Source organism: Euphorbia lathyris, chromosome 9 (genome assembly GCF_963576675.1).
Source record: "Euphorbia lathyris chromosome 9, ddEupLath1.1, whole genome shotgun sequence".
Taxonomy (NCBI): Eukaryota; Viridiplantae; Streptophyta; class Magnoliopsida; order Malpighiales; family Euphorbiaceae; genus Euphorbia; species Euphorbia lathyris.
Window position 1 is genome coordinate 11500938 of NC_088918.1, and position 72089 is coordinate 11573026.

General features: G+C 37.9%; 1 protein-coding gene across 1 annotated transcript; it reads right to left on the reverse strand.

Annotated features, from left to right (window-relative positions):
- Positions 1-33759: 33759 nt before the first annotated feature.
- Positions 33760-35352, reverse strand: LOC136205312 (uncharacterized). Its single transcript, XM_065995852.1, has 2 exons — positions 34289-35352; positions 33760-33959 (listed from the first exon to the last, which is right to left on the reverse strand). The coding sequence occupies exon 1, from the start codon at positions 35346-35348 to the stop codon at positions 34545-34547; it is 804 nt and encodes a 267-aa protein (XP_065851924.1). The 5' UTR covers positions 35349-35352; the 3' UTR covers positions 33760-33959; positions 34289-34544.
- Positions 35353-72089: the final 36737 nt, after the last annotated feature.

Here is a 72089-nt window from a genome sequence, read left to right on the forward strand (position 1 = left end):
GATCTTGGGTTTGTTTGACTTGGGCCTTGACTTCCATATAGGGCTTGAGCCTTATGATCTTCATGTCTTATGATAAATTATAAACTCAACATTGAACAAACACATTAGTAACACTAAATCAAAGCATTTAAACTTAGTGTGTTGTAGAATATTTACTTTCACTTAATTAATTTTGTCAAATCAAAATCTTGTGGAAAGGTGTTTCAACAAACTCCCCCATTTTGATGTTGGCAAAACTAATCAGCAAGGAACTCAGTATGAGCTCCCCCATGATAGTTGACCTTTTTAATTAAGTGAACTCCCCCGTAAGGACTGAACTACTGACTTAGTTTTATTCTAAACATTTTAAGGTTTAACTGAATAAGTCTAAGATCAGTTTTCAGGTATAGGTCAGCTTATGGGTCATATTCTATTTTACTCAGTATTCAGCGGAAGTAATGTATAATGACAGAGCGCTGAGTAAATCATTTGTTCAATGGTTTATATTTGACAAGTTCAAACATTTATATGCAGCATGCATTCATATAATACTTGGCATTTGAAGGATGAATAAACAATGATTAAATACGAATGCAAGTACTGTATTAGATAAGCATAGACAGGCAGCATACATAGTTCTTGTTACAAGAGGAAGAAAGATGAGACTAAGTTATAGACTAAGTTCTAGTAAGCTATATATTTCTTCTTCTTTTGTTGACTGCCTTCAGCATGAGTTCTGCGCTGATCTTTCTTCTCCCCCGTTTTGCCAGCACCAGGTGGGGGCAACTTAAAGGAATCTAAAAGAATAGCTCTGGAGAGCTCTTTAGAGAAGACCTTCAAACGATCAACACTTTCGTCTAACCCATCAAAAATAGGAGCACCGTTGATGAGGACCGCAGGACTGATGTGAAGGTCAGCATCACTGAGCATAATGAGTACGTAGGCTTGTCCTTTTCCCAGCCATGTAATTGTATCTGTTAGCGCAGCAAAAGAGTTATGGAAGGTTTTTAGAAGTGAAGTGTCGTAGTGCTCGCGCTGAATATTCGTATGTCTGACATGGTCAAGGATTTTCTGGGAAGTAGTCAGTATTTCATCCTGTTTGAGTTGATCGGTGTCCATTTCTTCTTTGTGAAGGTTTAGAAGAAGAACTGCTTCACTCAGCTGCTCCATTGAGCATTGAGATGTGTTTGCAAGCTGAGCATTTGTCTTGTTTTGTTTAGTGTGAAGCTGAGCAAACAACATCTTTAACTCAGAAGAAGTGGCGAGATTGGGATTCACAGCTGACAGGTTCTAGATCTGGGTAGATAGAGTAGTGAGACATTGAAAAGTGGTCAGCTGGATCTCAGCCAGTTTAGCTAGCGAATCCTGCCGAGCATACTTTGCTTGCGAAGATAGGAGAAGACTTAGCAGATCTTTAAGTTCCTTAACTTCGTTGGGAGGAGTGGATTGTTGAATGTCTCGAATCAGGGCCTGTACTGAGTCAATGATTCTTTAACCGGACTCCGTGACAGGTGTTGTGCCCTGAGAGAGATCAGTATGACCAGGTGTTATTGGGTCAGGAACTGGAGTTATGGTTGGGTTCTGCTCAGGTATTTGTTGAGCAGGGTCAGCCTCAGTGGATTGGTCAGGTTGTATAGGTTCAGAGATGACGGGTGCCAAGTTTTCTTCTTGAGTTTGCACGGTTAGGATGGTTGGATTTACAGGGTTAGATCGTTCGGCATGTTCCTGTGTAGAAACAGAGGCTTGTTTTTCTAAGACCTGGGAAGGCAGAGAAGTAGGTGCAGGAGTAATTGGCTTCCTAAAGAAGGTAAGTTTTACCTTTGAAGGGTCATGTACGGGTTCACTGACTGGTTGGTCTAAATTGATTGCCTTTATAAGTCTTCTTCTTCTTGGCAGACGTACAGGAGGAAGATCAGCCTGATCAACAGCAGCTTGAGATGGAGAACCTTGTGTGTTCTGATCAACAGTTGGCTGATTAGTTTGTTCTTCATGTTGTTCAGTTTCATCGGCTGACACAGTAGTAGCTTGGTCAGCTTGATGATCTTCACTGGCAGTCCTTTTAGAGTCAGCGTCCTTTGCTTGCTCCTATGCATTCCTGTCATCCTCAGTATCATCGTGGTCAAGCTCTTCCTCAAGTTGAGCGACGAAGTGTTCGTCCAGGTCTACCTCATCATCTTGTTGCTCAGTTTCTTCAGCATGATGTCGAGCAAAGTGTGAGTCAGCAGTGACAACAAAGTCAAGTGGGAGAGCTTGGATGGGTGAGAGAGCATGAGTCTTTTTCTTTTTCTGAGGAGGATCAGTTGTATCCTCAGGTGCAGGCTCATCTTGCCTGCTTCTCTTCTCAGCTGACTTTCCAGCTGACCTCTGCCTTTTTGCTGGAGACACGGCATTAGGTGGCTCAGCAGATTTTCTCTTGCGAGAGGCTGGGGTCTTAGTTCTTCGCCCTTTCTTAGGCTCAGCTAAAGTTTCCTCAGTCTGATCAGCTTGGTCAGCAGCAGCAGCAGCTTTTCCTTTCTTCAAGGGCTGGCCATATTTCAGTGCCCGCAGCGAGGCAGTCGTGATCTCGGTTCGTCTGAAAGATTCCTCACCTTGAAGGTCAATCTTGTGGTCGATGAGGATTCTGGTAATGATTGATCCCAACCTCATTGTACCAGTGCTGCGTAGAAACCCAGCAACTAGGAAGACTGGCATGTTGATGGGGGTGTACGTCAGCATGTGCCATATGAAGCACTGTTCGAAGTTCGTTGCGGAGGTCGTGCTGTTTATCTTAGGGTAAATGAAGTGACTCATCAGGTGGTGAGCCATCTTTTGGTGCTGTCCCATTGAAGATGCTGAGATCTCGCCTGAGTGACCCTTAGGTTTGCAGAAGGCATGGACGTAGTTGGTCTTGTCCTGATCTCCAGACTTCCTCAGCCGTACTCCCTCAGTTTTAAGCTGGAGGAGATTGCCTATGTACAGAGGGTTGATGAAGATCTTTTTCCTTTTACTTTAGTACATAGATAGTCAGGGGAATCACTAGCAACCATGAGATTGTGGTAAAATTCCCTTACCAGGTCAGGATACGTTTCATCTCTGACAGAGAACAATCCAGTCCATTCATTCTTTGCAATCCATTCGGCAAACGGTTGTTCATGTTGGACGAAGTGCTCAGAAACCCATCTGGAGGGCTCAACTTTCCAATCATCGATACTTTCGAAAACTTTGGAGTAGGTCCGTACCTTCACAGCTTTCTCTTTTTCAGGGTTTTGATCAGTTTGACCCTTGCTGGAGGTGGAAGGGTTTTGTGGGGGTTCATCGGGGCTGGACTTATTTTGTCCGGCACCGGAGACGTTGAGAGATGGCTCAGTCATTCTTCTAAGATGGAGAGAAATAGAGGTATTTGAGAGAGTGATTTCTTAGCCTTAAGAATTTGTTCAGCGTAAGGAGTAAAGGATGGGGAAATCCCCATAATTTATAGACGAGTTGAACGGTGTGGATCTTAACCAAATCCATGTGTCAGTTATGCCTTGGGATTATGTATCGACACGGATCCTGACATTTATGACACATTACGGCGAATACGTCATCCTAGGTTATACGCGTGCTTGGAAATTTATGCTAACGGATTAATCACTCAGTGTTTAGAATGTCAAGCGTTTGATATTCTGAGTGGTCAGTGCATTCTTTAAGGATGGTTTTAAGTTCAAGTTCAAAACTAATTTACTCAGTGTGCAAGATTATTCAGTATTGTATATTCAGTCAGTTTCAATGACATACTCAGCAAACAATAAATCATTCAGCATGAAATTCACTCAGCATTCAATAATCATTTAGGCACAGAAATTTACTGAAGAGGATTAAACATACCAATTGCTTCTCTCAGTATGCTAAATTGCTCTCGTGCTAGAGGCTTGGTAAAGATATCAGCAAGCTGCTCATCTGTTGGCACATAAGTCAGCTTAATTTCTTTCTTGAGTATATGATCTCTGATGAAGTGATGTCTTATGCTGACATGTTTTATCCTGCTGTGTTGGATTAGGTTCTTTGAGAGGTCAATTGCACTTTTGTTGTCGCATTTGACTTCAATTGTCTTTGTTTGAACACCATAATCTTCAAGCTGTTGCTTAATCCAAAGGACTTGAGCAACACAGCTTCCAGCAGCAATGTACTCAGCTCCAGTTGTGGACAGGGCTACTGACGCCTGCTTCTTGCTGAACCAAGATACAAGACAGCTTCCTAGGAAATGGCATCCTCCAGAGGTGCTTTTTCTTTCTAGCTTGTCTCGTCCATAGTCAGCGTCAGTGTATCCGATGAGTGTAAAGTCATGAGTATTTGGATACCACAAACCTGCATTTACTGAGCTTTGCAAATATCTAAGGATCCTTTTTACGGCTATGTAATGGAATTCCTTAGGGTTAGCTTGATATCTAGCACAATAACATACTGAGAACTGAATGTCTGGTCTACTTGCTGTTAAGTAAAGTAAAGAGCCAATCATACCTCGGTATAACCTGCTGTCTACTGACTTACCATTTTCATCAGCACAAAGGACAGTGTCAGTGCCCATAGGAGTGGATATTGGCTTACAATGTTCTAGTTCATATTTCTTCAATATCTCCTTGGCATATTTAGCTTGACTGATGAATATGCCATTCTTTCCTTGCTTAATTTGAAGTCCGAGGAAGAAGTTGAGTTCTCCCATCATTGACATTTCGAATTCAGTCTGCATTTGTTTGCTAAATTCCTTGCACATAGATTCATTAGTAGCACCAAATATAATGTCATCTACATATATTTGTGCCAGCAGGGTATCTTTACCCTTTCTCTTAATGAATAAGGTTGTATCAGCTTGACCCCTGACGTAACCTCTAGTCAGTAAAAAGTTGGTCAGCCTCTCATACCAAGCACGTGGTGCTTGCTTGAGTCCATACAGAGCCTTTTTGAGTTTGTAAACGTGGTTTGGGAACTTAGAATCCTCAAACCCTGGAGGCTGATTTACGTAGACCTCCTCGTTTATTACTCCATTAAGAAATGCACTTTTAACATCCATTTGAAACAGTTTAAAGTTCATGTAAGATGCATATGCACATAAAATCCTAATAGCTTCTAGCCTTGCCACTGGGGCAAAGGTCTCACCGTAGTCAATACCTTCTTGTTGACTGTAGCCCTGAGCTACAAGTCTTGCCTTGTTTCTGACTACGTTTCCTTGTTCATCCAGCTTGTTCCTGAAGACCCATCTCGTTCCAATGGTCTTTTGGCTCTTAGGATGTGGCACTAGCTCCCATACATTATTCCTCCTGAACTGATTGAGTTCCTCTTGCATGGCATTCATCCAGAATTCGTCATCCTCAGCTTCGGCAAAGTTCTTCGGCTCCAGTACTGAGACAAAAGCTACATTGCCGAGATACTTCCTTAGTTGATTTCTTGTCATCAGCGTATTTCCAGCTGAGTCAAGAATTGCATTTTCTGAATGCCCTCTTGGGACTCCTAACTGACTTGTCAGCACCCCAGTGCTGAGCGTGCCAGCACACCTTAGTGGTGTGTCCTAACTTCCCACAAAAGTCACACTGGACTCTTCGCTGGGGATTTCGTCTCTGCTGAGTACCTTGGTACTGAGTACCTTGATACTTAGTTCTCAGAGGAAAATTGTTTTTGTTTGGAACCTTTAGTTGGTTCTGAATGGTTGTGACATCCTTCCTCAGTTTCTTGGAAACTGACTGGACTTCAACGACAGACTCATGAATGGTTTTCATATTTTCATGCAAAACTGAGTTGTCTTGAAGAAGGTATCTGAGGTCACTCAGTTTGACCTCTTCCACCTCATCACAGCGCCTGCTGAGTGTTTTAATCTTTTTGTTACACTTTTTGACAAGTGTATAAAGATCACTCAGGGCATTAGCCATTTCATTTCTGAGTTGAGAGAGTGAGATTACCTCATTTGATTGCTCTTCATTATCTGTCTCATCAGATTGGTCAGCATGCTCGGAAATGCATGGCTCAGCAAGTTCGTCAGCCATGAAACATATCTTCGCTGACTCTGTGGGCTCGGCTTCAGTTGATGAAGAATCATCACTGTCACTCCATGTCGCTACCATTGCCTGCTTTTTGTCTTTCCTCAGGGTTGGGCAGCTTGACTTGATGTGTCCGGTTTGATGGCACTCAAAGCATGTAATGGGCTTCGAGTTGTCCTTCTTGAATTTGCTGTCACTTGAGTCAGCCTTATATTTGTCAAATTTTTTATAAGGCTTTTTGGAGTATTTGTCATTCCTTTTGAACAGCCTCTTCATTTTCCTCGTGAACATTGCCATTTCCTCATCGTCAGTTGAGCCATCATCAGTTGAGTCGGCTTTCATGACAAGTGATTTTTGCTTCTTGTCTTCGGATTTTTCCTTCACCTCGAAATTCTTCATGGATATCTCATGGGTCAGCAGTGAGCCGATGAGTTCATCATATTTATAGGTGGTTAAATCCTGAGCTTCTTCAACGGCTGTCTTCTTGGCTTGCCAGTCCTTAGGAAGACTTCTGAGTATCTTCTTGACTTGTTCTTCTTCAGTGAAGATTTTTCCAAGTCTTTTGAGCTCATTTATGATGTTGGTGAATCTTGCATTCATCTCAGAGATCCCCTCATCATTGTTCATTTCGAACAGCTCATACAATCTCATTTGCTGGTTGACCTTGGACTCCTTCACTTTGTTGGTTCCTTCGTAGGTCACCTCCAGCTTCTTCTAGATCTCCTGTGCGGATTCACATCCTGATATTTTGTTGTATTCTGCAGCATCCAGCGCACAGTGAAGCATATTTATAGCCAAAGCATGGTTTTGTAGCTTCTTGAGATCATCCTCTGTCCATTCAACCTCAGCTTTAACAACTGACTGGCCAGCAACAACTTTCACAGGTACAAACGGGCCTTGGACTATAGATAGCCAGGCACTCATGTTTGTAGCTTGAATGAAGTTCTTCATCCTATTCTTCCAAAAGGTATAGTTTGACCCGAAGAATAAGGGATGCCTAGTAATGGACAGCCCCTCAGGTAATATCTGAGTTGTCTGGTTTCCAGGTAGAAACCGAGTGCTGTTTTCACCCATGGTATGGATCAACTCAAGGTTGTTAGACCTTTAGTAATGAGCTATTAAGCTCTGATACCACTTGTTGGTCCCTTGTAAGGTTGCAAATATAGTTCCAAGGGGGGGTTAGGAACTATTTTACCTTTTTAAAATAATTTGGGCAGATTTCTTTTCTTTAAGAAAAGTTTATATAACAGCGGCGCGTATCACTCAGCAAGACACTGACTTAGTCAACTAGTGACTAGGACAACTTCGTTGCTTAGGTCAGGAAATAGCAGTTGGAGTCTATTCCTGAACCTGCCCGTTGGTAGCGCACAACTCAGCTTGACCTCTTTTACTTGGTCAGTTTTAGTTTGTTTTAAGCAAGCAATATAAATAAGGAGTTAAGGTTTAGAAATACTTCACTCAGCAGATTTATCCAGGTTCGGCTTCTTCTAAGCCTACGTCCTGTCCCCGGAACACTTCCGAGATTTCAAATCCTCTACTGAGCTCTTTAAAGGTAGAGCCTCAAACCTTTTACAAAATCAGAAGCTGAGTATAACAAGAGTACCTTCCTCTATACCTCTACTCACTTCTATTCTAATTCACTAAGTACTAAAACCGAGTACTCAGCTTCTCCTTTCTACTTCTAGAAATGATAAAGATTTTGTCCTAAACAACAATTGCTAGAACACCTTAGATGATTGAAAAACAATCACTCTAGACTTTTACACAAATGAATAGACTTTGTAGTGTAAGAATTTGCTTTGCTTTTGATGGAGAACTTTTGTATACGTTTGGTCAGCGTAACGGCTTTTGCTCAAAGTTCTCTGTTGAATGTGGATTCTGAATGCTCTATTTATAGAGAGCTGTGAGAGCTTCTGGTTATTTCGAATTTCGAAATAACCGTTGGAGGCAAACGGCTATAAGTCGTTTTCACTGAGTCTGCCAGCAGTTCTCTTTAGCCAATCAGATTCCAACGTCTTCTGTTCTTCGGTCAGTGTGACAGTATGTTCCTCCATTTTGGGTAATGTCAACCAGACAGCTTGCTGTGTCTTCTGGTTATTACTTAAAGAGGAAATACTTTGTCTGGAAGCTGTCTTATGGTCAGCAGCTGTCTTGTACGTTTTGTCGAGACAGCTCAGCAGCTTCATACCGAAGTTGTCTACGTGGATCTTCTCGATCCTTCTTTACTCAGCATGTGTTTCATTACTTCAACGGCAACGTTTTGAAGACACGCGGGCTGAGTGATCTTGGGTTTGTTTGACTTGGGCCTTGACTTCCATATAGGGCTTGAGCCTTATGATCTTCATGTCTTATGATAAATTATAAACTCAACATTGAACAAACACATTAGTAACACTAAATCAAAGCATTTAAACTTAGTGTGTTGTAGAATATTTACTTTCACTTAATTAATTTTGTCAAATCAAAATCTTGTGGAAAGGTGTTTCAACAGCATCGGCCATGTGGAAACCTTGTGCCATGCTTTGAGGGATTGCCCGAATAGTAGAAAGGTTTGGGAAGGGGTCATTCCTCACCATATCCTTCCTTCCTTTATGGGGTTCTCTGATATTAACTGGTTCTCTAAAGGCGTTAATGGGAATTTGTTGGCCAGTATGGAGCACGGGGCTATTCTCTTCGCTATTATTTGTCACCAAATGTGGAAATGGAGGAATGAAGAGTTATTTGCTGAGAAGACTGTCTTTATTCCCGACCTCCAGTTTTACTTCTCGAAAAAACTCTCTGTTATTACAAAGAGTTTTGAAGGAGAGCCCCTGGTTCACCCCTCCCCGGTTAAAGAGGTCCAGTTAGTTGGTTGGAGGAAGCCCATGGAAGGGGTTGTCAAGTTGAATACGGATGGCTCCTGCCTTAGTAATGGCAGAATTGCTGCTGGTGGAGTTCTTCGGGATGCTGGTGGCGCCTGGCTGGCTGGGTTTACCCATAACTTAGGTACGGGCTCCTCCTTTGCTGCGGAGCTCTGGGGGATCTTGTCTGGCATTAAACTCGCCATTCGCATGGGTGTTAAAAGACTTTCGGTGGAGTCTGACAATTTGGAGGCTATCAACAGGATTTCGGATAGACATGTTGTTTGTCTTAAGAGTCAGAATCTCATTAAAGCCATCTTGAGGTTTCGTCCTGCCTTCGATTCTCTTACCTTCTCCCATATTTATAGGGAGTAAAACCGCGTGGCGGATCGCTTGGCAGCTGCTGGGCATGGGGGGATGTTAGGTGTTTCTACCCTTTCTGTTCCTCCTTGTTTTCTGTTACCTTCTCTTCTTGAGGATAGGATTGTGGTCAGTCTTCCTAGACTGATCCTGGGTTAGGTTTTTGTTTGTTTGTTTTTTTTTCTTCCCTTCTTACAAAAAAAAAAAAAATTTAAATTAAAACAATTAAAATTAAAATAATAACATTATAGAAAACAATTAAAATAATCAAATAACACTTTATTTAAATTAAATTAAAACAATTAAAATAATAATATTGTAGAAAGCAAAACATTAATTATGAAAAAATAAATAAAATTAAATATTGGTTTCTTGCCTTGCTGCAAAGATCCAGCAAGGTGTGTGGACCACGCACCTTGCTGCATCTTTGCAGCAAGGTATTCCAGCTCCTTTGGAGTTGGAAAAACCAAGGGCACTCTAAATTTAGAGTGCTCTTGGAGATGTCCTAAGGTATCTTTTCGACTGTTAGTATCGACCGCAGTAAATTCTGTCTTTCTCATGTGTAATTTATCTTTTTGACTGTTGTTATCTTTTGGTGTGAATTCTAACTTTTTCAAGTCCAATTTATCTTTTTGTTATGATTCTGTTTTTTTTCCGAGTAAGTTGGTTCGATTACCTGTTATGATTCCTTACCTAATTAGTAGTCATTACAAACAGTTTTGTTATCTAGAGATGTCATACTTAAAATATTCTTTATGGGACAAATGATGAACTAATTGGTATAGATAGATACATCAGTCTCTTCTTATTCAAAATTCGATTAGAAACTACAATTGGTATTCTGAGAATTTCTTAAACTGTGTTTGTTTCTTACTGCTACAAGAACAAAGGTATCTTCTTTCCTTCTGTGCTCTTTCACTTCGATTGCTCTAGGGTTTTGGCGTTGAGTGTTAAAGATTTCATTTAGCTTATTTCTTTGGGTTGGCATTTTCAAATATGAATGAATTTATGCTTTCTGAACTTTGGGTTTTTTTTTGGCGATTTTTTCTGGGCCACAAATTAAATTTCGGCGCGTAATTGTTTCTGTGTTTGGATGGGATTTTATGAAGTTATTGGCTTATGTTGCACTTAAACTCATCTTCTTTGTTTCAGTGTTAGTTTTGTTTTTGTTTCCAATTCTATTTCGTGTCTATGTTTTTTTATGATGTATTTGGTTGTCAGACTTCCTATATTAGTATGTTCTTATTCCAATGAACTACACTGCCCAATAGAAAACTAAAATTTGTTCCCACTAAACATACTGAACACGAAATTGAATAGGCACGAATTTCAAGCATAACTCCGGCAAAATAAAGAAGATGGAGAGTCATCCGACAGTTATGAATAAGAGGGAGATTAGGGTTTAGATAACATGAGAGTATCTTTAATAGAGATTGCTTCAAAGAATACTATATCATACTAAAATATAATTTTTTTTAATAATTTAATATTCCACATCACTCTTGATAACTTTTGTTTAAAAATGCTCAAATAATAAACAACTTTAAAAATTACCACAAATGATTACTTAATATTTAATTTATTTTAATTAGAAACATTGTCAACTAAAAGTGAAATGAAAGAGAGAGTCATAAAAAAGGTGCAATTATAGTATTCAGGGCCGGTTCTGGGCCGGTTCTGGGCCATGATTTTTGGGACGCATGCTCAGGGCACATGAATTATAGGGGCCCCAAAATAATTTTTTCATTTTAGTATATATGAAAAAAAAAAAAAAATTAAAAACCTACCGTTTTGTTGCGTCTCCTTCGCTCCGCGATTTCTTTCCGCGATCTCCTGCGCATTCAGCGATTTCTCTCCTGTGCCTTGCGTCTTCCGCAATTTCTTTCCGTCGATTTCTCTCCTGCTTTGTGTCTTCCTGCGTCTTCCTGTGCGTTGCTGCTCCTGGACAAGGTAAGTAAAATGAATTTTGCATTCCTGCGTCTTCCTATGCGTTGCTACTCGTGATTTTGCTGTTTATATTCCTAATTTTGCTCTGCGTTCCTGCTTCTTCCTGCATTGATGCTCCTGATTTTTTATTTTTCTGTTTGATTTTTTAGATAAGTTTGATGTTTGATTTTGCTGTTTACATAATTTAGTTCAAGTCTTTTGATTTTTCTGTTTATATTTTTTGATTTTGTTGTTTGATTTCATTTTTTAGATAAGTTTGATGTTTGATTTTTCTGTTTACATAATTTACTTCAAGTCTTTTGATTTTGCTGTTTATATTTTTTGATTTTGCTGTTTGATTTTTTAGATAAGTTTGATGTTTGATTTTGCTGCTTACATAATTTAGTTCAAGTTTTTTTATTTTGCTATTTGATTTTTTTATAAGTTTATGTTACTGATATTGTTTAATAATTTATTAATTTTTTTGAAGAGTTCGGACTGATTATCAAGTGACAAGTTATTAAAGTTTAGAAGAATCTGAGAGAACGTCTTATTATCAAAGTGTTATCTTTCTTTTTATATTTTATTTGAATTGTTCTTGTTCTTAAATCATAAGATGTTTTCTAAAAAGCATTTGTCCGGAAGTGAAAAAAGAAAAAAGAGAAAACGATTAGATGTTTTAGTAAAATCACAACAAGGAACTATAGATAAATTTACAGTTAAGAAGAAAGATTCGAATGAGAATCATAATGGGGAAGGTGCAACTAATGTGGACGAGTCAATAGATAATTTGGTTGAAAATGATATTAGTGACCATAATGCTAATGATTTGAGTGAGGTAAATGAGGTGTCTAAAAATCCTGATGTTGATAAAGGACAAACAATTCATCCTTGTAATGATATTTATGATCCTAGAAATTGGGAAAGCCTTGATAATAAGTAAAGGGACATTTTAGTTGAAAATGGACCTATAAGATTTAGATAAGTTGTCTATATATTTTTCATATGCCTTATACTCTAGAAAACTAAGCAATGGTGAGATACGTGATAGAAAGTAGTTGGTTTATTCTGAACATGTTGATAAAGTTTATTGGTTTTGTTGTAAATTGTTCAAATCTAGTACGAACAAATCTTTGTTAGCAAATGGTGGACATAATGATTGGAAGCATCTTGTTGAGAGACTTAAGCAACATGAGAATAGTATTAAACATATAACTAGTATGAATACTTGGAATGAATTAAGAGTTCGATTGGATAAGAGCGTAACAATTAATAAAAACTTGCAACAAGAGGTTATGAAAGAGAAAGAACGTTGGAGACAAGTTTTAGTTAGAATCCTTTCTATTGTGAAATGTCTTGCTAAACATAATATGGCATTTAGAGGTTCTAATGAAAAGTTATATCAAGATAGCAATGGCAATTTTTTAGGATTGATTGAAATGATTGTGGAATTTGATGTTGTAATGCAAGATCGTGTACGACGTATTGAAAATCATGAAATTCACTATCATTATCTTGGACATAAAATGCAAACTGATATCACTGGTACATTTTCACTGCTGTAAAAGCATTGGTTTGGCCACTATGTGCAAGAATGCCTTATGTAGCAAAACTAAAGAACAGCACACCTCATGAGTACAACAGAAAATTGAATTTACTACCTTGCTGACAGATTACCAAATTGTTATCTATTACACTAGCTTTTGAAACAAGGACAAAAGAGAAGCATTTAATTCATAAATAATCTTCTTGAACCTCGCCAAATCAAAGGAAATCACAAAGCAGTCTAAACCAAAATAACATCCAAAAATAGACATGTCAACTTCTAACACATTCTTATATTACCATTTTACCTTAATTCAATTGCCAATAAGAAAATAAATTTCAAAGCTTAGAAAGTAAAAGCACCAATAACTAATGGGAATACTCAATGAAACCTTTTTGAGTTTCCAAAGCTAATATTCAAGGATAAAGGTCATTTGTTATTTCAACTTAACAAAAATGGTACTACAGAACATAATGAAGTCTTGAGTTAATGAATTTAGAAGTTTCTTAAAATATACTTGATTGTTACTCTTTATCACTCTTAATTTCCAAATTGTATGTCGCAAGGAAAACAACGAGAGGCTCTTTTACATACAAGTGATGAGAAAATGATGTCACTTAGGACTAGCTAATAGGTTAAACCAACAAAAAGATCTCAAATGTTATTTCACAGAACAATTAATTCAGAGATCAGTTAGCAACTTAGCATCTTACATGACCTTAATCAAATAATAACATAAGAAACAGAATGACATAGTTCCTATTTTACATGACCTTTTGATTACATCTTCATTATCACACAACAAAATCAATTAGCTAAACTTTTGGACTGTTTCAACCCAATATCTGAAAATTATTAACAAAAAAATTCAATGTGAAAATAAAAAACAGACTGAATATAGCACAGCAAGGCAAGGCAAGGCAATACACTAAAATTTGAAGCAAAACGAGATAATCAGTTAAATTTTGGACTGTTTCAACCCAATGTCTGAAAATTATTAACAAAAAAATTCAATCTGAAAATAAAGAACAGACTGAATATAGCACAGCAAGGCAAGGCAATAAGCAAAACGAGATGAATTTAACTAATAGAAGAAAACATTACTAAGTTTCATAGAGATGGTTAGCAAATCTTGAGAAGTATTCACCTTTTCGTCAAGAGATGCAAACGAGCTGTTGGAAGTATCTAATTCACTTTCATCTTCTTCGAGCTGAGAAACACGTAAACATTAGTTCATGAATGACACTGGAAAATTCTGAAAATGTTTGGCACTTACTGCATCCCATTTTGTGCAGAGTTTTCTAAGTTTATGCTGATACGGTTCTGCTATTTTTTTGAAGATCATCTCTTCGTATGTACCGATCAAGAGAATGGATTTTTCCACGTGTTTTAGCTTGAAATAACAATGCTTCGGATCATTCACCTGCTATGCACATAACAGAATTTCAAGGCATGATTTAGAAGACATTAGTATACGGTAACTCGAAAAAACTACATTACCCTTTGCATATCAACCAAGTAGCCACCAAGATTTTTGAACTTTGTCTTGTACACAGTCATCAACAAAACGATTGCTTGCTAAACGTATCAGACAACAGCGTAGATTAGCGAAAAGTGTAAGATTGATGGCCTATTTCTAAGGAACAAATGCAATGGTACCTCACGGATTTGCAGTTTTCGTGTAAAAAACCTTCAACCTGTACTTCTTTACCACCCATCATGTCTATGCCCAACTCTCCAGAAGATGCGAAAACATGCGATCTTCGAACATCCGTATCAGAAAATCCCATGTCCATCCTTGGTCATTTTTAAACAACAAAAGTTAATAAATAACTGATTGATACAACATACTTCAGGGCAAAGAGAACAAGTTTTGCTATAATGTGCAATCATCATGAACCTTGACACTATTTATAAAATATCAAGCAACTAACCAATTAGCACTAAATTTTATCCCATATGCATACATTCAAAATGTCAAGTAAAATTGCAATGAAAACTGAAAACGAAAAACAAGTGTACATTTTGACAGTCTGCAAAAACGCTCAGCCACATTATCCTACATATAAACAAACAGTAAGGTTTTCTCAAAGCAATGCTCATATTGTGTCTCAATTGCACAAACACTCTGATTCTCACCAGTTCCCCCTCTACTATAGTCTAAGCTCAAGTGAATATGATCATTCTAAATTCTGCAAACTAAGCTCAAGTGAATATGATGCATATTCGGATTATAATCAGGTAGAGTGCGCTGGTGGCGGATAAAAGACATGATTTTGTTGAACAAACTGAGTATTTAATTGCCACTCATATTTGGGAACTCAATTGAGTATTTAGACTTAAATTAAACTTGCTCAAATACCTTGGGGATTAATGTTGAACAAACTCAAATAGTAAATTTGTACCAAATCGGCTTTTCAATATGCAGTGATAGTCGCTGTACCTTTCTAGTTTTGCAATTCTCAATGGCAGATTTCATCAGTGCCTCTCCATGTTCTTGCTTTCTGAATTCCTCCTTGATGAAGTGGAGCGGGTCTTAAACTATTTGGAGAAAGCGGACCCGAAACTGAGATTTTGAAGATAAAACGGGTTGTTGGAATTTAGCGATTTCGGACCCTAATTTTGTTGGAATCGGCCCATTGAATCAAACCCATCGGTCTATAGACCTATGGTGGACGTGTTTTTTAGGCATCCGAGATCGTTTTGGGCCTCAAATCGGCCATTTTGTGTTTTAGCGCAATTTTCTTATTTTGTTGTTTTCCTTTTCCTTTTAGGTTTCGGATTAGGTTTTTATTTTGTCAGCCTATATAAAGGCTCGACCTCCACCTTATGTAAGGTAGTTATTGATTAATAAGAATTTCAGAGTTTATTCTCTTTTCTCCAATTTTTGTTAGTCGTGCGCGATTCAACAAGGTTGACGGTTTTAAGCTTTGTTCGTGCGCGAGCAAGTGTTTAGAACGAAAGTCTGTTTATTTCCGTTGCATCACTCCTTCACCTGTTTTCAACTTTTTCCGTATCAACATTTTAAGTAAAATTCTAAGGGGAATTTCATCAAATATGTTATGGGCATACTAAAAGTTAAGATACAATAACAAAGGAGAAGGTTGAGGATATGAACCTGCAAGCTTCGTAACAAAAGCAAACAAAGAAGAGGACCAAGAATAGCTGACATATCCAGCAATGTCTTCATTGATCTCCACCAAGTAAAGCAACCCTGAATTCTTCTTTTTCAGTTCTTCATCGAAAAATACAGCTACAGATTCATTTTTTGGGTTTAACAATTTCGCCCACGACCTTAACACAGTTTCTTGAATTTCTCCGTAGCTCCACCATGGCACCATTGCCCTACTGCTTCCCTCCTCCACATAATAGGGCGAGCTTACCTGAAACGCTGAAAGAGAGCGGACTGGAGGGCGAACAACAAGAAGGACTGAACGAGTTTGAAGTTTTGATGAAGGAAAGCTGCTTCAAGAGGTTGAAGGAAGCTGCTTCAACGGATGATCATAAATAGGTCTAGGTTTTTCCAGCGCCGTCAACGATTCTTGCTTGACGAGCAGAAGAAGACTATAGACTATATAGATTGATCGTAAATGGGTCTAGGTAATTTTGCATTTGCATCGGATGCTTAAAAAAGCTGATGCAAATGACAAGTGTATTTGCGTCGGCCAACGCAAATACATGGATAATTTTTTGCATCGGCCCTAAAGAAAGGGCCGATGCAAATAACTTACGTATTTGCATCGGCCTCTTTTAAGAGGCCGATGCAAAATGATAAACGGGCTTTTGCATCGGCCCTTAAGAAGGGGCCGATGCAAATAGTAAATGTATTTGCATCGGTCCCTTCTAAGGGGCCGATGCAAATGTTGTATCTAAAGACAATTGCATCGGTCTCTATTAAAGGACCGATGCAAATGTGTTATTTGCATCGCGTGTTAAAAACGGTCGATGTAAATGAACCTACAAAAGATCCAATTTTATTCTCTCGCCCCGGGCCTACAAAAGGTTAGGAACGGCCCTGATAGTATTCAAGTAAATAACTTTTTTTATAAGAAAAAAAAGTTTGGCAACCTTTTTGGCAACAACTATCGCTCTAATAGTAGATCCCTATCAATTAGCTGTCATTCTTTTGTGCACCCTCCATTAGAGATACTCTTATATATACAGACATAGATTAGTATGTGTTTGGCTCTTTTGTGAAAAATTATGGGCGTGCCAGATAATTATAGTATTATCAAACTATGGAATGAAATTGAGTGCGCTTTCTAACTTCTAATTATCAAAACGATTGTATGGAATAAAAGAGACCGTAAAATTCCTAAAAGATTCGATTATCAAAACGATACCGACCTTACAGAAACGATTGAACAACAAATAAAAATAAAATTGTACTGGGAAATGAATGAACTTTAGATCTGAAAAATGAATCTAAGGGAATAAACTGAGAAATCTAAAGATGCTGAAGTCTAAGGATAATTTGCTAGAGTTTTTGCTTGGGTTTGTTGAGTTGTTTTGTTGGGACACTTCTCATCGTGATTTCTTCCTTTAATAGACGTTGGGGTAACTTCCTCCTTGCTTCCACAAGTCACGTTCTCCACATTCAATCCACGTCTTGATAACTGCTCCAATTTGACTTTCACGATGGATTGCTTATAACGCTTTCTCACTTTTCTGCATTTTAATTGGCTCACAAAGCACACGTTAAAAATCTTAAATGGTATTCTGATGTCCCTTTGATTTATCTTAAGTTAAGTTAGACCAATTAGTAAATTAAAAATATATAAAAGTCAAAAAATTAATTACGGTGCAAACAATTGCCCCCCACAAGCATGGATTTGGGAAACGAAAATTTATGCTTGGTCCCTAATAAGATTTTTTAGACTCCATAAACTTCGAAATGCATAAAATGAAATAAATAAATAAATGAATGAATGAATGAATGAAACAGAAGAAGAAATTTAATTGAAATAAAAAGACTTATTTACTTGAATTAAAAAACTCTTTATTTAAGCAACGGAAAAGAAAAGCTAAAAACCTAATATAAAAACTTTAAGAAATTTGGTTTGAATAAAAACACTAGATTTACTCTTTTGTTTTAACTAAACATCTTAATTTAAGCTAATAATAATAATAACAATAACTAACCTAAAACTGTTGTAAATGTGTGAATCTTATTACTTATGGGTGTAACATATATATAGATATAACAGGGGTATAATGGTCATCCATTACAATATTTATAACACTCCCCCTTGGATGTCCATTATACAAAAATAAGTAAATGCACTTGGGGATGCTGCCTCATTAAAAACCTTACCAGGAAAACCCAGTGGGAAAAACCATGGTCAAGGAAAAGAGTGCAACACGCATTTACTCCCCCTCATGAATACATAGCTAAAAATCTTTACAACGACGCAATCCAATGCGATAAACTAACTTCTTGAAAGTAGCAGTTGGAAGCGCCTTGGTGAATAAATCCGCCAAATTGTCACTTGAACGAATCTGTTGAAATTTCACATTACCATTCTTTTGTAGATCATGGGTGAAGAAGAATTTTGGTGAGATATGCTTCGTTCTATCTCCTTTAATGTATCCTTCCTTCAGTTGTGCAATACATGCAGCATTATCTTCATATAAAATTGTTGGAGCTTCTTTTCCGGTAGATAGACCACAATCTCCTCGAATATGTTGAGTTACAGACCGTAACCATACACATTCACGACTAGCTTCATGGATAGCTAAAATTTCTGAATGATTAGAAGAAGTAGCTACTATGGTTTGCTTCATAAAACGCCAAGAAATTGCAGTATCACCACATGTAAACACATATCCTGTTTGTGATCGAGCGGTATGAGGATCAGAGAAATATCCTGCATCAGCAAAACCAATCAAGTCCTCTTTGGACTGGTTAGAAAAGAATAAGCCCATATCTTTCGTACCTTAAAGGTAACGGAATACATGTTTAATCCCATTCCAATGCCTTCGGGTTGGACATGAGCTAAACATTGCTAACAAATTCACAGAAAATGATATGTCGGGTCTTGTATGACTAGCAAGGTACATCAATGCCCAATTGCACTTAAGTATGGTACTTCTGGACCAAGAACTTCTTCATTGCTTTCCCGAGGATGGAATGGGTCCTTATCTACATCAAGTGATCTTACAACCATTGGGCTACTCAACGGGTGTGCTTGATCAAATAGAATCTCTTAAGCACCTTTTCTGTGTATATTGTTTGATGCAGAAGTATTCCATCTTTCAGATGTTCAATTTGCAATCCCAAGCAAAATTTTGTCTTTCCAAGATCTTTCATTTCAAATTCTTTTTTCAAATATTCCACTGTATGTGAAATCTCTTCAGGAGTTCCGATGATATTTAAATCATCAACATACACTGCAATTATGACAAATCCAGACCCAAATCTCTTAATAAAAATGCATGGACTGATAGGGTCATTCTTATAGCCTTCTCTTATCAAATATTCACTAAGGCGATTATACCACATACGCCCTGATTGTTTCAATCCATAAAGAGATCTATTTAACTTTATGCAGTAATGTTCTCGGGAACTAGATCTTGCTGCTTCTGGCAGTTTAAATCCTTCCGGGACTTTCATATAAATTTCATTATCCAGTGGACCATATAAGTAGGCTGTGACTACGTCCATTAAACGTAAATCAAGTCCTTCTCTCATTGCCAGACTCATGAGAAACCTAAAAGTAGTTGCATCCACCACAGGAGAATATGTTTCTTCATAATCAATTCCAGGTCTTTGTGAGAATCCTTGTGCAACTAAGCGTGCTTTATATCTCACAATTTCACCATTTTCATTCATTTTTCTCACAAAGACCCATTTATGTCCCACTGGTTTTACACCTTTAGGTGTACGGACTACAGGTCCAAATACTTCTCTCTTTGCAAGAGATTTCAATTCTGTCTCAATTGCTTCTTTCCATTTTGGCCAATCATTACTTTGTGTACACTCCTCAATGGATTTTGGTTCATGATCCTCATTTTTATCTATAACATCAACTGCTACATTGCATGCAAAAATTTCGTCGACGTTGATTTTATTTCGATTCCATTTTATTCCAGACATGACATAATTAATAGAGATCTCTTCATTCTCTAGTACCTGAATTTCTTTCTTTGTCATGTTTATAGTCTCTTCAGGAGATCCTTCATTGTTCTTTGGTTCCTCGGAAAGGCCATTGTCAATTTCTGCTCTTTTTCTTTTTCGAGGATTCTTATCTTTGGAACCGATAGGTCTACCACGCTTCATGCATGTGTGAGACTCATTAGCAGTTGGATGTTGTCCTTCAGGGACTTCAATTATATTTGGAGCATTTACAGCTGGAATATGTGATTTGGTCACTCTCTTTGGGTCAGAAAATGCGTCTGGCAATTGATTCACTAAGTTTTGTAAATGAATTATCTTTTGAACTTCTATATCACATTCTTTAGTACGAGGATCAAAATGAGACAGAGATAATTCATTCCAACTAATTTCTTTTTCCAACTGTTTCTTTTCTCCCCCTAATGTTGGAAAAACTAACTCATTAAAATGACAGTAAGCATATCGAGCCTTAAATAGATTTCCAGTAGCTGGCTCTAGATACTTAATGATTGATGGGGATTCAAATCCAACATATATTCCCATCCTCCTTTGAGGACCCATCTTAGTGCGTTGTGGTGGAGCAATTGGAACATATACCGCACATCCAAAAACTTTCAAATGAGAAATATTTGGTTCCTGACCGAGAACCAATTGTTATGGGGAGAATTGTTGATTACTTGTTGGCCTGATGCGAATTAATGCTGCTGCATGTAATATAGCATGTCCCCAAGCTGATATTGGAAGTTTGGACTGCATAAGTAATGGTCTAGCAATCAACTGCAAACGTTTAATTAGCGATTCAGCTAGACCATTTTGTGTATGAACATGAGCTACAGGATGTTCAACATTTATCCCAATGGACATACAATAATCATTAAAAGCTTGTGAAGTGAATTCACCAGCATTATCGAGGCGAATTGCCTTCAAAGGAAAATCTGGAAAATGTGCTCTTAATCTAATTAATTGAGCAAGTAATCTCGCAAACGCCAGGTTGCGAGTTGATAATAGGGAGACGTGTGACCATCTAGTCGAGGCATCGATTAAAACCATAAAATATCTAAAGGATCCACACGGTGGGTGAATTGGCCCATAAATATCTCCTTGTAAGCGTTCCAGAAAATTGATTGATTCATGTATAACTTTGGCTGGTAAAGGCCTAATTATTAATTTTCCTTATGAGCAAGCAACGCATGTAAAATCATTAGGAAGAATCTGCTGGTTCTTCAATGAATGACCACATGAATTTTTGATTATTTTTCACATCATTATTGAACCCGGATGGCCTAATCGGTCATGCCAAACAGTAACAGTATCAGTAAACTTCTGGTTTACTATAGCATATGATTCAATTGTACTAATATTAGTGTAGTACAATCCAGTGGAGAATGCAGGTAATTTCTCAACAACTTGTTTAGTGCCTTGGGTAATACTCGTGATTTGAAGGTATTCTACATTTCCTTCACTTATTGTCTCAATATGATATCCATTCTGACGGATATTTTTAAAACTCAATAAATTTCTTTGAGACTTGGGAGAGTATAATGCATCCATAATGTCAAATTTTGTTCCCATAGATAATAATATATTTGCTCTTCCGGAGCCTTCAATAATTTTTGAACTACCCGATATAGTATTAACACAAGTTTCTTTCATTGTCAAATAAGAGAAATATTTCCTACTTCTCAGTATGGTATGAGTAGTTGCACTGTCTGCTAGACATAATTCTTCACTATCCATGTTCTTCAAAATAAATAAATTAATAGTCACATAAATAACTTTAACAAATCAAGTTCAATAATATCTCATGCATATAAAATTCAAAATAAAATCAATAAAAAAACATAATAATAAAGAAATCCTAGTAACATCCAAAAATAATGAAAATAATGTCTGCTATTTCTATGTCTAATTTATATCATTGCCAGAGGGGGGAATGAAATCATCAACCTTCAGGGTTGTATTTCTACAATCAAAGTCATCTGCGCCATGTTCATACACAAGATTTGTTTCTTTCTTGTTGTTTTGCTTCAACGATTGTTGATAAAGTTCAACAAAACGCTTTGGTGTACGACATGTGCGAGACCAATGGCCTTTTCCTCCACAGCGGTAACATGTATTGGTCACTCCTGCATTGTTATCTTCTCCATGTCTGTGACCATCTTTATTGTCCCACTTCTGGTGGGATTGTGAGTTCTTAAAATAACCACCTCGACCTCGACCATATCCACGTCCACGTCCGTGTCCGTGACCACGTCCATGGCCACGTCCTCGACCACTACTATTATGATCATTTTCTTTCATATTATATGATGTCAAGAATCAAGCTCACAGAGGATGTACCTGGGAGGGCGGATCCCCAAGACATGCGAGCAAGGCGGATCTAGGAGTACGCCAGAAGGCGTATCAACGTATGTGCATGGGCAGATCGCCAAGATTACTTCCTTAGGAAGTCGACCAACAAACAGTCTGACATTCCGTACCTGCGCCGTCGTACTCCTTGTCTGGGCAGACTATCCATTTTACCCTTTTGTCTTATGCCTTTTTGTAACCCTAGTAAGGGTAGTGTCGGTCATTAGGGGATGTATTTATACCCTCATTTTGTAAGAATGAAACAACTCTTATCAATCAAATATCATTTTCTCTTTGAGAATTAAGGTTTATACCTTGTTATCGGGATTCACTCCTTCAAGTTAAGCTTGAGAAGAACATCTTTGTTGGTTTACGATTAAAACCTTCATTTATCGCTTTCAATCCGTATCAGTTGGTATTAGAGCCAATCGTTTCCTGACCCGAAACTTCTTTTGGCAATGGTTCAACCCCGACAACCGCAAGATCCCATGGAAACCAGTGACCGGAGGTATGAGGAGCTAAGGGAGCACCTCACGGAACAGATTCAGGCCAGCCATGAGCGGCAGAGACAGACCGATCAAAAGTTCATGGAGTTAACCAACTCCCTGGAAAACTTCAAACTGGAGGTTCGATCCTTAATCCAATCCGCAGCAGGAGGATCAACTCAGAGAAAGGAAGGAGCCCTTGAACAACCACGTCCACAAATGGGTCCTAGGGATCCTGAGGTAAGGAGACCTGACTTTGTCCTTGTGCATAACGCTGATAGCGATAGTGATGATTTTGAGGATATTGGGGATAATGGTGCCTTTAGAAATATGAGGGGTGTTGGCCCGAATGATAACAAACGTGTTGGTATGGCTAGGGCAGAACCAGATCTAGGAAACTTTGACAGGGATGATGCCTTTAAGTTAAAAATAGACTTACCATCTTTTGGTGGTGAACTGGATATAGAGGGGTTCTTAGATTGGTTATCGGAAGTTGAGCGTTTCTTTGAATATGCTGGGATTCCTGATGAGAGGAAGGTAAGGCTGGTGGCGTATCGCCTGAAGGGTGGCGCATCAGTTTGGTGGGATCAGATGAGGGAAGAAAGAAGAAGAGGGGCCAGAGATCCGATTAGATCTTGGCTACGAATGAAGGCGATGTTGAGGGAGCGGTTCTTACCGCCGGACTATGAGCAGTATATCTACAGCTCCTACAGAGGATGCTCTCAAGGTGCCCGAAGTGTCCACGAGTATACCTCAGAATTCTTAAGGCTGTCGGCAAGGGCCAACTTGTCTGAAACCGAAAGCCAAAAGACCTCTAGGTATCTAGAAGGGTTGAGATACAACATCCAGGATCATATTGGCACACAGATGGTGGTTCGAGTACAAGATGCCAGGAATTTGGCCCTGAAGGCTGAATCTGAACTAAGCGGGCGAACCCGGAGATCCGCTGCTACTGAGTATACGCCTGGAGGAAGAGATAACGTGAAGTCTTATGACAAAGGCAAGCAAGTGGCGAGTGCCAGTGGAGTCAGGGCTAACAGTGTGGGAAGAGGACCTGTTGGAGATACTAGGCCATACAAGGAGGTACCTATACCGCCTAAGAGCAACAATCCATATGCGAGACCCGCGCCTTTTAAATGTTTCAGGTGCAATGAACCAGGCCATAGATCCAACGAGTGTCCTAGGAGGAAGAGCGCTAACATGGTGGAAAGATGTGAAGAAGACTATGAAGAAGGGGATGAAGTATATTGTGAACCCTTGGGAGAGGATGATGATGAGGCGGATGAAGGGAGATACGCCATTCATGTGGTTAGACGTTTGTTAGTCTCCAGCCGACTAGAGGGCGATCAGAGACATCAACTATTCCGGACTCGTTGCCTTGTGAACAATGGGCGATGCAATGTAATCATTGATAGTGGTAGTCAGGAGAACATTGTGAGTAGCAGCGCCGTTCGGAAGTTTGGATTGCTGGCGGAGGCACATCCTGACCCCTACAGGGTTGGATGGATCAAGGATGTGGGCGAACTCAGAGTAAGCCAGAGATGTAAGGTACCTATTGAGATCGGCGAATATAAGGATGAAGTCTGTTGTGACGTGGTCGATATGGATGCCTGCCACCTACTATTGGGCAGACCCTGGCAGTTTGATAATGACGCCATCCACGCCGAAAGAAGGAATACTTACAGATTTATAAAGGATGGGGTGAAGTTCGTACTCACACCCATGATGAGGGAATCAAAGGCCGATGAGAAGTCCACCTTGGTAGTCTGTCCCACACACAAGTCATTCGTCAGCGAATGCGAGGAGAGCCAGATGGTGTATGTGGTCATGATAAAGGCGAATCACGAATCAGCACAAAAGAGCGAGAGGGAAATGCCAAATGAAGTGATCCGCCTACTTGGCGAGTATCAAGATCTGTTCCCGGAAGAGCTACCAAGTGGGTTAGCGTCTTTGAGGGACATCCAACATCATATCGATCTTGTGCCTGGGGCTAGCTTACCAAGCCTCCCGCACTATCGAATGAGTCCAAAGGAGAACGACATCATGAGACAGAAAGTGGAGGAACTCATCGAGATGGGATACGTTAGGGAGAGTATGAGTCCTTGCGCTGTTCCAGCATTACTTACACCGAAGAAGGATGGGTCTTGGCGGATGTGTGTTGATAGTAGGGCCATCAACAAGATCACCATCAAGTACAAGTTCCCCATTCCAAGATTGGATGATATGCTGAACCAGCTTGGCGGATCTAAAGTCTTCTCCAAGATTGATCTCAGGAGCGGTTATCACCAGATACGTATTCGAGCTGGGGATGAATGGAAGACTGCTTTCAAGCCTAGGGATGGATTGTATGAGTGGTTAGTGATGCCATTCGGGATGACCAATGCCCCTAGTACTTTTATGAGGCTAATGAATCAGGTGCTTCGCCCGGTGATTGGGAAGTTCATAGTTGTGTATTTTGATGATATTTTGATTCATAGCCAGGCCTTGGCAGAACATATGGATCACCTGAAGACGGTATTTGACCTGTTAAGGAAACACCAGCTGTACGCCAACACTAAGAAGTGTGATTTCGTCATGGAAAGCCTGGTTTTCCTCGGATTTGTAGTTAGTGGCGATGGTGTCCAAGTGGATGGAGAGAAAGTAAGAGCCATCCGAGAATGGCCTACTCCAAGGAATGTGGGAGATATCAGAAGTTTTCATGGACTAGCAACGTTTTATCGCCGATTCATTAAGAACTTCAGTTCCATAGTGGCCCCATTGACAGAATGTTTGAAGAAAGGAAAAGGGTTCGAGTGGGCGGACGCCCAAAAGGAGAGCTTCGCCTTGATCAAGGAAAAACTGAGTACAGCGCCAGTGCTGGCGTATCCCGATTTTGACAAACTATTTGAAGTTGAGTGTGATGCCAGCGGAATCAGGATTGGCGGTGTCTTGATGCAAGAAAAGAGGCCCATTGCTTACTTCAGTGAGAAGCTCTGTGAGGCACGGCAACGGTGGGCAACGTATGATCAAGAGTTTTATGCTGTAGTGAGGGCGTTGAAAGTATGGGAACATTATTTGGTGGGAAAAGAGTTTATCCTCTACACTGATCATCAAGCTCTTAAGTATCTGGGAAGTCAGAAGCAACTTCGAAGCTCCATGCATGCCCGATGGTCCGCCTTCGTAGATAGCTTATCCATAAGGCGGGAAAACAGAATGTAATGGCGGACGCCTTGAGTCGAAGGGTTGCACTAATAAAAACAGTCAATCTGGAGACCGACTGCTTCGAACATATCAGAGGGGAGTACCTGGCGGATCCCGATTTTGGTAGCATTTGGGAGAAATGTAAAAACCAGCATGGAGATGGAGCGTATCACATCACGGATGAGTATCTAATGAGGGGTAACCAACTTTGTTTACCTTGCACTTCCATCCGCGAAAAGGTTATCTGTGATCTGTATGGCGGATCCCTGGGGGGACATTTTGGGCGAAACAAGACCTATGAAGCAGTGAGTTCCCGTTATTTCTGGCCCAAGATGAGGAGAGATGTGGCGTACCTAGTAGAACGATGCTATGTCTGCCAGACCGCCAAGGGACACCCCACTAATGCTGGTTTGCAACTACCCCTACCTGTACCAAACACTATATGGGAGGATCTGTCCATGGATTTTGTCCTAGGGTTACCCAGAACTCAGAGGGGCATGGATTCCATCTTTGTGGTTGTTGACCGGTTCTAAAAAATGGCACACTTCATACCATGCCGAAAAACTAATGATGCATCGGCAACTGCTAAACTGTTCTTCAAGGAGGTCGTCAGATTACATGGCGTACCAAAGAGCATTGTCTCAGATCGTGACATGAAGTTTCTGAGTCACTTCTGGCGGACCTTGTGGGCTCTTTTTGATACTTCTCTGAAGTTTAGTACCACTGCCCATCCTCAGACAGACGGATAGACAGAAGCGGTCAATAGAACTCTGGGCAACTTACTGCGCAGCAAGTGCAAGGATAAGCCCAGGATGTGGGATGTGGTTCTAGCCCAAGCTAAGTTCGCTTACAACGGCTCTGTACATTCGAGAACCGGGAGATCACCATTTGAGGTAGTATACACAAAGACCCCAAACCACGCCCTTGATATAGCATACCTTCCTAAGGGAAATGTGACTGCCAACCAGCTAGCCAAGGACTATATGCAGATGCACTAAGAGGTAAGGGAGACTCTTGAGGATAGAAATCAGAAGTTAAAGGCTAAGGCGGATGAGCACCGGAGGGACCTACAGTTTGAAGTTGGAGATGAGGTCATGGTATATTTGGGCAAGGAGAGGCTCACCAACACCGCAAGTAGCAAACTTCGGCCTAGGAGGTACGGGCCATATAAAGTCACCAAAAAGATCAACGCCAATGCCTATCATATAGCATTGCCAAACTGGCTTGGAAAAATCTCACCAGCGTTCAACATCCGTGACCTTAGCCCATGGAAATCGGATGGTCCTTTAGAGTTCAACAAAAACGAATCAGTGCCGGACTCTTTAAAAGAAGGAGAGGATGATGCGGACATCTCAACTGGCCACACTGATCGCGCGGACTCTAGCGGGTCTTCAAGAATCAAGCTCACAGAGGATGTACCTGGGAGGGCGGATCCCCAAGACATGCGAGCAAGGCGGATCTAGGAGTACGCCAGAAGGCGTATCAACGTATGTGCATGGGCGGATCGCCAAGATTACTTCCTTAGGAAGTCGACCAACAAACAGTCTGACATTCCGTACCTGCGCCGTCGTACTCCTTGTCTGGGCAGACTATCCATTTTACCCTTTTGTCTTATGCCTTTTTGTAACCCTAGTAAGGGTAGTGTCGGTCATTAGGGGATGTATTTATACCCTCATTTTGTAAGAATGGAACAACTTTTATCAATCAAATATCATTTCTCTTTGAGAATTAAGGTTTATACCTTGTTATCGGGATTCACTCCTTCAAGTTAAGCTTGAGAAGAACATCTTTGTTGGTTTACGATTAAAAACTTCATTTATCGTTTACGATTAAAACCTTCATTTATCGCTTTCAATCCGTATCAATTTCTGTTTTCTGGCTATGTTTTGTATAATGTATAGGATATAACATTTTGTGGTGTTCGTTTCCTTCTGTGTGCAACATAGACTACTGCATTTACATAGTCAGATTCCCTCAATTGGTATGTTCTTATTCCATGTTAAAACTTTATTAGCCGATAAGCCTAAGTTTGATCCGAAACTCCAATTGGTTATAGCAAAGTTATCCCCTTTCTTCATATGTTGTCTTTGAATCCTCTAGTATTTGTTTTGCTCTAGGTTTGCTTGATGTATTAGGGTATTTTTGTGGAATTTCCTGCAAAGTGATGGGATTTTATTTGACAGCAAAGTGAATAATCAATGTCCATAGCTGCATTTGATTCAATGGTCTTAATCTACTTCTAAGCCATTTGGTTAATTGAAGCAGGTCATGGATAAGTCGGACTTGATATTAATATGCCATATGCATGGAGTATTCCGGCCAACCGATGATGGCTCGTTGATCTATGTTGACGGTGAAGCTCACGTTATCAACTTCTACAGATTTCTTAATCTGACGTTTGATGACTTGGAAACTGAAGTCTCTGAAATGTTTAAATGTAGTGTCAGTGGCATTGAAAACTTCAAATACTTCCTCCCAAGTGATAGGAAGACTCTCATTACTATTTCTAATGACAAGGACATAACGATGATGAAGACATTTCATGTGAATTCGGTGCCTATCGATATTTATGTAAATGGATTTATTTTTCTTTCTGAACGATATCCCGCCTGTCAATAGCTGCATTCAAATTTTCCCACAGTGATTTGAATCAATTTCTAAGCCATTTATTGAAGCAGGTCATGGATTCATCTGATTTCATATTGATATGCCGTTCGGGTGGCGAATTCAAGGCTATCACTGAAGGCTCATTGAACTATGGAGGTGGTGATGCTCGAGCTATCATCTTGGACAAATGTTTTAAAATGAGTGAATTCAAGATGAAAATCGATTCAACTCTTAACCTTTTTAGTAGAATCGGTTTCAAGTACTTCCTTCCAGGTAATAGGAAGACTCTCATTAATGTCTCTAATGACGAGGATTTAATTGTGATGAAGAAATTAATTGTGAAATCTTTACCTATTGATATTTATATAATTAGAAAATAATATATAATTCTTTTCCACAGTTATGAATTCTAAATTGCAGGTTTTTTTAGGGATAGATTGTTATTTGTTAGTGTGCTTAATTTGATTCACACATGCAATGTGGAAAAACTTTATGATACAGAAATATTTGATATGCAACTAATTGTTTTTCATATATGCAATTTCTTAATTAAATTATCCTAATGAATGCTCAGTTTTTTTTTTACTTTACTATTAAGAATCAAGACTAGTAATTGAGACTAAGCATCTCGAATAATACTCCTCATACTTATTTATTTTTTTACTATTAAAACTATTATGTATTACTATATTTACTAATAGGGTGAGGGACTAGAAATTTAGAGAGGTTCCTTGATAATGGAGATAAAATGAAGACTCTTGGATCCCGTTTGATAAGATGTAATAGTTTTTGTAATGCAATGCTCATTATATTGAAAGTCCATTAGGATGTTTGGTTGCATATTAAAATTTTGTTGTAATGGAATGAAAATTATATATATTAAATGATGTTCTACTTTTAATCTCTTTTACATAAAAAAAAATGGAATTCTCATTATATTCAAAACATGTAATCCTAATTTGTATCTTTAAAGTTACATTTTGTCAGAGATTAATATAAGATATATAATTGGGCCTTAACTATCAGCTCGAGCTTTTATTTCAATCGGTTGCATGACATGGTATCAGAGATTCTGTCTCTGGATCACTCCTTCCGCATATCATGAATGCTAAACTCTGGTGTCGCTCACCACCTCAAGTTTGATCTCAGAAACCTCAATCTCCAAAGCATTATGAATGGTTTTCCAGCCCTCAAGTCAGCACTCTTTGGATTATTTTTTATCATTAGTGTTGTTTGGTTAATTTGGAACGTCCAAAATGAAGTGTTCTTCAATGATTTACAGCTTAACATTTCTCATTCCCTTCGCTCTCTCTAGAATTTGTTGTGTGAAGATGATTCCATCAACATAGGGCATTCGAACACGACATGCTTGGATTACAAAGTTGGCTTTACATCAATAGCTTCCCAAATCTCAGAAGTGCATTGACAACCCCCTCTTGTTGGCTGGATAAAGGTAAATACAGACGTATCAACTCTTAAATCCCCAAGCGCTGCTACCACAAAAGGTATTTCCACAACTCCCGACGTTTTCTCTTGGGGCTTTAGCTTTTTCTATTTCCTCTAGTTATAGGTTTGTGGCTAAGTTTAAAGGACCTATTTTATTGTTGATAAAGCTTAGGAAAATGGCTGGTTTCTGCTTTGGCTCGAGGTTGATTCGACATATATAGTTGATTTTTTCTAGCTAAGATCTTGTTAGGGATCAATATAAAATCTATTATCGGGTCTTAAGTATCAGCTTTACTTTAAAAAAATCTCTAAAATGAAACTAAAATTAATCCAAATTGGATTACAGACAATTTTTTTTGGGTTTTGATATATGCAGCCGTAAGAGCATCTCCAATAGAGGGTGCCTAAAAGAGTGTCAGCTGATGTGGCATCAGGTTTGACAACTTTTAAAGGGTGTCCACTATTGGAGTGATTGTGGGTGCCAAGGAAAGTTGTCAATTTTTGGCAACCTTGTTTAATTATTTTTTAATAAATATGTGGTCCCTCTTCTAGAAATAATAAAATCTCGAGCCTTTACTTTTAATATTTATAATAAAATAATAATTTGTAGGATTATAATGACTACTTTTTAAGCAACCTTAAAGTATTATATTTTAGGATTATGTGTTAAGTTTTGACACTCTTTTAGGCACCCTCTATTGGAGATGCTATGCATATAAGCATTTAATGCAATAGAAATAATTGTTGTAGAAGTCCTAAATCTATATTTATTATGCATTGAATTTCTAAATACAACAAAATTTATTAATGTAAATGTATGAAATATTTTTTTTTGGTAGTCAGAGGAAGAAAACAACAAAAACCAGAAAAAATTAACTCGGGATTAGCCTGGGAAAGCTAATCCCAACTTGATCAGCAGAAAGTAAGGACAAAAGGAAGTTTGGAGGTATCAAATTGAACAAACATGAAGTAATCTCCATTAATGGGAGTGAAATGAAGAAGTTACAAGAAGAAGAAGAAGAAACTGTAACCAGAGAAGAGAGAGAGCCGGAAACAGTAAAGAGAAAAAGAGTCGTATAGTTTTTGTCATCGTTGGGTAGGTTATAACAGCCTATTTATATCCAACAACTAAAAGTCTAATTACATATTTAATCTCTAAACTTATACAATTTAACTAACTACCCCAAATCCTAAATAAACTAATATACCCCCTCAAGCTGGACTACACAAAGTCTTAAGTCCAAGCTTGCTGACCAAATCTGTAAATTGTTGTTTGTGGAGAGCTTTAGTCATAAGATCTGCAAGTTGAAGATGTGTAGAAATCTGCAGTAAATGCACAACCCCTTGCTGCACCTTTTCCCTTACAAAATGACAATCAAGCTCAATATGCTTGGTTCTCTCATGAAAAATAGGATTATTAGCTATGTAAATAGCTGACAGATTGTCACAAAAAAATTGTAGCTGCTTGTTTATGTTGTATTCCAACAAAATCAAGCATGTAAAGAAACCATTGTACTTCACAGGTTGTCAATGCGAAAGCTCTATATTCTGCCTCGCTTGAGCTTCTTGCAACTTTGGGCTGCTTCTTGCTTTTCCATGATATGAGGGAATCACCAATGAATATTGCAAATGCAGTGACAGACCTTGGAATCTACACACCCTGCCCAATCTGAATCACTGAAAGCCTTTAAGTGCAATGTACTCTTCTTAGGATAAAAAATGCCTTGTGCTGGAGTCTTTTTGAGATACCTTAATACCCTGTTAACACCTTGCATATGTATATCTGTAGGGCAGTCAAGGAATTGACTCAAGCAACTAACAACAAAAGAAATATCAGGTCTAGTGTTAGCTAAATAAATCAATTTTCCAACAATCTTTCTATAAAAGGTTTTGTCTTCTAAGGCAGTGCCTTCTTCCTTGGAAAATTTGATCTTGGAATCCATTGAGGTATCTGCTGGTTTGCAATGAACATAACCTGTTTCTGCAAGCAAATCCAATATATACTTTCTTTGACAAATAAAAATACCCTCTTTATTCCTAGCTATCTCTAATCCTAAGAAAAACTTTAAGGATCCTAAGTTCTTAATCTTGAATTTCCTGTCTAAAACTCCTTTAATATGATTAATTTCCTCAATATCATTCCATGTTAGTATAATGTCATCTACATATACTAATAACAATGTCATATGGTCTCCTTTTCTTTTGATATATAGGGAATGATCAAAAGGACACTTTTGATATTCAAATTCTAAAAGAGTTTCAGACAGTTTTGTAGACCATTGTCTACTGGCTTGTCTTAAGCCATAAAGAGATTTGGTCAACCTGCACACTTTATTATCTCCTTCTACTTTACAACCTAAAGGCAATTCCATATAAACTTCTTCATGTAAATCTCCATGCAAAAATGCATTGTTTACGTCTAATTGAAACAAATTCCAGTCAAATATACTTGCTAAGGCTAAAACTAAACGAACTGTAGACATCTTTACCATAGGTGAAAAAGTATCTAAAAAATCTATACCCTCTTGTTGGGTATAACCTTTAGCTACCAACCTAGCTTTACACCTTTCTATAGTCCCATCAGCCTTGTATTTGACTTTATAGACCCATCCCTATCTTTTTCTTATCTTTAGGTAAAGTTACAATCTCCCAAGTTTTTGTATTTTCTAAGGCCTTGATTTCTGCATCCATAGCATCTTGCCAGCACTGATGCTTAATGGCTTCTGCAAAACTTTTAGACTCAGTAATACTAGAAACATTGCAAACGTATTTTTGATAATTATCAGTAAGATTTTCATATGATAAGACTGAATTTATAGGGTATCTATGAGAAACTGATGGCATGCTGGACTTAATAGATTGTGCTGATACTTGATTGCACTTAAAATCCTGTAAATATTCAGGAGCCTTTCTAATCCTAGAAGACCTTCTAACAACATTATCAACATTAGGCTGAGAATTCTGTGTAACAGTTTCTCTAAGAACAATGTCCTGCACAATATTATTATCATCAATAACATCTTGTGTTGTGTGTGTGTCAGGTGTTAAATGTGTTGAATTATCTACAATATCATCATGCCGGTCAATTTCTGGAATTATACCAACATTAACAGGCAAAGCATTCATATCATAAGACATAACACCTATAAAATCAATATTGGGAACAATATGCACTCCCCCTGCAGGAGATTGTGTTAAATAAGGAAAAATAGTCTCATAAAAAGAAACCTCTCTAGACGCAACATATTTTCTGTCTGTCAAATCATAGAGTCTATAACCTTTAACATTAGATGCAAATCCTACGAAAATGCAAGCACGAGATTTTGGATCAAATTTTGTATACTTAGGAGTAAGGATTGTCATAAAACTGAGACATCCAAAAACTCTCAAAACATCATAGTTTGGTTTCTGTTGAAACAAAACTTCATGTGGAGTAGTATTATTCAAAAGTGGAGTAGAAATGATATTTATCAAATGAACAACATGAAGAATACAATCTGACCAGAAATGCAAAGGTAAGCATGCTTGCAATTTTAAAGCCCTGGCTATATTCAAAATATGTTGGTGTTTTCTCTCAACCACACTATTTTGTTGAGGTGTGTATGGACAAGTAGTTTGATGTACTATGTCTTAGCTTTGATAAAATTCATGTAAATGCAACTCAAAAGCATTATCAGACCTGAGAATTCTAATAGATGCACCAAATTGCGTAGAAACAAGATTACAAAAACTCTTGATAGCATTAGATGCTTCACCTTTAGATTTCAACAAAAATACCCATGTAAATCTACTAAAATCATCCACTATAGTAAGAAAATATCTATAACTAGATAAAGAAGGCTGTTTTATTGGAGCCCAAACATCAACATGTACAAGATCAAAGCAACTTTCTGTTATAGTCTCACTATTAGGAAAAGGAAGTCTCTCCTGTTTTGCTAAGGGACAAATAGTGCAAACAGAAGTATTACAACATTTTACATTAGTATTTTCAGTAGATAAAAGCTGCAATCTACCAGTAGACACCGATTTATTATTACTAGTACAACTATATATGTTTGAATCATATGCATTCTATGTCAAAATGTATAGGCCATTCCTGAGTTCATCTATACCAGTCCTCTTCAAAGTCTGCTTGTCCTGCAATAGACAGAGATTATGGGTAACTATTACCTCATAATTCATGTCATGCAGTAATCTACTAATAGAAACTAAATTGCAGTGAAACTCGGGTATGTAAAGTACATGTGTAACTAATAAATCAGGTGTTAATTGAACTGATCCAGCTCTATTCACATACACAAAAGTACCATTAGGCATATTAACACGCATAGTAGGAATATTCACAACATCAAACATATATCTCAAGTCAATAGCAACATGATTTGTTGCTCCAGAATCAATAATCCAATGCACAAGTGATCTTGTATCACAATGTAAAATATGTGCAGAAGTTGAATTGTGTGTACCTTGATAAGTGGCATTAGCAAAGTCTGACTGTAAGGTAGGACATGCTGAAGCAGCAGAAGAAAAACCAATAGGTTGAGTGGAAAATGTATTCACTGAAGTTGATTGAGAACCTTGAAACCCTGAACCTTGTGACTGCATTGGTCTCTGCTCAAACCTTTGCATCATCTGCATAAGAGTGTTATACTTCTCAGCTGGAATGCTAATATTCCCAGCAGATGACCCTGATCCTGCAGCAACATATCCATATCCCTGTGTCTACCCTATATTGACACTATCCCCATATCCAGACATAGCCCCTTCATTCTGTGTAGTAACATTAGCCACCACTGCCTTTTTCCCTTTAAAATTTGGTGGGTATCCATGCTTTTGATAGCATTGATCCACAGTATGCCACTCTTTTCCACAATAACTACACTTCTTTATATTCCCTTTCTTGAATTGATATGAACCCTTATTCTGATTAGACTGATATGCATAATTGACAGAAACATTAGGCAAATTACCAAGAATCCCTGCATCTACACCTTCATGAAACTGCCTCTCATGTTGTACTACCATATTAAACACTTTTTCTATCTTAGGCAATGGATCCATCATAAGCACTTGTGTCTTAATCATACTAAAATTTCCATTTAAGCCTCTAAGAAACTTGATTACACAATCTTGAGTTTGTTGCTCTCGAACATTCTTAATAGCAATACATGCACTTTCTTCAGCATTAGGCACACAAGTACAAGTCATGATTGGCCTAAAGTTAACTAATTCTTCCCACACAACAAGCAATTTTATATAATAATTTGTGACAGAAATATCACCTTGATGTAAAGAAGCAATCTCATCCTGGAGTTCTGCAATCCTCAAATGGTCAGTTTGTGCAAAGCGATCTTTCAAGTTTTGCCAAGCCTTATAAGCAGTTTCAAACCATGTAATACTTGAAGCAATTGAAGTAGAAACTGATGCATTCAACCAATTCATCACCAATTGGTTGCAACGATTCCAAGCCAGCTTATTTGCCTCCTCCACATCTTCTTGAAGCAAGGTCCCATCCACAAACTTCATCTTATTCTTGGCCATTAAAGAGCGCTTGAAAGCTCTGGCCCAAGAATGATAGTCTTTACTGCCCGTTAAAAGTTGTGAAACCAGAGGTTGCAACGAATTCTCACTGGGATGTATGTAATAGATGCTAGTGGGATTAGCAGATTGATCAAGAATAGTGGTCATCGTAACAAATTTTGGGGAAAAACCAAAAAATTGATCTTTGAAAAGAAATTGAATCAATAAGAACCAGAAGAATAACAACTATTAATCTAACATGAAGATCAATAGAAAAGAAGAACTACGATCTAATAGGAAGATCGTGAAAAGAAACAAGAAGAACAATTTTGACCTAAAATCAAAATTCTCAGAAATCGTATAGAATAGAATCAGCGGAAGTAATTTGTTTGCTCTGATACCATATCAAATTGAATGAACATGAAGTAATCTCCATTAATGGGAGTGAAATGAAGAAGTTACAAGAAGAAGAAGAAACTGTAACCAGAGAAGAGAGAGAGCCGAAAACAGAAAAGAGAAAAAGAGTCGTATAGTTTTTGTCATCGTTGGGTAGGTTATAACAGCCTATATATATCCAACAACTAAAAGTCTAATTACATCTTTAATCCCTAAACTTATACAATTTAACTAACTACCCCAAATCCTAAATAAACTAATAGGAGGCGACGAGAAGGTAGAGGTCCCAAAAACCCTTTCCTGGCCCTCAGTCGCAAGGCTGTCGGCAACCTTATTCTGCTCTCTGAACACATGCCCAAAACTGATAGTATCAAATGAAGAACATAGCCTTTTGATGCCTTTTAAGTAAATTTTGCCTGCCTAGACAAGAGGACCTATTATCAGAGATATTCTTCACATCTTCAAGGTTGTCGAATTCCACACTCAACCTTTTTCAACCCAGGTTCTTAGCGAGCCTAAGCCCTGAGAAAATACCCTAGAGCTCAGCAGAGAAAGAAGAACCCACTCCTAGATTCTGAGCAAAGTCAGACACCCAAGCACCGCGAGCATCTCTCAAGACTAATAAGTATGCATTGAACTTTTAAATATCAAACAAATATAGGGAATGAAATATGTATTTACAACTTCTACAACAATTATCTCTATTGCATTAAATGCTTATATGCAGCCCTTAGGGCTGCATATATAAAACCCATTTTTTTTCATTTTATATATGAGCATAAATATACACTTTCTACTTTCCAAAGCGATCAAATACAAAAATTGAACATTGTCTCAAAGTACAAAAAATTTTCCCACTTCCCACTGTTCATTGAGTAAGCATATCAAGCAACCAAATTGAATGTTCGTCGAAAATAGAAATTTCAAACTAAATACAAATTTCAAAAATAATAAGTCCAGCGAAATAGAGAAAAATCTCCTTTTTCAAGCAAAAATAATAGGTTAATTTGTTTTTAATACTAATCATTGTTTGATTACCATAGCTCCTTCAATCCAAAAATTTTATTGTAAATTTTATCCAAATAAGCAATATCAACAATGATGGGAAATGCTATGATATAATGCGGGGATTCTTTATCATTATAAATATTTTTAATAAGTGTATTTTAAATCATTTATAGGTATTTCTAATGAGTGGATTTTTATATCATTATAAATATTATTAATGAACGTATTTGTTAATCATTAGACATAGTTTTTAGCAAGGGTAAATTTCAACCCATTGTAAGTTAATAATGAGCGGAATTATTCCGTAATTAATACTTTTAGTAAGAAGGGTTTCATCAAGAAGAATATTCCGCTCATTAAAAACCTTTAATGAGTGGAATTAGATGTTTAGTGATGTATTTTCTGTCATTAAATTTCATTTTTCTTGCAGTGGTTCTTTCTTATTTCGAAGCAGAATTGGTATTGTGGGAATTTTTTTTACTGGTCTGAGAGCAAATGTATTTAATAAAGGTCTCCTTTCTTTATGTGCTTTCTTACTTTGATTCCTCCCTGGCTTGCTTGATGAATTTAGAGTTTTTTTGTTTGGACCATTGATGAAATTCTTTGAAAATGATTTCTGGATTAGCATGTTATTTTATGAAATTCTTGGTCTTTCAATATCAGTGATTGTTTTTTTATTTTCTTTGTGTCTTCTGCTGATAAATTCGTTGTTGATTTTTTAAAGCTCTTTTTTTGGTTTGCCATTTTGAAAAATGAGACATTATCTTCAAAATTGACTTATTAACCTAATGTGAATCAGTTTATGCTTACTGAAATATATTGTAATTAATATACGCAACTGCATTCGATATTTCTTTTAATGTTTTATACTACAACAAATTAATTTTATACTGACTAAATTTAACTACAGTGCATCTGATACCTGCATTAAAAATGCTTATGAACGAGGGTAAACAATTACTCTCCTTAGAGATTATATTATTAACGACTGTAAATAACAAACTTGTATTAATCTCGTTATTGATATATCTTTTATCAATCACTGTTAAATTTTTGATGCTACAAACCTCTAATTTTTATAAAAACAAAAACTTTTTACGTTTTTAGAATTATTGGTGCCAAAAACATAGTGAGTTTTTTTTTCTAGCCTTGTAATTTTTAGAAATAATGAGTCATTATTTACCTTTAATGAGAAAGGTTGTATATGACCGTGAATACCGTCGTTACAAGTTATCAATGACATTATTTCTATCTTTAACTGTGGGATTTTCTCCCCTTTTAGATTGAGTTTCATGTTGTGAATCTACTTGTAAGCCATTTGGTTGATTGAGGCAGGCGATGCACAAGACTGAGTTGATAGCAATATGCCATTTGGGTTGAAAATTCCTACCTAGTTGTGATGGCTTGTTGTTCTTTGAAGGAGGAGATGCTCATGCTATGGACATCAATAAATCTTCTCAACTAAAGTATAAGGATTTCAAGACATAAGTTGCTGAAATGTTCAATATTAATGCTAATAGCATCTTTGATCTCAAGTATTTCCTCCCAAAAAACTGGAAGACTCTCATTACTATATCTAAAACATGATGTTCAAATTTCATGCGGCTCGGTAACTATTGATATTTTTTGATTTCTAGTATTGAAAACTTTGGGGGTATTTATTTGCTCTTTTTTATCTATACATTGGGCTCTTCATTTTAAAAGAGAGTTTTAGTCGTTTGGATAGAGATCTCTTATTTGCCTTTTGTACATGAAAAATAGCTTTTTATAAAAGCAGAAAATCTCAGCTTTTAGGAAAAATAGCTTTTTCCAACAGCAAAGCGTAACAAATGAAAATCAATAATATTCATAAGACATTTTACAAATAATTTTATTGGTAAAATGAGAAACTCTTCACTTTACCAATAAAGTGAAGAGTTTGACCTCTTTCGAGTTTTAGTGCAATGAAAGGAAAGAGAAAGAAGGAGACCATCGAGAATGAAGGCGAGACGGTGACCTGCGGGAGCGCTCAAGATTGGGCGGCGGTCCGGTGTTTATGGCAGCGGTGCGATCTGGTAGCGGAGGGTGAGGCGCGCGGAGCGATGGCTGGGGAGGCGAGATCGGTGCCGATCGGTGATCCGAAAGCAGAGGCGCACGACGCCTTGGCATGGAAGGCGTGTGTTGCGCGTTCTGCTATGGCTGGATCCGGCGGCGATCTGCGGTTGGAGGAGTCTTCTAGGCCGGGTCGGGTGGGAGAAATAGAGGGAGAGGCGACAGGTGGGGTTGTTCCGCTAAGGGTTGGGTCTGTCTCGTATTTGGGCGGCGGATCTGGCGGATCGGGTGTAGGGGACGGGGTCAGTTTGTCCGGCCAGTCGGGGAAGGATTTTTGTTATGATCAGACGGCTTTTGTGGGGATCCTTTCGGCGGCAATCAATTCTCCTTTGGATCCCCGGGTTGCTTCCGAGATAGGGAGTAGGGGAGAGATGGTTGATGGGGTGCAAGGGTGTGTGTTACCAGGTAATATGAAAATGTCTTGGAAAGACACGGTCTTGGGTGTAGTGGAGGAGGATACGTCCCTGAATGGAGGGTTGGAGGATGATGACTTGGAGGGAATTTTGTTTGATTCGGATATGGAGGATGAAGAACATGACGATCCTTTGTGTCCTGTAATTCGTTTATCCTCGCCTGAAAAACGGTCCCTTCGTTCTAAATGGAAATTGTCCTTAATAGTGACGGTCCTAGGGAAAAAAATTAGAACTAGTTACTTTGCCCAGAGAATCCGTGCTCAGTGGGCTAAGAAAGGTAAAGTCACCATCACTGACTTGGAGAATGACTATTATGTGATTAAGTTCACACATGCTGAAGCTTATGAAGCGGTCATTAATGGGTGCCCCTACATCATCTCTAATCATGTTCTCACCATAAGACCTTGGGTCCCTAACTTTAATCCAAAGGGATTGCTTGATTAATAGGATTTTGACTTGGGTGACATTCGTAGGTCTCCCAATTGAGTATTATAATGAAATATTTCTTAAGAAAATTGATGGGCTTGTTGGAAAAGTCCGCCATGTGGATAAAACCACTATTGGAGCAGAAAGAGGCAAATTTACTAGAGTTTGTATTGATATTGATCTAGCAAAACCTCTTTTGTCTAAATTATTTTTACAACATACAATCTACTATATTGAGTATGAAGGAATCCATAATATCTATTGTGAATGTGGGATATGTTTGTTGTCCTCTTGTTGATGGATATGTTTGTATGGAATGTTAGAGGAGCGGCAAGCAAGGCGACCCGGATCCATGTAAAGGATTTAATTAGGGTAATTAATTTATTAGTCCCTATATTTTGACAAAACACACTGTTTAGTCCCTGTATTTTAAAAAACACACTGTAAAGTCCTTAACGTTTTTTCCAGTGAACTGTTTAGTCCCTAACGTTTTTCTCAGTAAACTATTTAGTCCCTGCCGTTAGACTATCATTAAGATTCCGTTAGTCAATTTGGATTTGCGTTCTTCTTTTCCTTTATTTTCCTTTCCTTTAAACTGTAATGCATCTGAAATCAACTTCAAGTGTTCTTTTTCTTGATTTTCTTCATAATCGTTCAAATTTGTAAGCATTGGGTCTGTTCTTTTTCTTGTTCTCCATACAAGTAGCTTCTTTTTCTAAATTGGATTTCCTCTTCTGAAGTTTAAAGGTAAATAGTAAAGGGTAATTTAGTCATTTTCGAAGTCATAAACGGTAAAAAATCTAACAAACAAACGGAATGACTAAACAGTTCACTGAGAAAAAGGTTAGGGACCTTATCATGTGTTTTTGAAAATACAGGGACTAAACAATGTGTTTTATCAAAATATATGGACTAATAAATTAATTACCCATTTAATTAAGCAGTTCAACCTGTCTTGTTTTGCTTTACTGGAAACTAAGGTCAGTGGAGCTAAAGTTGATGAGGTGGTTAAATTATTTAGAAGTTGGAAGTGTGTTAGATCGGAGGCTATGAGCCGTGCAGGTGGTATTTGGCTTTTTTGGAAGCCTGATCTGGTTCATTTTGATATCGTGAAGATGGATAAGCAATTTATTCACAGTAAAGTTACTTACCCTGGTAATAAACCCTTTTTTTATCACTATTGTGTATGTTGATCATATTCTTGCTAATCGTAAACGTCTTTAGGAGGTTCTGCTTACGTTAAGTACGAGTATGGTGGAGGCGTGGTTTGTTGCTGGAGATTTTAATGATATTGCTATTATGAGTGACCAAAGAGGGGGAGGGAATCACTATATTAATAGGTGTCTTAATCATAAGCAGAATATGGATTTGTGTGGACTGTCCGATCTTGGTGCTGCTGGTCATAAGTTTACTTGGAAACGTAATAGTACCTTTGTTCGGTTGGACAAAGTTTATGCTAATATTATTGCTTAGAGCAGGTTTCATGAAGCGGCTGTGTTGAATATCCCCTTCCGTCATTCTGATCATTGTCATATCTTAGTCAGGTTGGTGAGAGCTCCTCGTCCTAGAGGGGAAAGACCTTTTAGGTATCTAGTGGCTTGGGAATCTCATCCTAAGTTTAAGAACTTTGTTCATGATAATTGGAAACCCCATTCTAATGTCTTACTGGTTGCGGAGGGTTTTAGAAGTAATGTGGTGGGCTGGAATAGAAATGTTTTTGGCCATATTATCAGAAGGAAACATAAAATCCTGAGTAGGATTGAAGGCATCCAACGTATCTTGGAGATCAGGTTTGACCATAGTTTGAATTGTCCTTTTAGATCCCTCTAGAATGAGTTGGAAGCTGTGTTAAGGCAAGAAGAGTTACTTTGGTTTCAGAAGTCAAGGAAAGCTTGGATTAAAGATGGAGATCGTAATACAATGTATTTCCATCTCTCTACTATTATCAGAAGGTAGAAAAATCGTATTGATGCTATCAAAGATCATAATGAGAATTTGGTTTATGAGGATGAAGAAATCTGTCTCTTGGCCCTTAACTTCTATAAAGAGTTTTTTAAAGAGGACCCGGTGGATTTGGATGGAGCTCTGTCTATGTCTACTTTTCTTATGGTTTGTGAGGATAAGATTATTGAAGCCTTTCACCCTATTGATCAAAAAGAGATTAGTTATGCTGTGTTTAACATTGGTGCTACTAAAGCTCCTGGGATTGATGGGCTCCCAACCGATTTTTATCATAAACACTGGGAAACTGTGAAAGAAGGTATTTACAGTTTTGTCAAATGGGTTTTTAATGGGTCTGAGGATATTAGGCTTGTTAATAAAACTCTTCTGGTCCTGATTTCTAAAGTGGAGAAGCCTTCCTCTTTCTTACAAATGAGACCTATTAGTCTGTATAATGTGCTTTATAAGGTGGTTACCAAAATCGTGGCTAATAGGCTTCGGTGTATCCTACCTGATATTATTAGCCAGAATCAAGGTAGTTTTATCCCGAGAAGACAGGTGATGGATAATATTGTTATCGCTCATGAGATGGTTCATTCGATGAAGGTCAAAAAGGGTAAGCGTGTTATTATGGCTCTTAAGCTGGATCTGGAGAAAGCTTACAATCAGATTAACTGGAGTTTTCTTCTAGATAGTCTGGAGAGAGCTGGGATTCCAGAGAATTGGAGGAAATTTATTGAGGTTTGTATTTCTTCTCCTATCTTCCATGTTTTGATCAATGGAGATGTGTTTGAGGAATTTACTCCATCACGGAATATCCGGCAATGAGACCCTATGAGCCCGTTCTTATTTGTTATTGCTATGGAGAGGTTAACTCATCTTATCCAAGATGTTGTTAGCACTGGGAGGTTTCATCCGATTTCCATTAATAAATTATGTCCCCCGGTCACTCATTTGTTCTTTGTTGATGATGTTATGATCTTTGTTGAGGGAAGTGAAGAGCAAATTGGTGTGATTATGGATATCCTCGGTAATTTTTGCTCTGCTTCAGGTAAAAAACTTAATACCCATAAGTCTAGAATGTTATCCTCTAAAAATATGAACCAAAAGGTCTGTAAAAGGATGAGTGAGATTTCTGGTATTCCTCTTACCAAGGCTTTTGGTAACTATCTGGGGGTTCCTCTCCATAATGATAGAGTTTCTAAAGCTTCTTTTAAAGAGATCCTCGATAGATCTAATAGTAAATGTGCTAGTTGGAAAGCTAAATCCCTTTCTCTTGCGGGCCGTCTAATCTTGGTTCAATCTGTGAACTGTGCGGTTCCTAATCACATTATGCAAGCTTGTAAATTGCCGGAACCTGTTCTTAATGGTCTCGATAAAATCAATCGTCGTTTCCTGTGGGGGACGTGGAAGAGGGGAAAAAGATCCATCTGGTTCCGTGGAAAAAGGTTTGCCAACCTAAGAATATGGGAGGTTTGGGGATTAGACGAGCCAGGGACAACAATAAGGTGTTGTTAATGAAGCTTTTTTGGATGATGTGGCAATCTTCGTCTGCTCTTTGGGTGCGGTTATTGTGCGGGAAATATAGAAAGGATAGGATTTTTGGGGGACCAAAGGAAAGGGCTCTTAATTGTTATTTCTTATGGAAAGGGGTTAATGCTGTGTTTTCTGAGTTTTGCTCTGGGATTGGTTGGTCGGTGGGAAATGGCAGATCTATTAGTTTTTGGAATGACATCTGGCTTGGGAAGAAGCCTTTATTAGAGATTTGTACTTCTCTGCCGCCTCTAGAGATTCATAATTGGAATATTATAGACGTTGTGGATTCGGATGGTGATTGGGTTTGGTCAAGATTTGAGGCTTACCTTTGTCTGGAAACGCTCTTGAAAATTCAGGGAGTTAAAGTTAGTAGTAAGGAGGAAGATGAGGATAATCACTGTTGGTCCCTTACTAACAACGGTGCTTATTCTTGCAAATCTGCTTTTGAGGCTTTTAATCTGAATTTGAATTCTCCCCCTTCAGTCGCCTGGAAGAATATTTGGGCCTTAAAACTTCCTTTTCGCATTATAAGTTTCATGTGGCTTGGTGCAAAGAATAGGTTGCTGATAAATGTTGAAAGGAAAAGACACTATTTAGTGGATTTTGATACTTGTTGTAGATGCAGAGCTCAGGCGGAAACCACCTACCATGTTCTAAGAGATTGTGCTAAAAGTAAAAATGTGTGGAGGCAAGTTCTTCCGGTTCATTTGCTTTCAGATTTCTTTGCCCACTCTGACCGAGATTGGTTTGTTGATGGTGTTAATGGTTTGTTATTTCCTAAGCTAGAGCATGGTGCTATCCTCTTTGCCATCGTCTTTCACCAGCTTTGGTAGTGGAGGAATGCTGATATCTTTGGAGATGGAGCTATAGTTATTCCTAATTTACTTGTCTTCTTCTCTAAAAAAATCAATACTATTATTGATAGCTTCAAGGAGGATATTTTATCTAATACTATCCAAAGAACTATTGTTCATCTATTTGGATGGAGTAGACCTGGGGAAGGGATAGTTAAATTAAATACTGACGGCTCTTGTCTTAGTGATGGTAGAATTGCGGCTGGAGGTGTTTTGAGAGATGTCGGTGGTGCTTGGGTGTCTGGCTTTGCTCAGAACCTGGGGTTGAGATCTTCCTTCACTGCTGAGCTCTGGGGGATCTTCTCTGGACTTAGGATCGCCAAAAATCTGGGCTTGAAAAGACTACTCGTGGAATCGGACAACCTTGAAGCGGTCAAAATGATCTCTGATAACAGTGCTATGAGTCTAGGTTGCCAAAACTTAGTTAAAGAGGTCAAAAGATTGGGCACCTCTTTCGATACCATCAGCTTTGGCCACGTTTTCAGGGAGCATAATCGGGTGGCAAACCGCCTTGCTGCTGAGGGCCATGTGAGGACTTTGGGAGTAACAACTTTCTCTTCTCCTCCAGACTTCCTTTTTTCTTTACTTTCGGATGATCAGGTGGGGGTTAGCTTTCCGAGAGTAATCCCAAGCTAGTTTGTGGGGCTTTTGTTTGTTTTTCTTTCCTTTTCCTACCAAAAAAAAAAAACTCTTTACTACATCAACTTTCTCAGTTTGTACATGAAAAATGTAATTGACTATTATATATGACAAATTAAGGCATTGTTTGATAACTTAAAAGAGCATTTTTTTTTAAGAATGTAGGATGTATATTAAGTAATAATCCCAGTCATAGAACATAGAAATGGAGGGGGCGATAAGCCATTCTCCTCGATTTGCAACATTAGCAACGGCTCGTGCAAGAGCATTTGCTTTGTTATTAAAATAGTTACAACATTTAAAATATATGTTCTAAAAAAACCATTTAAAATATAATTAAGTTAAAACTAACTTATTATAGTAAATTAAAATACTTGAAACTTTTAAGTTACAATACTAATAATTAAAATCAAATTCAGTTTTTTTAATTTTAAATTTTATTAAAATAGTTGCAACATTTAATATTATTTTCGGTGGATATTTGCAATATGAAGAAGAAAAATATATCATTTTATGTCAAAAGTTTATCAATTAAAGTGCTTTTTGTTATGATTAAAAATTACTATAATTTGTAAAATTCAATAATAAACTAACAAAACAAAATAGACTTTATTAGAACCATATATCCCCACCCACCCACCCCTCCCTTCCAAAAAAGTATGTTACGTAGTATTCTAATATTATATACATATAAAACAAACTCTAGTCTTAAGAAACACAACCAAATAATATACCTAACTAATTGACCTACAAACCCAATTACAATAATATAGTTTTTTTAATAGATTACATTAATATAAATTTTTTTTTAACCTAAAAATCGGAAATCTCATAAAACGATAGGATTCACATCCTCAATAATAGTGTTTAACAATCATTCCGACACTTCGGAAGATACAAAATCGCTAGCATTGGAATAGGTCTGCCTAGCTACCAAATGAGCAGCCCTATTCGCTAAACGAAAAATAAATGACAATTTAAAATCGAGATTCGATCATAGAATAAATCGATAATCATGAATAAGAGATCCAAACTCTGAGATGTCTCTTTTGCTTGACAGAATCGCATACACAACTACTTTCGCATCTGACTCAAATTCAACATGTGTGTAATGTAAAGCCATCAACCAAATCATACTAATTCTTAATGCTAATGCCTCGACCACTCGAGGCTCCTTGGAGCCTGTGACACAGCCACTGCTACAGAATAAAAATGCCCCCATTGCATCCCTGACCACTGCTCTCATCCCACAACACCCCTCCTCTATGAACAATGCCCCATCAATATTACATTTAATTGAACCCAATGATGGGGGCTTCCATTTCGGAGAGGGAACAGAAACAGGAAAGGAGAGTCTGGTTAATACCTGCGGGATCAGTCGTGATGGACCTGCTGAGTCCGGTTGCCGACTCCGTTGATCTGCAATTGACGAGTCAGGATGTACCGTGGCATGATGTCGTTGCCTAATCGGGGGACTGGCACCGGTTCCATGCTGAAACGCCCTCCATTCGCGGTACTCTTCAATTCCTAGTCGCCAACTGGTGTTCCCAGATAGTCTTTAAAGCACAACACGTCCGGATGAGTCTATCTTAATTTGGTATGCACAATTCACTCAATAGCCAATCTGCAACAGTTTGTCCACTAAGTTGAGGGATCGGTAAGCCGATTATCCTCCATAAATCACTTGCAAAGCTGCAATCAACAAATAAATGGTTAGCCATTTTGTCCTGCTCCACACATATAGGGCATTCAGTCGTGATGGGAACACGTCTTTGAGCCAATCTAGCTCGAGTGGGTAAGCAGTCTGAGCAAACACACCAGATAAACAATTTAAGCTTAGGGGGGACATCCAACCTCCACAATCCTCTCCAGACCTCATTACCCACTTCCTCTTCCTCCCCCTTCATCCCTTCAGTGTAACCCGACCTCACGGTCCATTTTTCGACCAATGCCACACCCTAGTGTCTTCTCTAACATCAAAAGGTAGGATGATATCACTAATAGCACTCACTTCTCCTTTATTTAAACACCCATGAAGCCTATTCAGATCCCATCCTCTACCATTTTCTAGTAACAGGTCGGCAACTCTCATATCCTGCATCCCAGGGACCAAAAATGAATTTATGCAGAAATCATCAAGTAACAGATCGCAACTCTTATATAAATTTTTTTTTGTTTGAATTAAGATTACATTAATATAGTTAAATGTTACAAAAAAAAAAGAACATTTAGGCTACAATATGGAAATGCTCTTTTCCTATCGTCCTATAAGCAAGTGTATGCTCACCTGTTTTAAAAAAATAATTTAAATTAACATAGATGAAAATTGATTTCTTATTATCACAGTATATAACTGACTATGATAATAGCTAATCACCACCATCGAACTGCCCAACTACACAATTGAAAAAAAATTCACATGTTTCTATTACATAATTGAAATTAACATGGGTGAAATTTGATATATTGTCATCACAGTATATAACTGATTATGATAATCGTTGCCACCACCTGAGAGCTTAACTACACATCTAAATTAGCTATAGAAATTGGCACAATGTACAAAATAGTAATATATATCATTCTATTTGGCCAGTCCATGTCTTTTATATAGAGCAAGCTAAAATGGAGTAGCCAAACACTGAAGTAGACACCAAATAGTGAAAAATATTGGCTTGACACGTCATCGATTACTAATGCATACTAAGATGAGTTGTCAGCCTCTTGGAAAGAAAACAATCACTTAGAGGGTTTTTTTTCAGGAATTGGAGTTTCTAAATGTAGAATGCTCTAAAATATGCAAGAGCTTTTATAAGTATATGAGACGTAGAAACAGATGAGCTACACACGCAAATGAAAATGTACACAAGTGATCCATTAATTAGGATTTGATGTCTTTTTATTGCAATTATATAAAGTGAAAACTTCTAATTTTTCTATATTTCCTTCACATGTACTATATATTTGTTTCGAATAAGGAAAACATCACTCTTATAGACAAACAGTTGGAATGAATAACTAACTAATCTTATTGAATTAATTCACGTTAATGACAACTAAAACTAGTGTAACCACCAAAATATTTTATATAATTAATAATAAAATTTAATTCCATTGAAGTCAATTAATGAGATTTACTCATTCAGCTTTGACTAGGGAGGAAATGGTGGAAAATAGTGAAAAAATTTGGTTATATATGCATAGATAGATTAATCTCTTCTTATTGTTATTTCGATCCAAAACTCAAATTGGTATCTGGGTATTCCTTAAGCTTTGTTATTTTTTACTTATCTAAGAACAAAGGTACCTCCTTTCCTTTCTGTTTCTCTTACATCGATTCATTTAGGGTTTTTACTTGAATTTTAAGAGTTTTTTAGGAAATATGTTTGTGCCATTGATGAAACCTCATGTAGAATGGTTTCTGGATTAGGATGAGATTTTAAGAAATTATTGGCCTTTTTTATTTTCAACCATTATTTTGCTTCTTATTTATGTTTTCAGTTGACAAAATTATTGTTTAGTGAGAAAAGTTGATTTCTGTCAGGTCATATTTTGTGTTGAAATTTTGAAATATAAGAGATGATTATCTTCTTAATACAATAATGTGAGATTATATTGCACGGAAACTACTCTTCAGTAGCGTTTTTCATTTCATGTCTGTTTACGACATGTCTCCTCTCATTTCTCTAAGTATTGAAAATATAATTCTTGCTAATTGAAACTTACTATTTAGGAAGATGCCATGTGTGACGCAGAACGTGTTAGCAATATGCCATATAGGAGGACAATTCAAGACTACAAGCAATGGCACAATGATCTATGAAGGCGGAAAAACTCATCCTCTCTTAATCGATAAATGTAGTGATCTAAAGCTTAATGACTTAAAGCAAGAAGTGGCTACAATGTTTAAAATTCCTACTTGGGGCATCTCTAAGTTAAATTTCTTCCTCCCAACTCATAGGAAGTTTTTCCTTGATGTCTATGATGATAACTCATACAAGTCGATGATGATATTTCATTATAATTCGAGAACTATCGATATATATGTTGGTTAGAGGATGATTTTGTAGGGGTTGATCGTTTAATTTGATTGAGATTTTCCATAATGTAATCAAACTATCGATCCATTCATTAGGATTTGATGCCTTTTTATTGCAATTATATAAAGTGAAAAGTTTCAGTTTTTCTCTATTTCCTTCACATGTACTATATATATATATATGTGTGTGTGTGTGTGTTTCGAATAAGGAAAACATCACTCTTATAGACAAACAGTTGGAATGAACAATTAATCTTATTGAATCAATTCACGTTAATGACAACTAAAACTAGTGTAACCACCAAAATATTTTATATAATTATTAATAAACTTTAATTCCATTGAAGTCAATTAATGAGATTTACTCATTCAGCTTTGACTAGGGAGGAAATGGTGGAAAATAGTGAAAAAGTTTGGTTATATATACATAGATAGATTAATCTCTTCTTATTGTTATTTCGATCTGAAACTCTAATTGGTATCTGGTTATCACGCATAGACTGCATTTCAGCCTCCATAGCTTTACGCCATTGATCGGATTGTGGGCTTTTAGTAGTCTCTTGATAAGTCTTGGGCTCATCCTGGTCATCGACCATTATTTCACCCATCATCAGTCATGACAAAGCCGTACTTTTCGGGCTGATGACGTGTCCTACGAGACCTTCTAGGTTCCTGCGTACTAGTTTAGCCTCCTCAATTTCTTGAGGACCTAAACCAGTTACGTGAGCATCCTCAGCATCTACTGTAGGAGTTCGTGAGTCTTGAATCTCAGCGAGATCAATATTTCTCCCACTGTCTACTTTGGAAAGGAATTCCTTTTCCAAAAGACTACAAACCTAGCCACGAATGTCTTATTCTCAGCTGGGTTGTAAAAGTAATAACCCTTAGTTTCCTTAGAGTAACCAACAAACTGGCATTTAACAGACCTGCACTCTAGTTTGCCACTTATCAATTTCTTGACATGGCATGATAACCCCAAAACTTCATGAAGGAAACGTTGGGCTTTCGTCCCGTCCATAATTCATATGGTGTTCCTTCAACTGCCTTGCTTGGTGTAGTGTTTACAACCCAAGATGTAGAGATAACCAGATTAATTTCAACAACATAAATACCTGAACCGGAAGTTTGTTCTTCTGTTTCTCCCTTAGCTTTGAACATGCATTTTTCCAGTGTCCCTTCTCATTACACTAATGGCAGATATCATCTACCGAGGCCAACCTACCTTTAGAAGCTACTGCCTTCCTAGCCTTGGGCCTTCACATTGGACTTGGACTTGGCCTTTCCTTTAGGCACGTTCCCTTTGTTGACCAGCAACATTTTTGGAGTCCTCTTGTAGGATTGCTCAACAAGCTTTAGCATGCCATGCAATTATACTACAGACTTATCAATTCCCTACATGTGGTAGTGCATGATAAACTTATTATAAGTGATCCAAGAATGACGTCGACTGCCAGTTGGGCAGGCACTAGTGAGCCAAGCCTTGATTATGTGTCAATAAAACCCTTCAACTTTACGTGTGTGCTAACAGAAGTCTCGACTTGCATCGTAGTGCTGCATAACGCGTTTGTTTTCAAGTATATTTCCTAATGAGCTGAACATTCTTTTGAGTGATCCATGATCTCAAAGGCGGTTGCTCCATGAACTGTTTCTGAAGATCGGGAACCATGGTACCCCTCATAATGCATGACACATCTCTCTCATCCTTAACATGTCGGTCGTACTCCACCATTTGATCAATGGTTATGCCCCGAGCTGTAGGACGAGCTGCTGGTAAGGCAGCAGTCAGCCCATACTCCTCCGACTCATGTCTAAGAAGTATTTGCAAGTTCCTGGACCAGTCAAGGAAATTAGTCCCTAAAAGCTTTTCCTTTTCCAGGAGTGGTCTGAGTGAGTTGTTGCTTGTTGTAGCCATTTAATTTTCTTTTCATGTTATTTTGATGTGGAGTTTAATCTACGTGGAAAAATTACATTAGAGTTAGGATAAAGGGCTTAAGCCAAAGATCAAATTAATAATTCATTTTAATTCATTATTGGTGATATTTATTTGGTTGTCTTGGCCAAGATCCACAATCCATCAACAATCGACCGAGCTAGGGCTCCACCGTCGACCATTGACCATTTGGTAGGATAAACTATCCAATCCTCCGCAAGGACTCTTGGTTTGATGGGCTTTGTCACACTTAGCCCATCTGTGCTTAGGGCCTGCTCTGAGCTAATACTATCCACGTTGAGTCCAACCATCATACACGTATTAGCCATACTACCCTCGACGGTCCACTAATACCTACTAGGGAATGTCATACACTGTATCACTACCTGTGAGGAAGAGGTGTGAATTTGGAAAGCACTTTTAAACGACTCAATATTTCATTATCCGGATTAATTAAGTGATACGGCTTTAACATATAATTATCAAGGATGATGATCTGGTGATTGTTGCTACTTATATTTCATGTTATACTAAGCAATTGTATAACCAAAATAAACATAGAGACTCTATAGGCCTTATAATACATCCTAGTGAAACTAGATATACTATCTAATCTTCACGGGCTTGCTTTAAGTCTCCTTGTGCTCCCACCATTTGCTTGGACCATCTGGGCTTCTTCATGATCAATTACAATTTTATAAATCGAACCCATTCTAAAATAAATAACACTACGATTGGACCCTCTGGGCTCCCACCATTGGCTTGCACCATCTGGGCTTCTTCACAGTCTATTGGGCCAATTTCACAAATTAACCATATTCAATTTTATACAAATTATCAATTCGATTAAAATTAAATATGCATGCCAAACAAAACATTTTAATACCAATTAATTTTTATTCAAAACACGTTTAATAAATCAAACGGTATTAGGGCCCTGATTTTATTAAATTACCCGTGAAAAATTTTTAAGATTAAAACCAGTCTCGTTAAATCCAAAATTAGATTAATTCTGAAAAAAAATTTACAGACCCGGGACAGTGACGGGGCTGCTGTCTGGTGCACAACATCAGTGCTGTTGTCCACTCAACAGCAGCCGCGGCGCTGCTGTTCGCGGCGCTGCTGTTCGCGGACAGCAGTCCCGCGACTGTTGTTCCGTGTCCGAAACTATTTTTTTTACTGTTTAAATAAAAGTTGCTGCTGTATTTTTTTTTAATTTATTATTCTAAAAAAATTATCGAAACCGAGCAAAACAAAATACATACAGAAATAAAATAGAAAACTTCCTAGAACAATTCCTACACGAGGAATTAATAGGAAATTTCAAAAATTGATTTGAAAAAATAATAAAACCAAATCATATTAATTTTTCAATTAATCAAAACGAACTAAACCATGACTCTAACACCACTGTTAGGGATTATAGCCAGTTAATCAACTATAGCGCAACGGAATTGCGGTTTTAAATTTATTTCTAATCCCTTTTGGTTTAATCTTTGTCCGTTAACCATTGATTGAATAAAACCTTTTGGATCCGTTTTAAGGTAAAAACTTACGCGGACTGTCTCTTCTAGAGACGTCTGAAGAATCAACAAAGTAGTAAGATCTCCATAGTCAGGTGCACGAAAATCTATCGAGCTAGAACTGGTGCTAGCCGAAGAATGGAGGGAGAACAAGAGAGATAATGTAATTAGCCAAATTTCTTCTTCCACTTTTCAAGTGGTGGCTGCCGAAAATCTAATTGTTTTCTTATGCAAACATAGATTGGCCGAATATCATTAGTAGTTAATTAGGTTTACAGTGTTTCAATTTATATATATAGTGTATTCCTAAACCTAATTGGTTAATTACAAAACTAATCCAATTCTAATCTAATTATATAAATAAATACCAATAATATTTATTTTATGCAATTAATTATGATTAGATTAAATTTAATTACCCCAATTAAATAAATAACACTAATTAATAAACTGGCGTATTAATTTAATTAATTAATCACCGAATGCAATTTCATTAATTTACAAATTGATTAATTACATCTCGCAAACTAACTAATCAATAAAACACTCAACACTTAAGATCATTCAGTATCAATTAATTAATTAAATAACCACCAATTAATCTTATTGAATAATTCACATTAATGATATGTTAAACTAGTGTAACCACCAAAATATTTTATATAATTAATAATGTTGACTTCAATTGATAAGACTTTTATTCGGGAGGAAATAGTGGAAAATAGTGAAAAATCTTAGTTATATATACGTAGATAGATTGATCTCTTCTTATTGTTATTTCGATCCGAAACTCTAATTGGTATCTGAGAATTCTTTATACTGTGTTATTTTTTACTAATTAAGAACAAAGGTATATCTTTGCCTTATGTGTTCTCTTACTTCGATTCATCTAGGGTTTTTACTTGAATTTAAGAGTTTTTTAGGATTTTTATTTGTGCCATTGATGAAACTCGTGTAGAATGGTTTCTGGATTGGGATGAGATTTTATGAAATTATGGCCTTTTTATTTTCAAGCATTATTTTTGCTTTTCCTTTATATTTTCGGTTGACAAATTTATTGTTTAGTGAGAAAAGCTGATTTCTTTAAGCTCATTTTTTGTGTTGAAATTTTGAAATATGAGAGATTATTATCTTCTAAATGCAATAATGTGATTATATTGCACGAAAACTACTCTTCACTAGCGTTTTTGCATTTCATGTTTGTTTACTACACGTTCTCCTCTTGTTTCTGTAAATATTGAAAATATAAAATGTGTTTCTGGATTAGAAAAACATTTGCATTGTGAATATAATTCTTGCTAATTGAAACTTACAATTAAGCAACATGCCACGTGTGCAGGTGATGGGTTTGTTAGCAATATGCCATTTGGGAGGAAAATTCAAGACTGCTAGTGATGGCACAATGATATATGAAGGTGGGAAAGTTCATCATGTCTTAATCGACAAATATGGTGATCTAAAGCTTAATGACTTAAAGAAAAAAGTGGCTACAATGTTTAACATTCCTACTTGGTTCATTTCTAAGGTCAATTTCTTCTTCCCAAGTGGTAGGAAGTATATCCTTGATGTATATAATGACAACTCATACAAGACAATGGTGATGATATATGATAATTTGAGGACTATCGATATATATATATGTGTGTTAGTTAGAGGATGATTTTGTAGGGATTGATTGTTTAATTTGATTGAGATTTTCAATGATGTAATCAAACATTATCTTATAGAAACGATAAATTTGTGTTCTGATTGTTTGGATTTTTTATATAATATATGTTATTTTAAGAATTAAGATGTCTAGTTTATAATTTGGAATAACATGTAACCTCAAAATTGAACCATTGAGGGATATGACTACGCTAATTTATTATTATTAATTAAGGTTCAACTTGTTCAATTTTTAGATAGATGATTTATTAAAGGGTAAATTCAAAAAAAAAACATGTGGTTTCATGGATTTAAAAAAAAAACCTATGTGGTTTGTTTTTACAAAAAAAAAAGGAACGTGTTCTACGACGTTACCCGAAAAGTGAAAAATGGCTTAACAGTGTTAAAAGTGATGATGTGGCAAAGAGTAAAATGGTCCGAAAAAAATGCAAAAAAAAAAAAAAGAAAATTAAGAAAATAATAAAAAGAAAATTAAAATATATAAAAAAAACCCACCATTTTCTTCTTTTTCTTCTCTCTTCGTGGACTTCTTCTTCTTCTTCTTCTCTATTCTCTCTTCTTCTTCTTCTTCTTCTAATAGATTCTTCTTCTTCTTCTTCTTCTTCTTCTTAAAATAAATTCTTCTCTCTTCTCTCTTCTTCTTCTTCCTTTTTTTTCATCTTCTTCTTCCTCCTCTATTCTTCTTCTTCTTTTTCTTCTTCTTCTTCCTCTTCCCCCTCCTTTCTTTTCTTCTTCTTCCTCTTCTTCTTCTTCTCTTCTTCTTTTTTTCTTCTTTTTTTAATTTCCAGAATTCTGGAAAATTCCCAGAATTCTGGAAATTTACTAGAATTCTGGATATTTACCAGAATTCTGGACTATTCTCTTCTTATTATTTTTTTCTTCTTTGCTTTTCTTCTTTTTTAATTTTCCAGAATTCTGGTAATTTTCCAAAATCTGGATTTTTCCATAGAATTATGGGAATTTTCCAGAATTCTAGAAAATTCCCAAAATCCAGACGTTCATCATGTCTGGATTTCAGAAGTTCTGAAATTTCCAGACAGAATTCTAGAAATTTCAGAATTTAAAAAAAATTAAAAGAAGAAAAAAAGAAGAAGAGAAGAGGAGATAAAGAGGAAGAAGAAGAAGAAGAAGAAGAAGAAGAAGAAGAAGAAGAAGAAGAAGAAGAAGAAGAAGAAGAAGAAGAAGAAGAAGAAGAAGAAGAATAAAAAAATAAAAAAAATTGGTTCAGACCATTTTACCCTTTTTCCACGTCATCAAATTAACGGTCCATTTTCCACTTATCGGGTAACGGCGTATAACATGCTCTTTTTTTAAAATCCATGAAACCACATGGGTTTTTTTTGGAATTTACGCTTTATTAAATTTATACTTTGTTAAATTTGCAATACTTTTTGTTGTATTTTTTTATTCTTAACGGGTAAAGGTACCATCGGGTACCCGCGAATTAAATGGGACGGGTATGGGATGCAAAAAATATACATGTTAGGGTAATGGGACGAGTATGAGTAATTAAAAAATAAAATGGTAAGGATTTGGGATTGGGATTAGGATTGGGATTAACATTACCCGCGGGTACCCTACCCGTTGTCATCCCTAGTTGTAATAAATAAGTACAATTAAAAAATTGAATAGAAAAATTAGCTAAAATTGCACCTTTTTTATTATACTTAATAATCGCCTCTTCTAAGATAGTAAGAGGTGGTTATGTTCACAATATAGGCCATGACAGTACATTTGATCAGCGGTTACGCCCCGACCTGTAGGACGAGCCGCTGGTAAGGCAACAGTCAACACATATTCCTTCGACTCGTGTCTAACAACTATTTCCAAGTTCCTCAACCAGTCAAGAAAATTAGTCCCTGAAAGCTTTTCCTTTTCCATGAGTGGTCTGAGTGAGTTGTTGCTTGTTGTAGCCATTTAATTTTCTTTTCATGTTATTTTGATGTGGAGTTTAATCTACGTGGAAAAATTACATTAAAGTTAGGATAAAGGGCTTAAGCCAAAGATCAAATTAATAATCCATTTTAATTCATTATTGGTGATATTTATTTGGCTATCTTGACCAAGATCCATAATCCATCAACAATCGACCAAGTTAAGTCTGCCAATGTGAAGCATTTACTCAACCACTGCTTGAGCTTGCAGTGTTAATATATTGCCTCTAATGAGTAGTATTTCATCGACATATAATATTGAGAAAGTGGATATGCTCCCACCGAATTTCATATAAACATACATAGGGTTCATCAGGATTCTTCATGAAACCAGATTCAGTTATGGCTTCACTGAATCTCTGATTCCAAGACCTAGATGCTTGCTTCAATCCATAAATGGATCTTTGAAGCTTACTGTTAGACGAGGTGTCGCGGCCTAATCTCCCGGGCGGATCGGGTGGTGGACACCTCATGGCGACGTAAGCGGTGATTGGCGCCGAAAGCAACCAATCGTGGAATCAAGCTGCTCGGCAGGATCGGAGCTCGGAGATATGGAAGAGTCGCCACTCACGAATGGGAAAATGAACACCGATCCCTTGCGAGAGACCGGTGTGGGTTCGGGAAACTTAGGTACGAGCCGAGAAGGCTAGCTCCTTTCCGGAGAAAGGCTACTAGGCACCCCGACATCGCCCGGTTATGAACCACCGGCCTCCTACTCAGCATGTTAGGCGATAACGGACTAATCATATATTTCTTTAAGTTTAAAATTCATTTGAAACCTTTTCTTTCTCGTTTTGAAAACCGTTTTGAGCATATATTATTGAAAAGCCACTTTAGTAAAGAATCACCCATTTACATTAGTTCAAAATACATAGGAAAGAGAGGGGAAGAAGGAAGAATTGATTAATTTACAACGTGATTCATGTTTCGTGTTACATACCAATTCTATACTAATTCGCTTCCCCAAAACGAGTTCATTTACATGGTTCGCACCTTAATCGCCGTTGGAACGATTTAGGTACGTTTCAAAACCCCGTTTGATGAAGTTCACCCGAATCGCCGTTGGAACGACTCAAGCGTTTGAAAACATCGAGATAAAAGCCTTTGATAAGAAAATGTGGTTAAACATACAAATCGATTTATTTTGTACAAATCATTTAAGAAAACGATTCAAAACTTCATTATTCACAATGAAAACGATTTTAATTACAAGGTTCGCTTAATCCGTCGTTGGAACGGACTAAGGTTTTAAAACGCGATGTTTTGGAGATGTTTTAAAGATGTCAAGAAAACGTTATTTACACTTTGAGAACCTCTAGAAAAGCTTTAATTTAAACCAACCAATTAAACTCTCTTTTTGTAATTTTTCCCTTTTCACTCAATTAACCTTTGACATTATCATAATTACAACAATAAACCAACTAACACAAAATTTCTCAATTGGAAACCAATTTAAAATCATGTCCCCAAATGTCACAAAAAAAGAATAAGGAAGAAGCATATACATAATTATATACATATATTTGAAAATAATGATATAAACATAATTTAGGAAACCAAATAAAGAATATCACCTAATATAGCTAAGTATAAACATAATAATGAAAATAAAAGATACTAAAGATAATATACTTTTACCATACTTAAAAACAAGTAAAATAATGAACCAAGTTCATTGTTAATAAGAAAATAAACATCATACCCCCAAAATAGCTATCATAATAAATATATAAGAAATAACCCTCCCAAATATGCATTAAACATCAAAATGACACCTAATTATCCTCAAAACACCTTCCAATTAATTACCCAAAGTGCCCAAATGAATAATCCTCTAAAATAATACTCAATATAGTTTAAATGAATTAAATAGAAAATATATAAATATAGTTTATAAAACCAAATGGATGAAACAAAAGACATATAAACACATTAAATAATATATGTACCAAGTATTTAAAAATAGCTTAAAAGTATATATTACATAACTATATATATATATACCAATGATCAAAAACTTAAAAGTTGAGAAAGAGGCACCAAAACAGCATTTTTTACATTCCAGCAGATTTCCCGACGGAAAATCCGTCGGTAAACAGTAATTAGTGACAGAAACAGAAAATTACAGTAGCACTCCAATTATTTCCAGATTTATTCAAAAGCTTTAAATTAAGTCTAATTCAATCGTTTTGGATTTCCGAACTACCAAAAATGGATCATAGTCTATAACGGAAGTTCCTAAAACGACGTTTTTATTTTAAAACGTTATTCGGAAATTTCTTTTTTTTTAAAAGCTTATAATTACAACGTCTTTTAATACCTGAACTACCTTTTTCTCGGATCACGGTTCGTATTGGGATATCAAAACTATTCATGTGAATAGTAAAACTACGAATTTATGCATGCTAACAGTGAAAATAACGTGAATAGTGAACGTGAATAGTAAAAACGTGAATAGTGCACGTGAATAGTAAAAACGTGAATAGTGCATGTGAATAGTAAAAAAACCTTAACTAATGCACGTGAATAGTAAAAACTTAACTAATGCACGTGAATAGTAAAAACCTTAACTAATGCACGAGAATAGTAAAAACTTTAACTAATGCACGTGAATAGTCAAAACCTAACTAATGCACGTGAATAGTAAAAACTTAACTAATGCACGCGAATAGTGAAAACTTGACTAATGCTCCTTGTCCATGCAGACGATAGTGGATTAAAGAATAAAGAATTAACTATTTCCTACATAAATGACCCTAAAGGAGAGATTTTACAGAAAATTGGTCCAAATTGACCAGATGTCTCTAGGTTAGATTCTGACCGAAAGAATAACTAGTCTTAAGGTGTTTTTATCAAATGCAAGCTTAGGAACCATATTTAAACTTTCCTGTCTTGTTCTTTCTAGTTCCTCGAGATTTCCGGGACCACGACCAAGATCCACGTGTGGTACTCTATGTTAGGCGCCACGGCGAGAGCCCGTGTGCGTGAGTTGGGCTTAGAGCCCTTTATTTCAGCGTTGCCCCGCACCAACGGGTGTGCGATCGCTTTGGCCTGCGGGCCCTATGCGAGATGTGGGTTGACTCGACCCACACCTTCCACCTTTCTTTCTGGGAGATGACCATCTCGCCCAGAGATTTCTCCTTGCTGACCGGGCTGCGGGGGAGCAGTACTCCGGTTCCCTTTTCCTTCAACGAGATGCGCCCGCGAGTTGACCGCGCTTGATTGGCTGCTTTGATTGGGCTAGGAGTTTATCCGGGCGCCAAATCCTCTCCAGCGAAGTTCATTTTGTTGGTCCCTAGTAATTAGTTCCAAGGGGGGGTTAGGAACTAATGTAACTTTTTCGCTTTTAATTATGCTGACTTAATGTTATTTTAAGAGTTTGATAACTCAGCGTGTTGGTCAGCACGGGCGTTTGATTAGTTAGACAGTTTTAGTTCTATGCTGACTAAGACTGCTTGACTTGAGAGTTGGGAATTGACACTTGAGAGGTCAGCTTCCAACTTAGCACTCAGAGTTACTCAGTTTCAGTTTTAACAATTTATAAGCTGAGTAAATACAACAAGCAACACACTTACATATATATATATATATATATATATATATATATATATATATATATATATATATTGAGAGAGATAGAGTTTAGAAGTTACTCAGCTCGACTTATCCTGGTTCGGCCTCTCTGCCTACGTCCAGTCCCCAGTTCCTCCTGGGATTTTCAATCCAATACTGAGCTCTTTCAAGGTAGAGCACAAACCCTTACAAGGCAGTGAGTATGCAAGAGTATGTCCTCTATTCGTCTACTCAGCTCCTACTAAGTACTACAACCCAGCACTTAGATTTTTCTACCACTGAATACTTACAACCAAGTACTCAGCTCAATACTCTCAATATTACAATTGATGAAAGAACTGTTCTCTATCAGGTAAAGAACACTTTAGAAGATTACAAAGAATCACTCTAGCATTTACACGAAAATGGAAAGCTTGGTGTAAGATCTCTTTTGTTGTTTGAGTGCTTTTGAAATTTTTCTTTTTTTTTGTATTTTTCGCTGCAAATCTTAGCTTGAATCCAAGGACTCTGATTGTCCTTATATAGGTGAAGGATCTGAAGTTTGGATCCTTTGATGATGATGTAGCCGTTGAATCCAAAACGGCTCTTTTTGGGGAACATTTTCTGGAAATATTCAGACTGTACGCCATTCCCTGCTTCTGTATTTCTTCAGGCGTCAGGTTGTCTTCTAGCATCTGTTTTGTTTGTTTGTGCCAGTTGTCTGTTTCCAATAATCCAACGTCCCATGACTCTCGGAATCAGTCTTCTAGGTATCTTCAAGGTTCCAATTATTGGTGCAGAAGATTGGCAGACTTGTCGTTTAATAAAACGCAACCTTCATGCTGTCCTGATATATATATATATATATATATATATATATATATATATATATATATATATATATATATATATACTCAGCTTCGATCATTCTCTTTGATTTTTTATGGTTCATGCTGAGTTCTTCCAAGGTCAGCTTCGTTTTGTTTCTAAGCCTTCGACTCCACTCAGCTTCTCTTCTGTCGTGTTGAGTTTGTTTCTACTCAGCTTTGTTTGTCCTGTCTTTTACTTATATATTTTTGCACTCAAGATTTAACAAACATGTTAGTACAATTAAATCAAAACATCTAAATTTAATTGCCTCTTAATCATGGATGATTTTGTCAAATGAAAATCTTGTGGAAAGGTGTTTCAACAAACTCCCCCATTTTGATGTTGGCAAAATACATGATTATGGAACTCAGTTATAAGTTGCCCATGATTGATTTATTTTTCATATGGAAACTACTCCCCCGTAAGGGTTGCATTTGTTTCTAAATTGTTTGTTTTAACTTTGACTAGTTAGATCAGGAAGAGAAAAGAGCTTGATAATATTTAATCAGCAAAACAAAACAACACATATTATCCAACGCAGTGGATAATGAAGCAAAACAGATACATTCAAGACAAGACATATGATATGGTTCCAACTTTCTAAACACAAGAATCCTAGATACAAACTGGACTGGTTTACTTCACTTCTTCTTCCTCAAGGCGGATGGGTCATCCTGAGCAATACATTTGCCTTTGTTTCCTGGTGCAGACACAGTTTCACTTAAAGTCAGAGGTTGAGTTCCTTTCTGAGTTCCTCTTTTACTGGTCTCCCCCGTTTTGCCATCATCAGGTTGATAGAGGAAGGTTTTATTCCGGGCGGCAGAGGAGAGGTAATTGGAGTACCGTTGAAGTCTTTTGGTGCTTTCTCCCAAACAGTCAATGACAGGAATGCTATCGTCCTGAACATATCTGGGGACTCGAAGAGAACTGCTGATCATACTCAGAAGACACTCATGTGCCTTACTTAGACAAGAAATGGAGCTGGTTACCTGACTGTAGGATTGATGGAACAATTTTAACAGCACAGAGTCATAGAACATTCATTGCGCATTGTTGATCCTCATAGCTTTCATGATGGCTTGTGAGAAGCCCATTAGCTCGATGTTTTACACTGGATCAATGTCCATATGTGCTCTATCAATGTTTAAGAGTCTTACTGCCTCACTCAGTTGATCAATCGTGCATTGGGAGGTGGAGGATACAAGGTCACAGGTTCTTGTCATCTCATCTTGAATCTTAGTAAACCATTTTTGAAGCTCGGTGGTGGTGACGGATTCTGCATTGCTTGGACTGGACTTAGTTACTTCAGCATAGAGTTTGGAGAAGCATTCGTGCAATTCGGCAGATGTTGCAAATCCAGTGGGTGCAGTTTCTTTGAAGGGGGACAGTTCCTCTGCTAGCTTGACAAAATGGTTTTGAAGCTCAGAGGAAGTGACGTACCCTGGATTGACTTCAGAGAATTGTTGAATTTTTCCTTCAAGAGTGTTCAGATGAGTGGCCATGGTGAGCACTACATCAGTCAATTTTGCCATCTGCTCTTGTGTTGATTGCTGGGTTTGTACTGCAGTAATGATACTGGCCAAGTCTTTCAGGCTTCGAAGTTCTTGTAGGAGTTGATTGATACTGGTTAGGTGAGAGGGCTCTCGAGTGGACTGGCTACCTTCAGCTTGAGTGGAATGAAGATCTTTGAGTAAAGACTGAGCTGAATCAATGACCCTACGGCCGGATTCAGTTGCATTCAGGTAGGCGAACTTTGCAGTATTGGACTCAGAGGCTGGTGTAGGATTTTCTGATGGTGAAGGTGTTGGTTCTTTTCCAGACCGTGTGCTTGGACTGTTATTAAGTCGTTGAGCTGAGCTGTCAACATTTGGTGATGTAGGTGGAATTGGGATATGAGTTGGCTTAATTGGTGCCGCTTGACTTGGATTTGTAGGGTTCTTGGCATGTTCCTCATGTTGAGTAACAGTGGTTTGCTTTTCAGCTAGATCTTCCGGTAGAGAGTCAGTGGTAGTTGAAAAATACTTGAACTGAATTTTGGATAGGTCTGCTTCTGGTTCCTCAAGTGGAAAGTCTGTCATGAGATTAAGATGCTTTTGCGCTTTCTTCTTTAATCTCCGTCGGGACTCAGTTTTGGGCGGAGAATGGTCAAGTTCAAGACCTTCCCTTGACTCAGTAGCAACAGTTCCTTCACCTACTGATTGCTCAATATTACCTTCTTCTCTTGTTTGCTCAGCATCATTACGAGGGCATGTTTCCTCCTCAGTATTACCTTTTTGTTGCTCACCTTGTTTCACATTTTCCTTTTCTAGGTCAATCCCTTGACCTTCAGTTGGTGTTACAGCTTCCACTATCCTCAGGGAGTGATCCCTTTTTCTTTTCTTCAGCGGGGTCTCCGGAGTCTCTTCATCCTCATCTTCAGGCACTTCTGGCCTTTTTCTTTTCTCACTGTGCTCATTAACTTTGTCAGCCTTGGCTTTCTGTCTTAAAGAAAGCCTTATTTTCTTTGGAACGGAGTGGATATCCTTGGAGCTAACTTCTATAGCCTTCCTCTTCTTCCCTTTTTCAGGCTGAACTGACTTGGGTGACTCAGTACGAGCCACAACTTCTTGAGCAGGCTCTGCTTCAGGTTCCATCTCTGCATGCTCTTCTTCCTCATCCTCCTCTGCATCTCCAGTTCCTTCATACCCTTTCAAGGGTTGATTGTACAATAGTCCATTCAGGAGGACAGCTGTGATTTCATTTCCCAACGAATCACCTCTCCCACAGTTTCGATTTGCTTATCCTGTATAATCTTTGTAATGAGTGATCCCAAACGTAGTTTCCTACCGCCTCGTTGAAAGGCTCCAACTAGAAACACAGGGAGATTGAATGGAGTGGAAGTCAACATGTGCCATATAAAGCACTGTTCGAAGTTAGAAGCGAAGGAGGCAGAGCTGAGTTTAGGAAAGATGAAATTGGTCAACATAAAGTGAACCATCTTTTGATCCTTACCCATACACGTACTGGGTATTTCTCCTTTATGATCTTTGGGTTTACAGAACCCCTTTAACTTCTCAGACGTGGCTTTAGGTATCTTTTCCTTTGTTGTTCGAAATTGGATTCCTGCGTTTGGTATCTCTAACAGTGTTGCGAGATAATCAGGGGTAATAACAATTTCCTGGCCTTTTACATTTGTTTTCAAGTAATCTGAGTCATCTGCATCGACTCGCAAGTTTGAGTAGAACTCTCGGACTAATCTTGGGTAGGCTGTTCCTGGAAGGGAAAAGAGACCTGTCCAGTTGTTTTTGGCAATCCATTCACAGAATGGTTTTTCACTCGACACGAAGTTCGCAGAGAACCACCGGCATTTTAACACCTCCATATTGTTAACCTTCGAGTGTACCTTGATCAATACCCTCTCTTTTTCTGTTGAAGGACCAGCGTGGTCAGTAGACGTGTTTTGTGCTTCAGGGGTTTTCTTCTTGCTTAGAGACATTTTAGGTGATTTTGAGATTTTTGGAAGAGAAGAGGTTTGAGTTTTAGGGATTGCACGAATGAGTAGGGGCGAGTGAGGGTTCAACTATTTTATATAAATCTATGATGATCCTAAATTATTACCTTGTCGTTCTTCTCCTAGGGACGTTCAATCGTCAGATACCCCGTTAATTATGAAATCTTCGGCGCATGGGTTTTTGCCATTAATGTGCGTCTTCCCAATGTGTCAGATTTTACACGTGTAAGTTTACTTTATAAGAATGGTTTATTGCCGATATTCGAAACTTCAATGATATTGAGTACCTGTCACCTGTTAGGGTGATCTTTCTATCTCCTATTGACTCAGCATAGTTTACGCATTCAGCTTGAGTCCTCACTCAGCATGGGATGTTTACTTAACCTTTATGCCTTACTTTGTATTGTTGCTTGCTATGTGTACGCAGAGTGGCAATTGCAACCTAAGTCTTAGTAGGGAATAACTATTTCACTTAACATGGCATTCGTACAATCATTCAAAGTTCCACTCATATTTAATGCAAAATTTAGTTACAGTGGATTCGACATACCAATTGCTTCCCTTAGTGTGTTGAACTGCTCTCGTGCCAAGGTTTTTGTGAAGATATCTGCAAGTTGATCGTTTGTTGGTACGTAGGTTAGCTTGATCTCATCCTTTAGTACGTGATCTCTGATGAAGTGATGCCTTATGCTAACATGTTTCATCCTGCTATGTTGGACCGGATTTCTGGATAGATCAATGGCACTTTTGTTGTCGCATTTGATCTCTATTGTCTTAGTTTTGACTCCATAGTCCTCAAGCTGTTGCTTTATCCATAGGACTTGTGCAACATAGCTTCCTGCAGCCACGTACTCAGCTTCAGTTGTAGACAGAGCTACGGATGATTGCTTTTTGCTGAACCAAGATACTAGACAGCTTCCAAGGAAGTGACATCCCCCTGAAGTACTTTTTCGTTCTAGTTTATCTCGTCCGTAGTCAGCATCAGTATATCCACTGAGTGTGAAGTCATTTGAGGTTGGATACCATAAGCCTGCATCAACTGAGCTCTGCAAATATCTAAAAATTCTTTTTACAACAATTAAGTGAGATTCCCTCGGGTCAGCTTGATATCTTGCACAATAACATACTGAGTACTGTATATCAGGTCTACTAGCGGTGAGATAAAGTAAGGAGCCTATCATACCTCGATAAATCTTACTATCTATTGACTTACTTTTCTCATCTTTGCATAGGACAGTATCAGTACCCATAGGGGTTGATATGGGCTTACAATCTTCCATATCAAATTTCTTTAACATCTCTTTGGTGTACTTGGACTGACTAATGAAGATGCCATTTTTACCTTGCTTTATCTGAAGTCCAAGGAAGAAGCTGAGTTATCCCATCATAGACATTTCGAACTCAGTCTGCATCTGTTTGCTAAACTCTTGACACAAAGATTCGTCAGTAGCACCAAATATTATATCATCTACATAGATTTGTGCAAGTAGGGTATGTTTACCCTTTTTCTTGATAAACAAGGTTGTGTCAGCTTTTCCTCTGACATAATTCCTGGTCAGCAGGAAGTTGGTCAAACTTTCATACCAAGCTCTTGGAGCTTGCTTCAGGCCATATAAGGCCTTCTTAAGCTTATAAACGTGGTTTGGAAATTTTGGATCTTCAAAACCGGGAGGTTGATTAACATATACCTCTTCGTTTATAAAACCATTAAGAAATGCACTTGTAACATCCATTTGATATAATTTAAAGTTCATGAAGCTGGCATATGCACACAATATACGTATAGCTTCTAACCTAGCAACTGGTGCAAAGGTTTCACCATAGTCAATGCCTTCTTGCTGACTATAGCCTTGTGCAACAAGCCGAGCTTTGTTCCTAATTACATTTCCATGCTCATCTAGTTTGTTTCTAAAAACCCACTTAGTTCCTATGGATTTTTTATTCCTAGGTTTAGGTACTAAATCCCATACCTCATTTCTCGTGAATTGATCAAGCTCTTCTTGCATAACATTGATCCAATACTCATCATGCTCAGCATCAGCAAAGTTCTTTGGTTCATGAATTGATACGAAAGCAACGTTGCTAAGGAACTTCCTAAACTGATCTCTAGTCATTACTTTGTTGTTTGCATCATCAAGGATGGACTTCTCTGAGTGTCCTCTTGGAATCTTTATCTCCTTGGGTAATGTTGAGTTGTTTGGAACAGGTGTTTCTACAATCTCTGCAGGGACAGATTGGTCAGCAAAGGTAATTTCAGTTTCGATTTTACCTTTGCTCAGTCCTTGTATTGATGACTCAGCATGTCCATTCTGGTCAGCAGGCGCTGAGTTGGGTTCTTCCTCTGTGTGTTGAGTTGTTCTTCCTGCAGGGTCAGTTTCATCGAAATCTACATGGACTGACTCTTCTACAACCTGGGTCCTTTTATTATAAATTCTATATGCTTTACTGTTTGTTGAGTATCCAAAAAAGATCGCTTCGTCAGCTTTGGCATCAAATTTTACCAGATTATCTTTAGTGTTGAGTATAAAACATTTACATCCAAAGGCACGAAAGTATCCAATATTGGGCTTTCGTCCTTTCCAAAGTTCATAAGGGGTTTTCTTTAATATAGGTCTTACCAATGCCCTATTCAATAACATGTTGTATTGACAGCTTCTCCCCAAAAGTACTTTGGAAGCCTATTTTCACTCAGCATTGTCCTAGCAATTTCTACTATTGTCCTATTCTTCCTTTCAACAACTCCATTCTGTTGAGGAGTTCTAGGGGCAGAGAAATTGTGGTCAATACCATTAGTTTCACAAAATTCATCAAACAATTGGTTTTTGAATTCTCCACCATTATCACTTCTAATGTGAGCTACTCTTAGGTCTTTTTCATTTTCAAGCTTTTTGACTAATGTGGTAAACACCTCAAATGTCTCATCCTTGCTACTTAGCAAGATAACCCAAGTATACCTAGAGAAATCATCTACAATAACTAAGGAAAATTTCTTACCGCCCAAGCTGAGTGGTTGGATAGGTCCGAAAAGATCCAAATGTAGTAATTCCAATGGTCTTTTGGTTAAGACAACCTTTTTTGCTATGGAATGACTTTTTGATTTGTTTACCTTGCTGACAAGCATTACAAAGTTGATCTTTTTCATACTTTAATTTTGGTAATCCCTCAACTAATTGCTTTCTAGCTAGTTTGGCAAGGAGGTCCATGCTGACATGCCCAAGTCTCCTATGCCATAGCCAGGAGTTGTCCTCTTTTGACACCAAGCATATACTCTTTGAAAATTACTTTTCCAAACTCAACATGTAAACATTTTCTACATGAGGGGCTGTTAAAATCAAATCATTTGTTTTTCCCTCGAGTATTTGACACTTAGCATCATCAAATATAACCTTCCTTCCACTCTTGCAAAGCTGAGCTACGCTTAGAAGATTATACTTGAGACCTTTAACTAAGGAGACTGGCTCAATTTTAGGGTTACCTCCGATAGTTCCTGAGCCGACTATCTTGCCCTTCTTGTTGTCTCCAAAGCTTACACTACCTCCTCGTTTAAGCTCTAATGTGATGAACTGAGTTTCATCACTTGTCATGTGTCTTGAGCATGCGCTGTCTATATACCAGAGTTTAGATTTCTCCACGCATGTCAAGCTGACCTGTATTTTAAACTATTCGTTTTTAGGTACCCAATTCTTTTTGGGTCCTTTCTTGTTAGTGTAAACAGGTGCAAAATCATATTTTAACTTGTGACGACATACATTTGTAGTATGGCCACTTTTACCACAAAAGCCACACATAGTTACCCTTTGAGGGCGATGTTGAGTGTGGTCAGCATTGTTGTGCTGAGCATGCCAACATATTTTGATAGTATGGCCTTTCTTACCACAGAAGTCACATTGGACAGTTTGTTTGTTATGCCAGCACATAGCTTTTGTGTGTCCTTTCTTCCCACAACAGCTACATTGAGTAAACTGTTTATGCTGACCAGTACCTGAGTACTCAGCATGGGGTTTATTCTTAATTGAACCGTTTATTTGGTTCTGTACGGTTGTGACATCCTTTCTAAGTTTCCTAGACTCATTTTGAACCTCTGTGACAAACTTATGTAAGATTTGCATATTCGTATGTAAATCTGAGTTGTCCTGGAGGAGATATCGAAGGTCACTTAGTTTGACCTCCTCAATCTCGTCACAGCACCTGCTGAGTGCCTTACTTCTTTTGTTACACTTCTTAATTAGTGTATATAAGTCACTCAGGGCATTTACCATTTCATTTCTAAGTAAAAGTAAGGATGTTACCTCATTGTTGTTTTTCTCCTGCTCAGAATCTCCAGAGAGATCGGCTTGCTCAGATTGAGATTGGTCAGCTCCATCATCTGCCATGAAACATATGTTGGCTGTTTCATTTTGCTCAGCTTCGGATGATGTTGACTCATCACTATCACTCCATGTGGCCACCATTGCCTTTTTGCTTCCATTCTTATCTTTCTTCAGACTAGGACACCTTGACTTAATATGCCCAGTTTGATGGCATTTATAACATGTGACAGGCTTGGAGTTGTCCTTTTTGTATCTGGTGTCACTGGGCTCAGCTTTATATCTGTCTCCTTTCTTGTATGGCCGCTTACTATTTCTTTCATTTCTTCTGAACAGCTTTTTCATTTTTCTAGTAAACATGGCCATTTCCTCATCATCAGTTGACTCACCTTCTGTGGAGTCAGCTTTCATCACCAGTGATTTCTGTTTCTTATCCTCAGATTTTTCTTTAGCTTCAAAGTTTTTCATGGAAATTTCATGAGTCAGCAAGGATCCGATCAGCTTATCATATTTGTATGTGGTCAGGTCCTGAGCTTCCTCTACAGCTGTCTTCTTGGCTTGCAAGCTTTTCGGAAGACTTCGTAAGATCTTCTTCACTTGTTCTTCTTCAGTGAAGTTCTTACCGAGTCTTTTAAGCTCATTTATTATGTTAGTGAACCTGGCATTCATTGCTGAGATGTCCTCATTGTCAGTCATCTCGAACAGCTCATACAATCGCATGTGTTGGTTCACTTTGGATTCCTTGACCTTGCCGGTGCCTTCATAAGTTACTTCCAGCTTTTTCCAGATCTCCTGTGCTGACTCACAACCTGAAATCTTATTGTATTCTGCAGCATCTAGAGCACAGTGAAGCATATTGATAGCCGAAGCATTATTTTGTAATTGTCTGAGGTCATCTTCTGTCCACTCAGTTTCACTCTTGATAACTTTCTCATTATCAACAGTTTTATAAGGTATATGTGGACCTTGAACTATTGCAAGCCATGCACTCATATTTGTGGCTTGAATAAAGTTCTTCATCCTATTCTTCTAGAATGTATAATTAGACCCAAAGAATAGGGGAGGTCTAGCGATTGATAATCCCTCAAGGAGTATCTGTGTTGTTTGGTTTCCTGGGAGGAAACGAATGCTATTCTCACCCATTTTTCGGGATCAGCTCAAGATTGTTAGATCTTTGAGTAGTGAGCTTAGGCTCTGATACCACTTGTTGATCCTTAGTAATTAGTTCCAAGGGGGGGTTAGGAACTAATGTAACTTTTTCGCTTTTAATTATGCTGACTTAATGTTATTTTAAGAGTTTGATAACTCAGCGTGTTGGTCAGCACGGGCGTTTGATTAGTTAGACAGTTTTAGTTCTATGCTGACTAAGACTGCTTGACTTGAGAGTTGGGAATTGACACTTGAGAGGTCAGCTTCTAACTTAGCACTCAGAGTTACTCAGTTTCAGTTTTAACAATTTATAAGCTGAGTAAATACAACAAGCAACACACTTACATATATATATATATATATATTAAGAGAGAGAGAGTTTAGAAGTTACTCATCTCGACTTATCCTGGTTCGGCCTCTCTGCCTACGTCCAGTCCCCAGTTCCTCCTGGGATTTTCAATCCAATACTGAGCTCTTTCAAGGTAGAGCACAAACCCTTTACAAGGCAGTGAGTATGCAAGAGTACGCCCTCTATTCGTCTACTCAGCTCCTACTAAGTACTACAACCCAGCACTTAGATTTTTCTACCACTGAATACTTACAACCAAGTACTCAGCTCAATACTCTCAATATTACAATTGATGAAAGAACTGTTCTCTATCAGGTAAAGAACACTTTAGAAGATTACAAAGAATCACTCTAGCATTTACACGAAAATGGAAAGCTTGGTGTAAGATCTCTTTTGTTGTTTGAGTGCTTTTGAGATTTTTCTTTTTTGTATTTTTCTCTGCAAATCTTAGCTTGAATCCAAGGACTCTGATTGTCCTTATATAGGTGAAGGATCTGAAGTTTGGATCCTTTGATGATGATGTAGCCGTTGAATCCAAAACGGCTCTTTTTGGGGAACATTTTCTGGAAATATTCAGACTGTACGCCATTCCTTGCTTCTGTATTTCTTCAGGCGTCAGGTTGTCTTCTAGCATCTGTTTTGTTTGTTTGTGCCAGTTGTCTATTTCCAATAATCCAACGTCCCATGACTCTCGGAATCAGTCTTCTAGGTATCTTCAAGGTTCCAATTATTGGTGCAGAAGATTGGCAGACTTGTCGTTTAATAAAACGCAACCTTCATGCTGTCCTGATATATATATATATATATATACTCAGCTTCGATCATTCTCTTTGATTTTTTATGGTTCATGCTGAGTTCTTCCAAGGTCAGCTTCATTTTGTTTCTAAGCCTTCGACTCCACTCAGCTTCTCTTCTGTCGTGCTGAGTTTGTTTCTACTCAGCTTCGTTTGTCCTGTCTTTTACTTATATATTTTTGCACTCAAGATTTAACAAACATGTTAGTACAATTAAATCAAAACATCTAAATTTAATTGCCTCTTAATCATGGATGATTTTGTCAAATCAAAATCTTGTGGAAAGGTGTTTCAACACATTTCTACCGCGAGCCTCTTGAGTCGCCGAGATTTTTGTGAGACGGATGACGCTGACTTGGCTGTCCGTAGCTTCCTAGTGTACACTTTGAGTGAGACGATTTTCCGCACCAAGAGCGGGAAGGTACATGCTGGTCTTATTCAGGCTTTTAGTGATTTGGACGTGGCGGCGTCTTATGATTGGGCGGGAGCGGGCCTAGCCTTCCTATATAAGTTTTTGGATTTGACTTGCCGGAAGCGCAAGGACTTCGGTGGTTACACTTTCGCTCTTCTGGTATGTGTGCACCCTGGACCCGTCCTTTCTATCTTCTTCATGCTTTCCGTTCGTAACCTTTGTTTTTACAAGCAGGTTTGGGCGTACGAGAGGCGGATTCTTCCTAGCGAGTCTCGGCGCCGGTCATGAGTACCGAGGCTCCCACTCATGACTCGGTGGAGAGATTTCGATTTAGGCACAGAGAAGAGACGGACGGTGGCGCGACTCTTAGACTGGATTGACTCGCGGACTTTGGGACAGGTAGATATCTCTTAGTCGTGCTAGATTCTTGTTTAATCGGATCTGACTTTTTCTTTGTGTTTTTAGATCAAGTTTAGGTGGGATGACCTTGACTTCGGTCCCGACTATGCGTACGTGACTTTGATCCAGGAGCAGCAGTGCGTGCTCACCGGCCCTTGCGTGCGGGCCTGGTATTTGGGCGACCGAGGCATCACCGGGATTAGGGCCTCGCACTGGTCACCAGGCGAGATCCCTGTCTCCATGTTCGTGGTGCGGACTATGCCTTTATCGGTCATTCATTAGGACTTGACCCACCGATACATTGGTAGAGAGGTGTGGGTTCACGCCGGGGGCCGTGATCTTTACCTATCGACTTTGTTGAGCGCGAGGGATGCCCCAGCGGTGGTGATGGAGGTGGACCCCGTGGCAGACGTGTTTTCACGGGAGGCTATCGCGGCAGTCTTCGGTCAGCAGGAGGTCCCGGTGAGTGGTTCGGCCTATTTACCTTTATTTACTAGATAGTTAGCGGTATTTATTGCGTCTCTATTTGCAGGAGGGCTCCTGGAGGAGTGCTCATCTGTCAGACTTCTTTGACGGCGCTCAAGCTCAGACATCTGCGAGCGAGCCGCCTTACTACGTCGGCGAGTCCTCCAGCGCTGCCCGACCGGAGAGATCCTCTTTGGGTGTGCCCGTCCCGAACTTCGGGAGAGATTTCGTGACCCTTTGTTATGATGAGTCCGGGGTGGCCTATGCCGGTGTCGAGATGGCTCCTCCCGTCTTCACATCGAGGGTACCGTTTGACCCCTCCGACGCTTCCCAGACCACGAGAGAGACTTGTACTGATTACGTGGGGCTGTCCGGTTACCTCAGGGACCGCCTCAGCTTGCGCTGTGCCGACCACCTGGTATGTATCCTTGCTTTATTTTAGTGTAGTGGAATGCATGCATGTATGTATGATTTCTGTTCTTGTCTATGCTGCTTTTTTTTCACATCTGTTTTTCTTTTTTGTTCTTTTTTTTAGAGCGATCTTCACGCCCATGAGCGGAGA

Coding starts and splice junctions, on each gene's coding strand:
- LOC136205312 (XM_065995852.1), bottom strand. CDS start 35,348: ATGAAGTTTGTGGATGGGACCTTGCTTCAAGAAGATGTGGAGGAGGCA.